The 72089-nt window shown below is 37.3% G+C and overlaps 2 protein-coding genes across 5 annotated transcripts; one reads left to right on the top strand and one right to left on the bottom strand.

Moving 5' to 3' along the window:
• Positions 1-15721: 15721 nt before the first annotated feature.
• LOC141623548 (U-box domain-containing protein 6-like) lies at positions 15722-27024 on the top strand. Of its 4 annotated transcripts, XR_012533441.1 has the most exons (8): positions 15728-15925; positions 16675-16767; positions 17576-17761; positions 17920-18027; positions 18406-19586; positions 20355-21234; positions 21555-21655; positions 26691-27024. XR_012533441.1 is itself a non-coding variant. In XM_074439647.1 (6 exons), exons 2-6 carry the CDS (start codon positions 16717-16719, stop codon positions 21187-21189), a joined length of 2361 nt encoding a protein of 786 aa, XP_074295748.1. In that variant the 5' UTR covers positions 15722-15925; positions 16675-16716; the 3' UTR covers positions 21190-21473. The 4 variants fall into 4 exon arrangements, 3 of the variants coding, with proteins under 3 accessions (XP_074295748.1, XP_074295749.1, XP_074295750.1); XM_074439647.1 differs by lacking the exons at positions 21555-21655; positions 26691-27024 and having other exon boundaries at positions 15722-15925; positions 20355-21473; XM_074439648.1 differs by lacking the exons at positions 15728-15925; positions 21555-21655; positions 26691-27024 and adding an exon at positions 16312-16461 and having other exon boundaries at positions 20355-21473.
• Positions 25717-26796, bottom strand: LOC141618151 (uncharacterized). The gene has a single exon (XM_074435257.1). The coding sequence runs from the start codon at positions 26794-26796 to the stop codon at positions 25717-25719; it is 1080 nt and encodes a 359-aa protein (XP_074291358.1).
• Positions 27025-72089: the final 45065 nt, after the last annotated feature.

Here is a 72089-nt window from a genome sequence, read left to right as displayed (position 1 = left end):
TCTGGACCCCGTCATCATCGACGACAACCACCCCATGACCAAACGCCACACCTTGTCGACCACCAGCACCACCACCCCTGGCTTAGTACTACACTACCATCCATCAATCCGTCTCACGACCACGACAACCACCCTCACTAACACACCCACCGCCAAATCTGTCACAGACAAGTCCTACCAATGACCTTAAACCACCAGCCACCCATACCATTCCCAAATATCCAAAGCCAACCAAAGACATAACATCGACGCCACGGATCCACCACAATCGATTCACCAAACCACTATATACCAATCGAAGGTCGAAGGTTGAAGAAGAGAGAGATATGGCAGCGAAAATAGAAGAAGCGGGCACACTACAGGAGTAGTGAACGGCAATGATCTCGCCGGCATGGGGGTCGTCGACAAAAAAGGTAGGATGACCGACATTGAAGGTGACATTGAAGATTTGGTGACTGGCGAAAGTGGTCCAGAAGAGTGATATTGTTTAGTATGATCCGTGATATTGTTTAGTATAACCTGTGATATTGTAATATCACAGGTTATACTAAACAATATCACAACTTTTTTTTACAAAAAAAAAAAAAAAATTAATTTTTTTTTTTGTAAAAAAAAAAAACGTGATATTTTTGTGTAGAGCGTGTGATACATAAGTGGACTCACGGGACTCAAAAAGATAGGGTGGACTCATGTGATCCTAATTCTATATATATATATATATATATATATATATATATATATATTGAAAGTGACCCAATTCTAACAAATCCCCAAGTATTTGGAGTTCAAAGTTGAAACAAAAATCCCACAATTGGCGATCATCACTCACGAGACATTACATCATCGTTGACAAACCCGCCTAACTAAAACAAGAAACACAAATTATTAGGCCGTCCATTTAAATTGATTTTGAATTTCTAGTTATTGAATTGTGTACTACACCCTCCAAATTTTAATTTTTCAATTTCATTAAAATAATACTCACATATAATAGATAAATGAGAAGAACATATATATTTGGAGGGAGTATATCGTTATATGGTAGGACAGATAAAAAATAACTATTTTATGATAAATAATGATCAATTTATATGAAAAAAGGCTATTTTTTAAAAGTGGTTATTTTATATTAAAAATCACTTTTTAATATAAAATAATCATATTGTATTATAGAATGGTCTCTCGAACTCAAGACTGAGTTTGACCAAAATTGACCTGATCCGAGTGACCTGGCTTGAATAATCCCCACCCGACAAGGCGAAACCCGAGTTTGACGCGAGCCATATAACTCCGAATTTTTATTATAACAAACTGATTATTATCAATAATTAACTTGATTATAGTTGACCTAAAACTAAACAAACCGAATTGACCAAGCCCGATCCGAACTTTTGCCGCCGAAAGTAACCTGAACCCGACCCAAAACCGGCCAATTAACCCATTTGCTAAGTTTAGTCATACTATACAACGATCGTATAGTATAAATTGGGTTGAAATAGAGGGCGTGAGACACTCTCTTTCAAAAAAGTAGCAAACTTTTCTTTTAAAATTGCAACCAGGAAAAAATCAAGAGTTAAAACTTAAAAAGTGGAAGGTACCCTTAAAAAAGGGTAAGTGTGTCATTTAATAACCATTGCTATGCGACAAACATGGAGGTTGGCATTTGTCCGCCGCTGGATCAGGACTCAGGAGTCAACTTCCCTCCTAAATACTCCCTTCATTCAACTTCATATTATAAATTTGTTTTTTCACGTTTGTCAATAGCTGTTTTACGCGCTAAATATCTTTAACTACGTATTTGCAACAATTATAAAAGTAAGATATTTTTAATGTACTCCTAAAGACGAATCAAATAAGATAATAAATTTTCACATATGTATCGAGAGAAAATAGAAATTGAATGTTCATTTGTGAATAATATACAAAATAGAAACTTTTAGTGTGAAGTTGAATGGAGGGGGTATATTTATTCACAAATTCTCATTATAGACGGGAGATATCCGTCTATAGTTACAGACGGGCCAAATATCCATCTATAGTTAAAGACTAATCAAATTGTAGGCGGTATCACTATTACGAAAACAATGAACGGTAAAACTTACAGAACCAGCAGAGATAGAAGTCGTGGCGTGATGAGAATCACTGCCCTAAAGTTGAATTTGCCCCGCTCGATACACACGGCCTCTTGGCAACCAACCCCCAGGGTTACACGACTTAGAGCCTAGGGTGTACGACAAAGACTCGGATTGAGGAGTAGTAATGTGACGTTGCCCAAAATCAGCTATGGAATTATATTGTATAGAGACAGATAGAGAGAAGAGAGAAAAGTTGTGTTGTGTGTCCTGAGAAGGTAGAGAAAGGTAGTATATATAGTAGATGTAGGAAGGATCCAGAACCGCATTAAAGTGTCTCGTAAATAGCTTTTCGAAGAGTGCAAAATCAGTATTGTAAAGCACGAAAGTCAGCCATAGAAGACTGCACTTTCAGTTTAGAAAAGACGCAAAAATTCTCTAAAAGACGAGTAATCGGTTTGGAATTAGTGCAAAAATATTATAGAGAATAAGTGATCGTACTTCCAAAAACGGCCTACGGCTCGCACACGCGCAGTGCTCTACTGAGCCCCGCCCGCCCGAGCCCGAGCCCGAGCCCGGTGCCGTGCCGTGCCCGTGCCCGAGCCCGAGCCCGAGCCCGAGCCCGAGCCCGAGCCCGGCCGGCGTGGCGTGCGCGCGCGCGTGTGTGGCTGTACGGGCCCTTTACCACTACATATCTAGTAGTCCAATATAACAGATCACTTATAAACTATAATACTCCAACATATTTTATCAATGTGGGATTCTTTTGAAGCATAACTAAGTAATATTTCCAACAATCCCCCACATGATTCAAAAGAAGAAGAAGAGAAATAGCTGATTAGGGCAACGGAACGTAAGTCTTAAGATGACAATGTTCCCGAGAGAATTGAATTGTCACCCAAAGGTGCATACAATTACACCTTTCTGAGCCGTATTGAGTTGCTCTCGGCATTGGACTCTCCACGGTGGTTTGTAACGGATAACTGCGCACAAACCTGCATTCAAATCTGTGTTCGTCCTCGCGAAATGTCATAAAAGGTGCCCCTCACATGCCTGGGTTCTCGTGAACGCTCTAGAGGTCTTAAAGCCTAAAGACCTCATAGGGGGTAGGGCATTTCCCCCACATTCACATAGGTAAGTCCATCAGGTTTGACTGTCACAAACCATCCTTAAACAAGGACTATGGACTTATTAAGAGCTTAGCTCAACCTTCCTCACTTGACAGAAATAATCACAATATAAAAGAATACTACATCACTTTTATTAAAATGGAATGGTAGTAGTATTACAACATGAGATCCTCGTGACTTCGTTTGACCCATTGAACTTGGTAAACCCAAGTGGGGGAGCCCCATCACGATTCACTCCCAATAGGCTTTAGACCCATTCCTCGTGCTGACTCCAGCACTAATAATTTTCTGCAGAGGCCTTTCGTGAGAGGATCCGCAATATTCCTCTCCGATTTTACATAATCCAGTGATATCACATTATTTCGATCGATTCCTCACTATAGCATGTCTCAAGCGTATATGCCTCCTCTTTCCGTTGTAAGCTTGATTGTCTCGCCACACCAATGGTCGCTTGAGAATCGCAATGCATTGAAACCGATGGAGCCGGTCTCCCCCACAATGGAATGTCGCTAACGGGTTCCTTAGCCACTCGGCTTCGACTGCCAATTCTAAAGCAATAAACTCAGATTCCATTGTTGATTTGGCAATACAACTCTGTTTAGAAGATTTCCAAGAGATAGCACCACTAGCCAAAGTAAACACATATCCACTAGTAGAATGAATCTCATCATTATCAGACACCCAATTAGCATCACAATATCCTTCTAAAACACATGGTGATTTGGAATAGTGCAAACCCCAATCCATTGTTCCCCTAAGATATTTTAGAAGTCGATATAAAGCATTCCAAAGGTGACCGATTTGGACTATGTGTATACCTGCTAAGACGACTTACCGTATAAGCAATGTCTGGTCTTGTATAATTCATTAAAAACATGACACTGCCAATTATCTTAGCATATTCTTCTTGGTTCACGCTGACACCCTCATTCTTTTTAGGTGTATACTAGGATCATATGGGGTTTTGACTGGTGCACAATCAAAACAACAAATCTTTTAAGAATTTTCTCAACATAATGTGACCGATCCGGACTCAAACCCCATTTGGTCCTAGAAATTTTTATACCAAGAATAACATTGGCTTCACCTAGGTCTTTCATGTCAAAACGAGGGCATAAGAAGGCTTTGGTGTCATTGATAACTTTCATATTAGTCCCAAAAATGAGCATGTCATCAACATACAGACACACAATGACACAACCATCTTTGTCACTTTTAGCATATACGCAGGCATCCGAATCATTTACATGAAAACCATAAGATGTAATAGTTTGATGAAATTTGTCATACCATTGCTTCGGAGCTTGCTTTAGACCATATAATGATCTAACCAGTTTACATACCTTGTCTTCTTGTCCTGAAATTACACAACCCTCTGGTTGCTTCATGTATATTTCTTCGTTCAAGTCTCCGTTCAAAAAAGCTGTCTTAACGTCCATTTGATGCACAAATAGATCATGTATAGAAGCTAGTGCAATTAAAGCCCTAATAGTAGCAACTTTAGTAACAGGAGAATAAGTGTCAAAGAAATCCAAACCTTTGGTTTGTCGATTACCACATACAACCAATCTAGCTTTATATTTGTCGATAGATCCATCGGGATTGAGTTTCTTCTTGAACACCCATTTGTTGCTTAGAGGTTTACACCCTCTAGGCAGATCGGTGAGAATCCAAGTGTTATTACCTTTGATAGAATCTATCTCACTTGTTGATAGCTTCCGGCCCGGAAAAGTAGAATCGATGGAATTCATGGCCTCCTTGTAAGTTCTCGGATCATTTTCTAGAACATAGGCACGAATGTCCTCCTCATCAAGAAATTCTTTTTCTGCCAAACTTGTCTCAAAGTCTGGGCCAAAATCTTTTGCTATTCTAGCCCTCTTGCTTCTTCTAGGTTCAGTCCACCGCATCCGCATTAGTTCTGCACTAGTAGAAGCATTATCAACATTATTGGAAACAAGTGGTAAACGAGGTTCAGGGTTAGTTTTCATCGGAAAAATATTCTCAAAAAATACAACATCTCTAGATTCTTTAATAGAACCAAAACCTGAACCATCCTTTAGAATAAACCTGTAGGCCGCGCTGTTGGAAGCATAACCAATGAATATACCGTCGATTGTTTTTGGTCCAATTTTGCTTCTTTGGCATGCAGGTATTCCAATTTTTCCCAAGCACCCCCACACTTTGAGGTAGTTAAGATTAGGCTTGTGGCCTTTCCAGAGCTCATAAGGAGTAGTTTCCAATTTTTTGTGTGGAACTCTGTTAAGTACAAAACAAGCAGAAAGAATGGCCTCGCCCCACATGTTAGTAGGCATACCAGAACTAATAAGCATAGCATTCATCATGTCTTTCAAAGACCGATTTTTCCTTTCGGCTATACCGTTTTGTTGAGGTGTGAATGGGGCGGTGATCTCATGGATAATGCCATTTTCTTCACAATATTTTTTAAGTGGATAACCCTCATATTCACCGCCCCTATCAGACCTAACACGTTTGATTTTAAGATCTAATTGATTCTCAACTTCAGCTTTATAGATCATGAATTTTTGTTCTGCTTCATCTTTTGTACTTAACAAATACACTTTTGTATATCTAGAAAAATCATCTACAAAGGTGATATAGTAACGCTTACCTCCTCGGCTCATTGTGTTTCTGAAATCCCCCAAGTCCGAATGGATTAATTCAAGAAGAGTTGAGGCACGATGGACTTGTTTATTAAATGGTGTCCTGGAATGTTTAGCCTCTACACATATCTCACATTTGTCAAAAGCCGTATTACTAAAGCTAGGTATAAGGTCAAGATGTTTCAATTTTTTAACATAATCAACATTTATATGACCTAATCTAGCATGCCATAAAGTAATAGACTCAGCAAGATAAACAGAAGTGGTGGAGTTTTTATTAATAGTCACCACATCGAGCACAAAAAGCCCGCCATTACAAAAACCTTTTCCAACAAAATTATTGTTTCTAGTGAGTACAAGTTTGTCGGATTCAAAAGTGAGTTTTATACCTACTTGTTAAGTAAAGACCACTGAAATAAGGTTCCTACGAATTTCTGGAACGTGAAGAACATTATTAAGTTCAAGAATTTTACCGGAAGTTAGCTTCAGTTGTACCTTTCCCTTACCAATAACGCGTGTAGTGCTAGAATTGCCCATGAACACGCATTGTCCGTTAGTTTCTGGCACATATTCTTTGAATGCTTCTTTGTCACAACATATGTGACTCGTAGCTCCGGTGTCCAAAACCCATTCTGTGATGTTGCTTACCAGATTTACCTCAGATACAACGGCAGCAATGACTTCATCTGTTTCGGTGAGATGAGCTTGATGCTTGTTTTTTGACTTTCCTTGGGATCCTTGCGGACAGAATTTTGCGGAATGACCCGTTTCACCACAAGTGAAGCATTCTCCTTTGAACGGCCTTTTGGGTTTGAAATCTGTTTGCTTTTTCACTCCGTGGATCTGGTTTGGTCCTTTGTTGTTGTGGTTGTTGTTGTTATTACGTCTAGGACCCTTGTTGCGATTTTTTGTCTCAACAAGATTGGCATTGGAAGAGGAATGATCAACTTGTTTACCTCTTAACTGGATTCGATTTTGCTCTTCAATCTTGATGTGTGACACTAACTCAAGAAGAGTGAAATCCTTTTGTTTGTGTTTCATAGAGTGCACATAATTCTGCCAAGACAAAGGAAGTTTCTCGAGTAGACAATTAGCTTGAAAAGTTTCACATATTTTCATACCCTCCGCGATAATATCAGCACATAAAGTCTCATACTCATGAACTTGATCTAACACGGGTTTATCATCAGTTATACGGAAATTTAACCATCTATTGCAAGCGTATTTTTTAGTGCCAAAATCATCTGTTCCATATTTTGTTTTAAGAGCGTCCCGATGTCTTTAGCGGTTTCAAGCTGCTATATATTAAAAATAAAGGTTCCGTCATATAGTGCGAAGAAATGCCACGACAAGTTTTACTATCTGCAGGAAAATCCCGTTCACTGTTTTCTGGTGCTTCAGTTTTGGTTAAAGTATAATCTATCTTTAACTGGCTTAAAAGAAAATCAAGTTTTTCTGACCAAATCCTATAGTTTTTACCATCAAGTAAATCCAATTTTGACATATCAGGGATAAAAACTGTAGGCATAAGAGTCGGATTAAAAGAAGCAGCAGAAATTGGCATAGCCATATCGCCTACGATAAAAATTTTAACGAGCAAGTAAAAATTTTTTTAAAAATTCAACTTTAGACTGTAGGCGGTATCACTATTACGAAAACAATGAACGGTAAAACTTACAGAACCAGCAGAGATAGAAGTCGTGGCGTGATGAGAATCACTGCCCTAAAGTTGAATTTGCCCCGCTCGATACACACGGCCTCTTGGCAACCAACCCCCAGGGTTACACGACTTCCGAGCCTAGGGTGTACGACAAAGACTCGGATTGAGGAGTAGTAACAGAACGTTGCCCAAAATCAGCTATGGAATTATATTGTATAGAGACAGATAGAGAGAAGAGAGAAAAGTTGTGTTGTGTGTCCTGAGAAGGTAGAGAAAGGTAGTATATATAGTAGATGTAGGAAGGATCCAGAACCGCATTAAAGTGTCTCGTAAATAGCTTTTCGAAGAGTGCAAAATCAGTATTGTAAAGCACGAAAGTCGACCATAGAAGACTCGCACTTTCGGTTTAGAAAAGACGCAAAAATTCTCTAAAAGACGAGTAATCGTTTGAATTAGTGCAAAAATATTATAGAGAATAAGTGATCGTACTTCCAAAAACGGCCTACGGCTCGCACCGCAGGTGCTCTACCAGAGCCCAGAGCCCGTGCCCGTGCCCGTGCCCGTGCCCGAGCCCGAGCCCGAGCCCGGCCCGGCCCGGCCCGGCGTGGCGTGCGCGCGCGCGTGTGTGGCTGTACGGGCCCTTTACCACTACATATCTAGTAGTCCAATATAACAGATCACTTATAAACTATAATACTCCAACATATTTTATCAATGTGGGATTCTTTTGAAGCATAACTAAGTAATATTTCCAACACAAATAAGATAATATATTTTCACATATGTATCGAGAGAAAATCGAAATTGAATATTCATTTGTGAAAAGTGTACAAAATAGAAACTTTTAGTGTGAAGTTAATGGAGGGAGTATATTTATTCACAAATTCTCAATATAGACGGAGATTCCCGTCTATAGTTACAGACAGGCCAAATATCCACCCACTTTAAGCATAAGACTAGCAACAAGTTGCATGGTGGGGCCCAAAAATGTCACCACTTTAAGCATATATGACCTGCCTTTCACTTTAGACGGATATATCCGTCTATAGTGAGATTAAGGCTTTTTTTTGGATTTGAAATTGTCTTAATCGAACTTAATCGGGCCCGGGCCGAATCGAACTTAATGGAATCAATCAACTTAATGGAGTGAATCGAATCAAAACGAATCAAAAATAATAATAATAATAATAATAATAATAATAATAATAATAATAATAATAATAATAATAATAATAATAATAATAATAATAATAATAATAATAATAATAATAATAATAATAATAATAATAATTTTAATAAAAATAATACCAATAATAATAATAAATATTATAATAATATTATTCATTAATAATAATAATAACATATTATAATAATATAATAATAATAATAATCTAATAAGATATATAAAAAAAATAGTAATATAATAATAAATATAGTAATAATAATAACATATTAGTAATATAAATGATAGCATTATTAATAATAAAAACTAAAAAATAAATAATATAAATAATAATAATAATAGGTCTAATATAATAACTTATTAATATAATAATACTAAATATAATAATAATAAATATGTGATTAATAATATTAATAATAATGAATATATTAATAAAATAATAAATATAATATAATAAAATATTAATATAATAATATTAAATATAATAATAATAATATTAATAATATTAATAATAAATAATAATAATAATAAATTTGTTATGAATAATATTAATAATAATGAATATATTAATAAGATAATAAATATAATAATAATAATAATAATAATAATAAATATATTAAACATAAATGTAATAATATAAACAATACGAATTAATTATTAATAAATATAATATTAATATAATAAATATAAAAATAATATAAAAATAATATAATAATAATAATAATAATAACAATAGTAAATAAATTAATATAAAAATAAGGATATTTAATAGAAATATTCTAAACTATTAGCGTCATTTTCAAAATACTCCAAACTTTAATTTAACTAGGAATATACTCAACTATTACACCATTTCCCATGGACTAGAATAGGCAGAAGGGATACCGGTTCAACCGGTAACCTTTTTTTTATACCCTATTTTCCTTCTCCAAAAATCATTACCTTAAACTAATCCATTATTTTTACTCTGCCATCTTCTCCTAAAGGCCATTGAAGCCTTCCTTTTCTTCTCCTGAATTGATTTTCACAAATTAAATTTACTAGTAGCAGCCTTGAAAGATGTGTAACTGCTTAACATCACAAGTTAACCCACTTAAATCCCAAATTTATAGTTTTCTTACCTAATAAAAAAAAAATCCCAAATTTATAGAAAGCAGTGATTTGAATTGTAAAATCAAATAAGATGTATCAGAAACACAATGCACCACACGTCTGTGCTGTAGCAACTTCTTAAGATTTACAATTGATTGTAAAAAATCATATGCCTTTAGAGATGAGATTGGATTATAATGGAATTTCTCACTCCAAAGAATCTATGAGCCTATTTGGTTGGCTTGGTTTTGGCACCCCCATGTAAATTTTAAGTGCTTTTGTTGAACTTTTGAAATGTGATGGTTGTTTTGGGTTCATGAATAGTGCCATAGTGGTAGTTGTGATATCTAGAGATCGACAAGGATGATTTGTAATCAATTGAAGGGGATGAGGATATAATTGTAGGGCTAATATGAATTAATTGAGGGTACAGTTTTGAGAAAAATTAGAGGTGAAGAAATTTTAGGGAGGGAGGAGAGATAATAATGGAGCTTCTGCTGTACTGGGAAGAGGAAGAAGACGAAGTTGAAGAAAGTTGGTCCGGCATTAGGTTTTACCTGCTATTTCGGGTGAAAAAATAGGCAATTCTATTAAATGGGGAGGGGTGTAATAGTTGGGTATATTCTTAGTTAAATCAAAGGTTAGAGTATTTTGAGAAGAGCACTAATAATTTAGAATATTTCTATTAAATAATCCTAAAAATAATAATGATATCAATAAGAATATAAAATAAGAATAATAATATTAATGTTGAAATAAACAAATATGAACTGAACTGAACTGATCTGAACTGAACTGAATTGAGCTGAGCTGAACTGAACTGAACTGAACTTAACTTATTGGAACTGAAATTAAGTCCAAAAGAATAGCGCCTAATTGATATTTATTACACCTTTCATTTTTTTTACCTATTAGAATTGAATTAATTATACTACTTCGTATTATTTTCTGTTTATACAAATAAAATAAAAAGTCGGCACACGATTGTATGAATTAGTCCGTGTGAGGGGTGGCTACATCAAGCAAACTGATCACTCTTAGGTGTCGTTTTGTTACCCCATTAAAAGTGGGTGAATTGGAAAAATGAAGGTTGTTTGTTTGCGCAAAATCACGTGAATTGCATTTTCTTAGAAGTTCTCAATTCCTCCATTATGGAGGAGTTTAATTACCTAGCCCCCCTAGGTAGTTGGAAATTCTCGCATGAATCCAACTCCCGGATGTCAACCAAACAAGTTTTTGGCAATTTACGTGTTTTGTAAAATCATGGGAAATTAGTTCCCGTATGGCAACCAAACGAGGCCCTACGCTTTTAATTGCTTCATTTGGATATTTTATATACAGTATATTCTAAATTGAGTGAGTCGTATCGAGCTATATTGAGTTTTCAATCCATTAAGAGCAAGTACAATGGTTTAGCTTAGGGACTTACTTGCAATTTTAATGGCTAAACCATTGGAGATAGCCAGGTAGGATTGCTTAGGTTGAGTAACTAGGTTCATTAGGCTAGTAGTTTAAGTGGTCCTAAAAAAACAACCAATAAGAAATTAGTTGGGTTCAATCAAGCCAGTATAAACAAAGCTAAACTATTGTACAAGTTTGGTAGTTGTAGCTTAACATTTGATGTGGCAAAGGTAAGCTAGTTGCAACTAGCTTACCATTAAACCAGTGGCGTATCTAGGATTCGAAAACAGAGGATGCAAAAAAAAAAAAAATTAACAATAATTCCGGCGACGGAGACTAAAGTTTAAACACACAAAATTCGTGAGGTTAAAGTAGTACACTTGATTAATGTCACGGAGTGTATTAGAAGTATTAGGAAAGTATTGCCATAATATTGTACTCGTAAATATTATTCGGGTCTATCGTTTATGCTAATTAGGTCTCGTAAATATACGGTTTTCATTTGTCGGATTAGGGTTGTACTGCTATATATGTATTGTTTGGCTGTCAATAAGAATTACACACAAATATTCCCAAAACCTTCGATTGTCAAGTTCGTCTTTAACTTGGTATCAGAGCCGTTTTTTTACTATGAAAAATTGAGTAGATATAAATAAAATAAAAAATCGTGAGTACATTAATTTTTACTATGAAAAAAATACTCCGTACATCCTTTAATATAATCCAAAAACATTGGAGAGCAATAATATGACAATTTTGTTTATGTTAAATACAATAGTATTTGAATAAATACTATTGTAACGGAAGTGTGAAAATTCTAATGAATATTTAAAAGTTACGACATTAAAACTACGTTATACAGAAAAGGAAGGACATGAACCATGCATTAAATAGCATTAAAGGCATATTTATGACTAATTAGATAAAAGTGCAAAAAAAAAAATGACTCCAATGAGGGTCGAACTCATGACTACTCAAATAGAGTATAAGAGCAATAGCAATAGTGGTTCTTAGTCTTGGAGTGATCACTAAGAACTCAAAAAATAAAGTTCTTCTATTGCATGTGAAACGTTGTTCTTAATTTTAAGAATAAAGTTCTAAAATAGGAACCCAGTTGATACTTATATTGGAATTTGGGGAGCAATTAACATAACCTTGAAAAGTGTTAAAATCCATTTAAATTTAAATATTTCATGTTTTCCAAAAAAAAAAAAAGAGATGTTGCAATGTACATAATTAATTCCGTACAGCCAAAATATTACATACCTATTTCAATTAAACCTCCATTGCTTGAACTTGCATGTAGCATCTTCTTTTTATCATCATTCATCACCTTCAAATCATATATAGAACATTTTAATGGCAGATGGTAGGAGAGACCAAATTAATTTAAACACACCAACTTCACAGAATGTATAGAGTATGTATATGTATGCCAATAAGTTTCTCCCAAATTGTTTTGTCTTATTTAATGTATTTTTAGATTATATTACGGAAAGTATGTTCCGTTTCAATAACTTTACCTCAGTATTTTTTTAATTTTTTTTCGTTATTCAACTAAAAAAAAAAAAATTGGTGCTAAAAAATAAATTAATAATTAATAATCATGATTATTTAATGAAAATGTAGAATGGTGAAAAATGGGCTCCATTTAAGAACTTTATTTAAAGATCATCTATTGTACATAAAAGTTCTTAAATATTGGAACTAGTAAAAAATGACATGGCAATAGAAGAACTTTATATAAAGTTCTTCTATTGCTATTGCTCTAAGTAACCCACCGCTACAACACTAAAGATTAGTGATATTTCATGAAACTAAATTGTCAATAAATCTGAAAAGGGGGGATGCAGGTGCATCCACCACACCCCCTTAGATACGCCTCTGCATTGGACTTGCTCTTAGATGAGTTATTGTTAGAGTATTATACATACAATCATTATATACGATTTATTTGACTGTGGATATTCTCATATATTAGGTAATTCAAGTTGAGCCCATTTACATGCAAAGGTTTAAAACTTAACATGGGTTAATAAACCAAAAACTGATAAAAAAAATTTAATTCTTAACACTAAACAATTCAATCTTAACATACAGTAACACTTAAATCAAACAGTCATATATACGATATTAACAAACCTTATACGGATTAGTGTATATACCACTCTTGTTAAATGACTGGACTCAAATTGATCCGACTTAAAATGAAAAAGATATTGCATATTCTGAAAAAATTGGTTGTGTGACGGTAAATCAATCATTAAATTCAATCTCAAATGTTTGTATATCAGCATACTTTCCATTTGCTTGTGTGCAATATCTTGTCCATCAGTGTTTGATGCTTGACACGTGGGCAATTCGGCAATCTCTTCTAATAGAGCGACTCCCATGGAGGTATCGTGTCGAGCACACGACAACCTGATGGAGATGACGTGTACATCAAATGACAACCTCGTGCTTGGGTCATGTAAGATACACGAAGCCCGCCCCCATGGACGCGTCGTGTAGGTAGCACGACAATTACGGTGGTTGTGTTGTGTTGATGCCACGAATCCGCGGTGGTTAAACCCCCTCACCAGATACAGTTCACCGGAGCAGCGCCTCAGCATCACCGGAGACGACAAACCCTGCGGTGGAGCATATCGTCTTATCGTCTCTTACAATATTTACGTCCTCTAGTAGAGTCCAAAGTTCAACTACGCATAAACTACTTGTTGATTTTGAAATGAATGTCAAAAAATTTAAATATTGTTTGAAACGAAATTTGAAGAAGCGTATAATGGAATATAATTGAATCCAATTAATTTAACTCGTTTCTTACGTCTGAATTGTTCACGTTCATAATTGAAAAAATCTTAAATTATTTAATTGAGTTAAGAATTGGACTTTGGGAGATAAATAAGAGAGGAGATTATTATAATAAGGCTAGAGTTGGAATGTTAATGTCATAATTTGGGCGATGTAAGTAAAATACGGGCGATAAAAAGCAGCTCCCTATCCTAATTTATTGATTCTACACTTAATTTCAACAACTAAATAAATAAATTGAAATTAAATGTGCCTTTAGTTGTTGTCGTTTTTGTTGAATTTGCGAAGTGCGAGATTAGCAAAATTTGAGAAGTATGGTATCGTTTACTATTGCGTTTGATAATGCATTTGCATACCGACTGTTTTTGCTTTTTAGGAATGTTATGAGTTATGAAGAAAGGGCAATTTTGCGGTTGTTTAATTATAGAAGGGCAATTTTGTCAATTACTAGGACGATATTAGTAAAATTCGGGCGATAAAAAGAATTTTTTTTTTTTTTTTTTTTTTTTAGAACTTCACTAAAATGTTACACTTTTCTTTTTTGCAATAATTTATCCTCAATAAGTCAATAGCCATGCAACCTCACATTTTTCTCTACTTTTATTTTTCTTCACATATTATTATGCTTTTTAATAATTATGTAAAATGATTGTGGAACATTTTTATGAAGGGGAATTATTATTATTATTATTATTGCTAGAAAAAATCGATTTAAAAATGGTTAGAGGAAGACATACAAAGTTATCTTAGCTAGTGATCCATACAACTAAAACTCGACTTGCCAACCCCATTTTGTAGGCTTACTTATAATCAAATGCCGCCCATAAAATATGATCAAAGCTAGCCAAAATGTACTTTCAAAAAAAAAAAAAAGCTAGCCAAAATGAATTAACCAAACTTGAACATACCTTACAAGAAAACTCGATCTCTCAAACCCGTTTCTCTCTTTATTCATTAAACATTACTGTTTTGAAATAAACACAACCATTAAATCGTCGCAAAATTTAATCTAAATCGTTCATATGAAGACATTTTATGTGAAGAGGCAATAAATCTCGTTTGTGACTATTATAACTTTTAACCTTGCATAAATCTCTGTCGATATCCGTCACAAGCTTGTGACGGATATATCCGTCACAAATAAGACTTATTATTAAGCTTGTGACGACAACTCAAACAATCTAAAAGAACACAAAATGATGGAGTTCATTTCCTCTCCATTTCCTAAAAAGAAATGAAGAGGCCATTTCCACTCAACGGCCAAAATCGTATTTCGGTGTAATCTAATGACTCTATATTTATGTACAAAAATAAAGGAATAAGGAAGGATAAAATATATTGCATTATTTTATGATTGCTAGAGAGGTAATAACCTCTCCATTTCCTAAAAGTAATAGAGGGAATGAAGAGGATCCTATCTCACAAATAGGATTATACATCCAGTTGTACCATAAGCATGTTACAACCAAGGTATAAGAATACGGGCTTATGTGTATTCTTTTTGAGCTAATTTAAAGTTCATGTTTTTAATGTGTAAATAGATGAGCTCAATACTTTATAATAAAGCTCATAATTTTTAACATAAAACTCGGATACTTTATCACAAAAGCTCAGATTCTACACCGTACAACATATACAACTGGTTGTATAGTCCATGAATTGATCCTATCTCAAAATGATGGGAGGCACCGACCTAATATTTCCATATGCCACGTCCACATAAATATAATGGGTTGAATAATATATAAGTTGCCATTAACTCCGGTAATATAGGCAGGCATCATATAGCACGAGACAAGACGTTGGGTTAGAGCAAAGCAAGCATTCCCCTTTCTCTTGTTCAACAGATCATCCTCCCCAACCTCTGATTCAACTAAACTTATTCACCAGACAAATCATAACAAACCCTAATTGTTCCTTTATCATGCCTTCTTCCCAACCTCCCATTTTTCTCGGTATTATTGCAACCTTTTTTCTCTGTCTTTTTTCATCTGGGTATTCCACATTTTTTTGTTAAGCTATTAAAAGTTAGCAGCTTTTCATTTTAGTTGGCTAAAACGACAATTTGATTCAAATATTCACGATTATAGTTGTATTTTTCTATGAAAAACAGCAGTTCCAAGATCTTGGGTGTAAAAAATTTAATGAAAAAAAAGAGGTTGTTGCTTTCGATTATCTGATGTTATGAACGCACCAGCTGTTGACTGAAATGTATAGCTCAATTTATTTTTCTTTTTGGTATTTGTTTTGCTGTCATAGAATGATTTTAATCCAACCTGCTGGTTTAATATTTATTGGGATTTTCGAATTATTTATGTGTTAGTGGTCCAAACATTTCATTACCATCTTCAAAATATTTCTTTCTATGCTCCTATTTTATTTTCTGAAGAAAATAAAAAATCAATGTACAAATGTTGCAAAGCAGCTTCAGTAATGGAGTTTTTCATCCAAAAACTTGAAATAAAACAATGGGTTTTGTTATGAATCTTAGGTTTCTTCTCAACACTTTTGATAAAAATTGCAGTTTTTTTTTTTTTTCTTTCTTTCTTTTTTTTTTTTTTTTTTTTTTTTTTTTTTTTTTTATAGATATAAATATAAATATAAGAAAGGGTATGTGTTTGTTTTTGGGGATGTGATTTCATTAATTCCCATTTCCCATCAATGTATTTTTGTTCTAATTTGAATATTTGGTTTTGGACTGCAGATATAGAAGTGGGCAATAGTGTATTATAGAATCATTATCAATATGGATATTGCAGAGCTTGAAGAAAACCTGTTTGCAATTAGTGATGCCAAGGTAGTGTTCTTGATTCTCTTTGATTTCAGGCTTAGGCTTCGAATATTCGTTCTCTTAGTATTTTTCAATTGAATTTTTTTTTGGGTAAATATGCTTAATGTTTTAATTTTGGCATGAGCTTGATTGGGAGGACATTGTTATTGGCTTTGGTTTGAATCATTGGTTATTTCCTTATCTTCTAGGATGGTGACAATGTTATCATAGGGCCGCAGATTCGTTGACCAACGGAACCAACCTTCTCCTTCTAGCTTCTCTTGAACCTTCTCCTTTCACAACTCAATAAAATTATGGATATTTTGTGCACGTAAATGTCAATTGAAAAAAAATATAGTGTGTTTTATTAGATTGGAGGAAAGGTAGAAGGAGAAGGGTGGTAGCATCACTCCAATTCGTTAAAGCAGAGGTTGTTCGATGATGGTGGAAAACAAGTCTTCTGCTTTTTAAAGATGATGGCAAAATTTGCTTTTCATGCTGAATTCTTCTATTCGTCTCTTAAGGGACTGACTCCGTTTAACTATTAACCTTCTCCATTTAAACATTATTCCACCGAGTTGAAGAGGAACTTCCTCAATTGTTTCACTTAAGGGCCATTAATAAACTTCACCATTTACCCATCATTCGTCTCATGCGATTTTTTTTTTTTTTTTTTTTTTTTTTTTTTTTTGTAAATTCAGGATTTAGTGATCTTATTTTAGTCTTGAGGACTTCATTGTATATTTCTATGTGCATAAACAAGATTTTCTCGTGATTATTTTTGTAACTCTAGATAAATCGATCTGGTGCTGACATTTCTATCTTCCTCTCCCAGCTGCATGGCGGACTGTGCAAAAGTTTATCCCAAATATATTGTAAAGTGATGAATATCTTTCCTGCCCTGGAAGCAGCACGCCCACGAAGTAGGTCAGGAATTCAGGCATTATGTTCATTGCACGTAGCTCTTGAGAAGGCAAAAAATCTATTGCAACATTGCTCGGAGTGCAGCAAATTGTACCTGGTATGTTTTGTTGAGGCACATGAGTTTTCCATTCTTTTGGGCTGGGAGATATTCAGGGTGTGTTCATGACATGGGACAAGGGGAACTTGTTTGAAGACAGCTTTACTCTTTTACATATTAGTAGTAGTAGTTTTCTAACAATGGCTTGCTTCTTATAGGCCATTACTGGAGATTCTATTGTTTTGAAGTTTGAAAAGGCAAAATGTGCACTTTTAGACAGTTTAAGGCGTGTTGAAGATATCGTTCCACAATCAATTGGCTGTCAGGTTCGTCCCCTCTTCTGACTTGTTGTTCCTAGGTTTAATTCATATCGCTGGTCAATTCACAATTTCACATACATTTGTGTTGCTTGTGGAACAATTGGTTTGGGCTGATTTTTTTGTTTTTTCCATTTTCAGTTGTCCCACTTTTTAGTTTTGTTATATACTTTAGATTGGTTTTATTGCACTATATGTCTATATCCTATCTCTGATGTTGAACAATTCATGTGAGTTCCCTTAGAAAATGAGCAAAATCTTCTACATTATTGATGAGTTACGGGTTTATGATTCATTATGTTATGAGAATTCTGCATATGTGATTGTAAGTTCTTGCCATAAGCTACCCTTTCTGTTATAATTTAACATACCAAAAAACCTCAACAGGTTCAAGAGATTATGAATGAACTTAACAGGATTGCTTTCTCCCTCAATCCTTCAGAAAAACAAATCGGTGATGACATTATTGCATTGCTTCAACAAGGTATAAAATTTGATGACAATTCCTATGACAACAACGAGCTTGAATCTTTCCACCAAGCTGCATCTAGACTAGGCATTACATCTTCACGGGCTGCTCTTGCTGAAAGAAGATGTCTTAAGAAGCTTATCGAGAAAGCTCGTATTGAAGAAGACAAACGAAAAGAATCAATTGTTGCTTACCTTTTACATCTTATGAGAAATTATTCCAAGTTGTTTAGAAGTGACCTTGGTGATGAGCAGGATTCCCAAGGCTCTGGACCTTGTTCTCCAGCCGTCCAAGGATCTTCAGAGGATGGAGGGCTTCAAGAGAAGGCATTTGACCGTCATTTTTCTAAAATTAATTCCTTTAACTTTAAGCCATCTCTTGCTTTTAGGACAAACTGTAGGCGGTCGGAGCAGATACCCATTCCACCGGAAGAGCTAAGGTGCCCAATCTCATTACAGCTTATGTATGACCCAGTAATCATTGCCTCTGGACAAACTTACGAAAGGGTTTGCATTGAGAAGTGGTTCAGTGATGGGCATAACACTTGCCCAAAGTCTCAGCAGAAGCTTTCTCATCTTTGCTTAACCCCTAATTATTGTGTAAAGGGCCTCATTGCCAGTTGGTGTGAGCAGAATGGTGTTCCTATTCCCGATGGGCCTCCTGAGTCTCTTGATCTCAATTACTGGAGACTTGTGTTGTCTGATAGTGAGTCAGTGCAGTCCAGGTCTATAGATAGCAGCAACTCGGGCAAGTTGAAAGAGGTGAAAGTGTTCCCACTAGAAATCGACGTGATTAAAGAGGCTGAAGGAAAGGATAGTGAGTTTGTAGTATGGGAACTAAGTGATGAAAATGTCATTGAAAGATACGAGTTCTTTTTTGCGGTTTTAGATGGAGATGAAGACTTGAGTACAAAGCTGAAAGTCGTTGAGCAGATAAGGAGATTGTTAAAAGATAATGAAGAAGCAAGAGAGTTCATGGGTGATCATGGGTTTGTTGAAGCACTTGTTCATTTTCTGAAGTCTGGAGTTACTGAAGGGAATAACTTGGCACTGGAAGGGGGAGCGATGGCTCTGTTCAACCTTGCTGTTAACAATAACAGGTACGCCCCTCTCTTTGAGCTTCATAAAGCTAATAGTAGTCCATTCATATTTTGATGATATGTTGGAAGCTTGGAGAATTACAAATGTTTATACTCCGTATATGTTACCTGAGGCGAATAATTATCAGTAATCAATTGATGAAGGTATTAGATTAGGTTGCTTAAAAAATTTGGACTTGAAATAATTTGTTATAGGGTTGCTGCTCAAGGGAGTTTGATGAGCTTTAGTTTTCTATATAAGCTCAAGATTTTGATGATTGTCATAGAGAATGTATTGGAAAATGAAGTTTTTGTGCACTAAATGGATTTTCCTTGCACAAAGAAATGGAGCAAGAGTGTAAGACTCCATACACCCAACCCCTTCATCTTGCCATAGGCGGATTCCTTTTAGGAATTGGACTAATATTGTTGTGCATTAGAGGAAATTGTTTCCCAAGTGCTTTATTCCTTTTCTGATGGAGCCAAAGACTCGTTGCTCTTTGGTTCTGGATTACGATGGAATAAAGCAAAATGGCTCGCTAAAGTGGCTATGCTTCTTTCTATTGTGAAGTATCAGTCTTTTGACGCAATATTCTTCGTGGGAAACAACCTCTTTGTGTTGCTAACACAAGGGTAAGGCTGTTTACATCCGACCCCCCGTTACCTCGCAATTTGCGGGAATCATTGAGGCATTAGGGTAACGTTGTTGTTTCTCTTTTGTCGAATTCTTCTTGATAAAACGGTTCAGAATTTACATCTAATATTTTATTTTATTTTATTTTATTTCAGAAACAAGGAACTGATGTTGAACGCTGGAGTCGTCACAGTGCTAGAGCAGATGATGGCTTATCCCAATTCTTATGGATTAATAGCTGCCCTTTATCTTAACCTTTCATGCCTCGAAGCAGCAAAACAGATAATAGGCTCAAGCAAAGCGGTTTCCTTTCTAATTAAGCTTCTAGTTAGCAAAACCTACTCACAGTGTAAGCTTGATACCCTTCATTCCCTTTTCAATATCTCCACTTACCCATCCAATATTCCGAATCTCCTTCAGTACGGCATTGTCAATGGTCTACTACTACTTCTGGTGGAGCCCAGAGACCCGACATGGACCGAAAAATCCATCGCCGTTCTAATAAATTTGGGATCAAATAACACAGCGAAAGAGGCCATTATATCAGCTCCTGGTCTAGTTGGCGCTCTTGCGGCCATATTAGACACTGGTGATCCCATTGAGCAGGAGCAAGCTGTGTCATGTCTTCTACTACTTTGCCAAGGGCATGAGAAATGTAGTCAAATGGTTCTTCAGGAAGGTGTAATTCCTTCACTTGTATCCCTCCAAGTAAATGGGACCTCTCGAGGTCGTGATAAAGCACAGAAGCTTTTAATGTTGTTCCGGAAGCAAAGGCAGCGGGATTTGTCCCCTCAACGTGTTATTCGTTCTCCTTCCGTCAGGGAATTTTCGGCCCCGCAACCTGCGACGAAGTCACTGAACAAGTCATTAAGCGAAAAGTCAATGCCGGTTCTAGAACCAAAACTTAGTAAAGCGGCTTCAAGAAGGAAGCTAGGCAAGACTTTCAGTTTCTTATGGAAGAGCAAGAAGGTCTCTGGTCCTCAGTGTTAGTCCTCGGGCTCTTCCTCGCTAGTTTGTTACACGGAGTTCATACATGTAAATTCTCATTCACCTTTGCCATGTTCTGAGATTAGCTTTTCCATTTTTGCTCTTTAAATCAGAGGATGTACAGTTTCCTCGGGTGTAATTTTATGGATGATTTTATTATTTTTCCTGCCTCTCGATCGGCAGAAAATACATGTAGGAGACTTGAGTTTCTTTGTAGCTCAGTAGTTCAAGTCATACACTCATATTTTGTACATATATCACACTTTTCATTGTCTTCGTTTTCGCCATTTTAAATGCTTTTATATTTTCGCCGCATAGCGATTTATCCAAGGATTATAACAATCAACTTCCAATTGTACAAATTGCAGAGGCAGGAGGTCAAATAATGCTATTACTCCCTCTCCTTGGCTTCTTTCCCCATTTCGAACATCGACTGCGGTCTCTTTGTGAGCACATCAGAATTATTCAGGTCAGTAAATACAGTTACACAACTATCACTAATATGCATCACAAAGACATTCATCTCTAAGCAAGCTTTGGCTGTTAAGTCTAGACATAAAAACTACTCTAAAATCTCCATTAGTAGGATAAACCCATCAACAAACCAAAGGATTGAAAGCCATTGATATTGAACAACACAAACCAAAGGACTGGTCCTTGAGCCTAGCTTGGCTAGTCGTCTTGTGCCTGATCCGATTGACCCATTGATTTCAAGAGCTCGTCTATAAAGGTTCCAAATTATTGTTAATGTTGAAGCCCCACAACTGTGTACAGTGGGCGCCGTCTACACGCGGTTGTAGCATCTGCCATGGTTTCTCTGCAAAGAAATTTTGATACCATGTTGGTATTTATGTGTTAATTTCACAAAGCTAAATGAGAGAGAGATTTACTAATCAAAATTTTTTACTACTAAAACATAGAAAAACCTTGTACCTGCTGTATCAATATTTTGCACGATGACCAAAAAAATCTTCAAGAACTTTTCTTAATGTTTAATTCTTAGAGAATTCTGATAGTCTACTGAATCAATTATATGAGGAGGGTTTCTCTCCATTTCCTAAAAAGAAATGGAGAGGCCATTTCCTTTCGGTGGTCCAGATCGTATTCTGGCATCATTGAACGGCTCAAAATTAATGGGTAAAAATAAAGGGATAATGAGGTTTGGTGGGAAAAATATTATTAAATGAGTTTAAGAGAGGAAATGGAGATAAATAAATGAAGAGGATCCATTTTGCAATTATATATATACTCCCTCCGGCTTGTTGTTTTCTTCCCATTTCATTATAATACTCCTCACATATATTAGAGAAACGGGAAGAAAAATAAAAGCCAGAGGAAGTACTAGTTAGTGGTTATCTTGTTCCAATTAGACAATACTAGTCCTAGATGACCGCTATACACAACTAATTACTGATGCATGCTATTGCTCAACCAAACACACTGACATTACGCAGGGGCGAATCTAGAATTTCAAGTAAAGGGGCACAATTTTTTTTAATACATTATCCTTCCATTTAAAAAAAAAAACAATATTTACTTCGCTAAATCCATAAATTAGTGTTGTAAATTGGAAAAATAATCTGGTCCTTTATAAATTTTTTTGCTTGCTATAATCTTAAATGTGATCGATAAATAATTTATCTTGTCATAAGATAAAAATATAAAATACTTCCTCCCATCCAAACCAAAGGTTACATTTGACTTTATTACGCTTGCCGAGGCGCGTTTTGCAACGTGAATATCTTTACTTACACATTATTAAAAATTATAAAAACTTGATATTCCTATAGCATTCATGACGATGAATCAAACAAGATCTCGCATGACTATGTTTTCTCTTATACTCCCTCCATTCAACTCCACAAGGCACTTATACCATTTTGATCCATTCAATTCCACAAGACCACTTTCCTTTTTTGGCAAATTACTTTCCTATTCTATCCTAATACAAACTAAATATTTACACATTATGCCATTGTTGGCCCACTCTAATTATCTCTCAAAACCTACCCTAATCTAACAACTAACCCAAATCCAACACTAAAACAATCCCTAACCCAACCCACTTCACTAACAACTCCCTCCAAAAAAAAAAAATCTGGCCCACTTAATACTTACCCAAAACCGTTCAAAATTCTCACCCACTCCATCTCTCATTCAATACCCTAAACCGTTCAACTCTCTCATTCATTATACACTCTCGAAACTTCCTCTCCTTTACAAACCCTAAATCTCCCTTATCCTCTCTCTCTGACCAACGCCGCTCATCTCTCTAAGATTTCCTCTTCATTTCTATCTAAAATCTGCGATTATTATCATATTAACTTTCATTCTCTCTATAATCTCCTCATAAATTCTATTTAAAATCTCCATCATAAAATCGGCTCCTCTTAACGTTGTTGTTCCATCAGTTGCTGTTATTTTTTCATGGATCGTGTTGGTTGGTATCGTCTTGCTTCGTCTGATATTGATGAAGATGATGAAGACTCGGATCCTGACTCTCCTCCTCTTAACATTGTTGTTCCTGACTCCTTAGACCCGGACCGTTTTGGGATGTATGTTCCAGAAACGGAGTTTCAGGAACCGGATTTCTTTGTTCCTAATAAAAGTGTGTTGGATGTTGTCACTGATGTTGAAGGTGGGGGTAGATCTGATGGGAAAAGGGTTGAAGAAGTAGAATCTGCGCCGTTATCACCTAGCTCGGTTAAATTCTGGAAATATGCGGACAGATTTAAGGCAAAAATCGAATTAAAGAGGAAGCGTGTTGATGATGGGGGTATGTCTTCTGGGAAATCGCCTGAAAAAATTGACAGACTACCTGAGCAACTACCTGAAACACGAAGCTATTTCTAAACCTGAAATCGCCGTTATCACATGTTGGGTAAATTGCATGTTCTGTTGGGTTGATACACTGGTAAAGTACAGTCACACGTGAGCATTTCAATTTTTCAATTTTTCATGTTCGATGATGGTTCTGCAATTTAAACTGTAAAATTGCATGTTAAACATTGTTACAGTCACACATGTTGGGTAAATTGCATGTTCTGTTGGGTTGATACACTGGTAAATTACAGTCACACGTGAGCATTTCAATTTTTCAATTTTTCATGTTCGATGATGGTTCTGTAATTTAAACTGTAAAATTGCATGTTAAACATTGTTACAGTCACACATGTTGGGTAAATTGCATGTTCTGTTGGGTTGATACACTGGTAAATTGCATGTTCTGTTGGGTTGATAGACTGGTAAAATTGCATGTTAAACATTTTTCAATTACAGTCACACTGATACACTGATACACTTGCATTTCAATTTTTCTTTCTAATTGCCTGTTTCTACTTTCGTTGTCTTGAGTAATTCTGTTCTCCTCAATGAAGGTCCCAAATGGACAGAGAGGCTTTAGTGATAGTACTTGCTCAGTGATGAATGTACCTTATTGGTTTGAGAGCGTATCCATCTAAATAACAGTAATTGCTCAATGATGAATGTTCATGAACTGATATGAGAGTTGTATTGGTTGTTGCCTCTTTCATTACTGTTTTTAATTGGACATAGCGGTCTACCTTCATTGGGTGTGTGTGTATGAGGCATTACTGCTTCACATAACTCAATGATGAGGCCAATTAGGCCTGAGAGTTTATGTCAATTTCCATGGGTGTTTGATGATAGTGTAATTTTCTTTGGAAGGACTGTAATTTTTATTGTGTATGAACCTCAGTGATGATGTGCCTTAATGGTCTGAGAGGTAGCTCAGTGATGATGTACCTTAATGGTTTGAGAGCACTTTCAAGTTTATAGCTAAAACATAACATCATTGGCCATTTTATTAAAGTAGTTAAGCCACCATATAGTCTACAATTGAATGAGTGTGTGTGTTAAACCATCTAAATTGCCAAAGCATTACTGTTTTTTCATGGTCTTAACATTATGTACCTTCACTTGTGGCTGTGTAGGAAGGCTTATTACTTCACATAACTCAATGATGAGGCCAATAAAGCCTGAGAGTTTATGTTAGTGCAGCTATATGAAATGTAAAATGAGCTTAATACTTCACATAAAACTGAAAATTATTACAACTGATATTGCATTAGATTGTCTTGCATTACATACCATTACATGTTCATAATCTGATTACAAGCTAAACATATCTTAGCATTGAAATGTTTATACTATAAACAAATTTCAAAATACTTGAACATTGTATCCTTAGTAATGTCGCTTAATATTCTAAACTACTGATGGTTGAACATTGTATCCTAATTCCCCCATCAAGTACTCTAGACCTTCTGTTTGACCTATTCCTTCTAAATACCCAATACATTCTCTGACCAATTCTTCATTGACCTCCAAATTTCTTGGTAATATGCCAAGGGCAGTTAGATGGTCCTTACTCATGTGGGGGATTGCAAAGTCATTATGACCCTTGGTTTTCATAATCTCAACCATAATCGATCAAGTGTTTAGGAAAACCTTGTTGAGTTTTGTATGATCATAATCAACATATGCTTGCATGATGAATTGACCAATTCATCAATCGATTTGGTGCTTGTTGGGATTGTAATGATCAGAAGCCCTAAAATACCCAAGGTCATTAACATTTAAATCTGGTGAGTTAGGATGTTGAAAAGTTAACTGAATATTGAAGCCTTCTGAGTTTGCAACAGCCATGAATGCTTGATCATTGTTCTTTATGTGAGGCCTTGCATTATCTTGTTGAATGTAAATGTTTTTACTTGCTCCTTCAGGCCATTTAGCCTTGATAGCTGGTATAACTTGTTCTATAATGCATTCCCTTGTTACTTGCTTTGTAATTGAATCAATAGGCTTCGTCTCCATTGTACCCCTTGGACTGTTTCTACTTGCCCTTGCTGCTGGTTGTTGTTTTGTGAAAGGGAACATTCCAATTTTCCCATCAAATAGCAACTCTCCATCCTCTGAATATATAGGCCTACATACTGCACACATAAACATTACCTTTGTGATATACCTCTTGGATTGACAACTCCTATATGGTATCTCTTCCCCTTCAACCATATAAAATTTATGACCATCATAACTAATGTAAAACCACTTCTCATCCATGTGGATTATATGACTCATTTCTGCAAATTTAATTTTTGTGATTGGCATTGCATTAAGATCTAAAAAATCTGCTTGAACATGTTCAACTATTAAGCACTTCAAAGCATGCTTTAACCTATGTAACTTGTTTGCATCATTGAGGTGAGGATACAGTGGGCTTGAATGTGGTTTTAATAAACCTTTGCATACCCAAGAGTGAACTGTCCCAACACTTAGTCCTGTGTTTTTGGAGACTCTTTCCATGGTGTCTCTTTGACCCCATTCCAATGTTTTAATATGCTCAATAGGTGGTAGTATTCTTTTCCTATTCGTGTTACCCATTCTCTTGCTCTTCACATCTAATGCTTGACCTACTTCTCTTGGTATTTTTGCCGTTTTCCAAATCTTAGAAATTGTTTTAACCTTTACACCGTATCTGTCAGCTACTTCCTTCATATCACCACGGGTGAGCTTGCCTTGTTTTGATTTCTGAAGCAAGAAGATGGCAACTTCTAACCTGGATTTTTCAGAGAGACACTTGGCTCCCATTTTGCTTGAGGATTATGTAATGTTTGTAGGACTGTAATTTTATTGTAATTTTCAGACATTGCTGTAATATTTTCGATGGACTGTAATTTTATCGACTTTTGTGGACTGTAATTTATGAAGGACTGTAATTTATGAAGGGCTGTAATTTATGAAGGACTGTAATTTTTCAACTCTTCATTTTTTTTTGACTGAAATGGATGAAGTTTATGGAGGTGTTGCTTGTTTTGAGGTGTTGTGAAGGATGAGAACTTACTTAGGGTAAGTGTTTTCCATTTGTACTTGTGAGTTGATTGGTTTGGGAGGGAAAAGTCTAAAAACACACCAATTGGTGGGGTTTTTAAAATCTTGTAATTTTTTGGGGGAAATTTAGTCCCTAATTGTTTTCTTAATCTCAGCTACATTTCTCCTAATAAAGCTGATTTTTATAAAGCAAGTGTACTTTTTATCAATTCTTTATTGCTTTCTTAAAATTTGTGCTAAAAGCATAAGTGCCATGTAGAGTTGAATGGAGGGAGTACATTACTAGTAATACCAAAGATTCTCTACAATCATGAATAGTACCAAAACGTCAAATGTAACCTTTGATTTGGATGAGAGGAAGTAGTATCTATTAGAATAATTATCACTAGTGTTTCAATGGTTGAGACTAGATTAATAAGACATCACTATTTTATTCGTAGATCAGGGGTTCGATTCATGTGCCAAACAATTTTTGACTATGAAATAAGAGACTAAGCAATCTGATATGGGCCGTATAGCAAACAGATATGGGCCTAGTCATCAAAAACGATGTTTTTAACAAAAAGGTTGGCACTAGGAATAGAACTTGCGACCATCTAATTGCTTGACAAGGTTCCTATCAACTGAGCTCCCATCTTTTCTTGCTTAACTATGATACCTATACATATTAATATTTACAACCTCATGGTGGGCACGTGCCCACCCGGGCCCTCCAGATCCGCCCCTGACAGTACGTGCTAGACTATAGCAACATGCAAGATTAATTATGACAAGATACTAACAGACAAGACGCACACGATATAACCTAACAAAAATCTACGGGCTCTATGGTTAGGTTAATGGGTTGAAAATTGGGTACTCATGACATTAAAATACCGGATGGTATCTCTCGCTTTTGTGTTCACCCAGTCGAATGGACCAATCGAGTTGCCAAAACACGTCATGAGGTGGAAAATACGTGTAAGGCCTAGTTGGTCGAATTGACCTTCTAAGTATACAACATATTTTACCGAGGGTGAATAGGGTAGCTTAAATGGCGTAATATTGGCTACGGGGAGCCTACACCTTTTTTTTACATTCTTACGGTGAAGCATGAGACGAAGTTCATTTTAAGGAGGAAGACCGTTTATAAGTGATGTGGTGGTAGTTGTGGGCAAACTTCGGGACGAAGTTCATTTTAAGGGGGGAAGACTGTAATACTCCGTATTTTTAATAATAATTTATAAGAATAATTTATGTAATTTAATAATTGATTAAATGACATTTCTAATAATAATTACAATAAGACGTTAATTAAATAATAAGTTAGGCATCCAAGTGGGGAATTGGGTTTAGCTAATATTTTGCATTGGGCCGTATGCCGTTGATAGTTGGACCGAAATTTATTAAATTGGTATGAGTGTAATCGGGATTTATATCGGGAATTAATAATAATATAATATGGAAATACTAATATGTAAAGGTAATAATAATTATATCAAAAATAATAATAAAGTTATGGCAATAATAAAGGGTTTTTTTGTCAGAAACTACCTTTTATTTAGGGTCATTTGTGAACAACTACCTTTCATTTTATTTTTGGCTTTCAACTACCTTTCATTTCTTCATTTTGCGAAGGACTACCAAAAATCCACTTCCGGCGAAAAAAAGTCAACTTTCCGGCGTTGACTTGCTCTTTTCTCCTTTTTTCACACATATTACCCATATTTCTCCCTTTGTTCACCCAACAAAATACGAACAAGCTCCTCTCCATGCCCAACACCTTATCAAAAATTTGTTCAAAGCAATACCAACGCATCAACCATTTCAATCTCCATCTCCATCTCCATCTCCATCTCCATCTCCATCTCTATCTCTATCGTCATCTTTACTACCACTTTCACTTTCACCCTTACATTTCAATAACCTTATAAACTACTCATGATTCATCAACCTACTATCCATCTAAGTCAGATTAAAGTACCTTCTTTCTCTCTTCATGGTAAGATGGTGGGTATACGAAAACTAATGAGATAGTAGCACACAAGTGATCCTAAGAGTGAATCCATGATTATTTTCGATTAGTTAACACTAGGAGTTAATTTTGTTGGAGCTGGTGTCCTCCACAAATTAGTGTGATAACATTTGTAAATCTCTTAAAGGTTCACAAGGGTATACTTCGTATATTTAATCAGTTGATTAACGTTTACCTAATAACGGTTGGCTTGCTAGAAAGTTTGACGTTATTATCATACAGATGGCGGTGATCAACTGGTCCCTAAAGGTCACACCTATAGGACGTATTTGAGAAATGTGGTTATAGAAATATAATTACATTGATGCCCAAAATGACTAAAAAGTTAGTCAATGTGTTGATGAGATAATTATTTAATGAAAATTAAATAATATTAAGTTGAGACGAATTAACTGTCAATTCGTAAATTAAATATAATAAGTTATATTTGATTAAATATATATAAGGTTAGTTTGAAAGAATTAATCTGTTAATTCGTAATTAAGTATAATCAGTTGTATTTAATATCAACAAGTTGAATGTGTCATAGTGGTAATAGTGAGGGTACACAAGCCAAGAGGTCATGGGTTCGATCCTCACTAGATGACAATTCAACACATATTATATATTTTTGGAAAGACCAAAAATAAGGAAAAAAAATAAAATACTCCTTATTTTCGGTTCAGTTGGCCGAAATTAGGGAGGTTTCCCTTTTCCTAATTGATTTCGGATTTCGGTCTATATAAAAAGAAAGGTGGAGAATTATTTCTAACCTAATTCTTTTTCTGACCTAGCCTCCTCTTTCTCATCACAAAAACACAAAGACAATAAAATTTTACAAAAATTTTAGATTGATTTCTAGCATAATCAAAGGGTATATCTTAGATCGTCTTGGGTGCAACTAATAGGCGAATATCAATTTTGATATTGTTCTTAGGCCAATTTTGCAAGGACCCGAGGTTAATTCTAAATCTTTTTACTTATGCTTATGTATTTTATTTTATGACCATAGATCATCTTTATTATATCGTTATAATCCTTCATGTTAAAGGGAAGTATACAGATTATTTCCCACAAGTGGTATCAGAGCTTAAGACTACGATTTTAATTTTGATGATTTTCATAAAATTTATATGTAAACAATAAATTTTCGAGAAGAAAAAAATTAGGGTTTCGGTTTTTTTTTAGGATCGAAATTTTTATGACGTTTTTGTGCCGTTTTTTTCTGTTTGATGATAGTTCTTCCATTCTATTTTTCATATTATAGTTTATAATCAGTTAAAATTATCATATGAAGAATTGGTAGTTTTTGCTTTAATGCAGATTAAGTTAAAATCAAATGGAATCGTCATGTTTATGATTAAAAGATTGTTTTTGCTATATAGTTTTTGGCATATAAATTAATCATGTTTATTATTTCATATGCTAATCATGTTCTAATAGCAAAGGTAAACAATTGATCATCAAATCTTGTTTTAGGGCATAATTGCCGCAAAAAGAAAAGAAAAAAAAAGGAGGCTGTTTTTTTTTTTAGGGTTTACGGAGAAAAAAAAAATTTTTTTATGTTAATTTTATTTTTGGTAAACCGTGAAAGAGAAAAAAAAAATATTAGGAAGTTTTTTGGCTTTTGCCGAAAAATTAGAGTAGTTTTTTTTGGAAAGTTTTTTTTCCTATTTACCGAATTAGAATAGGAAAGGAGTTTTTTTTTTTTATTTTTCAGCCGTGTCAAATAAAAAAAAAAAAAGGACTTTTCGTTTTTTTGGCCGAGTAAAATTTAGAGAATTGGATTTTATTTTTCTTTATTTTGGCCAATTAGTTATTGTGAATCGGTTCACAATTTAATGATACCGAGTTATTTTAAAGCAGTTTAAAATTTTTGACGGATATAATTCATATTACAAGTATAATATGGATTAAGTGTGAAATTAATGTGATTAAATTGCGGAATTGTCACTTAATTCAATTTGAATAGGTGGTTTGGATAAATTAATCAACATAATTTATTTATTGTATTATGTATGTTTAATTTATTTTTAGTTGATGCTTTTAATTGTGTTGAATGAATCGAATGAATGAATTTTATTTACGTATTTAATTTTGCAATCGGTTGTAATTTGTAATACTTAGTGTGGCCTTAGTCAATTATGTTTTCGTAATGAAGGAAACATAATTTTTATGTAATTATGAGATCTCGAATCTCCTTTATTTTAGTTTTGGGTTTTGAAATTAGAATGTAATTAATAGGTCAATTATGTAATTTTAATTATTGTAATTTCAAAGAAGACTAAAGATGAAGATTCAAGCTCACTCCCGCTACATGGATCAAGATGGAACATCAAGACAAGCTTCTCGGGTCCAAGGATGGATTCCAAACTTGTATTTATTGTTCATTTTGATAGGATAGGCCACACTAGGACTTTTACTGTTTTTTTTGTACGTTTTTCATTATTGCTTTTCATTCACATGCTAGTAATTGCATCATATTCCGCCTAAAACCAAACCACCTACTATTAAAATGCATGAAAATTGACTCATATAGGTTGTATGTTAGTTTTCATGGACATGCAGATGTCACAGTCTTTAAGCCATCACCTTAGTTTAAATCATTCTCGCATGCTAGATTGTAGTTCACTTAAAATGAATTAAAAAGTTGATGGGATCTTCCTCTAAAACGGAAATTGAGATTAGTCTTTATAAGGGCAAACATCTATGAATCCCTTCTTCGTCGGTAGGCCTAATATGACCCCTTCTACGTTGGGTAAGTAGTTGTGTTGACTTAGTTTACCTCAACATTGTAGTCCGAAGAGTTTCTCGTGATTATGATGGACTAAAGATAGTATTTACAGAAATTTATCGACCAAGAATTCTAACGGTAGAATTAGCTAATAGGTTAGCTTATCAATTTACAGAGAATTGAGTCTTGGGGTCATTTATATAATTCTTGAGGGAGGTCAATTGTATAAATGTTTTGAGTCTTCGCGTTATGACATTAGTTCATTAGACTTAAAATAAAAACGATGCATGCTTATTATTTTATTCTTCTTTCGCAGATGTAGAACACGCTAATTATCAATAATCTTGTTACAACAAATGGCTGGAAATAACGCAATCCCAATGCCTAGTGCCACACTAGATCGTTCGTCTGGCTTAAAATGTTCATGGACCAAATGAATCACCCACTCGATCAAGAATGATGGGTCAAATTTTGCGGATCGGGAGGCGGCACTTCGAATGCTTGCCATCACGACGGTAAGCTCGGGTATTTAATCGAGCCAATACCGGTCAACCCAGGCCCAAATGCAGGAGCCAACGAGTCACTCGCTTATAGTGATTTCGTTATGGAAGCGGGTGCGATAAAGAACGTACTCATCTTTGCAATGGAAACCAATTTGCAGAGACGCTTCATTGCCCAAGGTGCAAACAATATTTTCACCACGCTCTCTAATGAGTTCTCAAAGGCACCGAGAATCATCACATATGAGCATACCTGTCGCTTCTTTGATGCGAAACTCCAGAAGGGCCAACCGGTTAGCCCACACATTCTTCACATGATTGAGAATGTCGAAAAACTGGAGTCACTGAATTGTAGAATCAGTGAGAGCATTATCATTGACCGAATGCTTCATTCTCTTCACGATGGTTTTGCCCTTTTCAGGGCGAACTACTACATGAATGACTTGAAAAAGAGTCCTCATGAGCTACACTCCCTTCTCGTACAGACCGAGAAGGATATGAAATTGAGTGGGAGCATGAATCAGGATGTTCTCACGATTCACAACAAGAGTAAAGGTAAGGGCAAGGCTCATGGCGACCTAGCTGTAGGTAAGCCAAAGTTTAAAAAGCAGGAAACGGTAAGAGTGCGCCCGGTAAGACTAGTGGCTCACAGGGCAAGACAAAGAGCAAGGGCGGTGACATAGAGTGCCACCATTGTCACAAGACTGGACATTGGAGGAGGAACTGTCCCGTCTACCGTGAGGACATCAAAGCAGGCCGTGTCGCTCCTGTTGGTATGTCATCTTATATTCATATGATTAAGATTAACCATGCAAGTTTCAGAACTTGGGTACTAGATACTGGTTGTGGTTCTCATCTGTGTAATCATTTGCAGGGCCTAAAGAACATCATACCTCTCGAAAAAGGTGATGTGGACCTGCGAGTCGGGAATGGAGCACGAGTAGCTGCTGCCTCGAAGGGAACATATGTAATCCAACTCCCTAGTGGTTTTGAGTTATCATTAAATAATCGTTACTATGTACCCAGTTTATCTAAGAACATTATTTACATTTTCCGTACTTGCTAAAGACGGTTTTACATTTTCAATAAAGGATAATAGTTGTATTTTCTCTTTTAATGAAATGATTTATGGCAAAGCAGTTTCCATGAATGGAATTTATATCTTAGATCAAACCACGGAAGTATTACACATGAATAATAAGAAATTAAAGGTTGGTGACAAAGATCAAACCTATCTATGGCATTGTCGAATGGGACACATAAATGAGAAATGCGTAAAGAAACTCGTCGATAATGGGACTATTCCCTCATTCGGATTTTCTGCATATGACACGTGTGAATCATGTCTCATTGGCAAGATGACTCGAATTTCCTTCGAAGGTGTTGGAATGCGCGCTAGTGACCTATTAGGACTCATACATACGGACGTATGTGGACCTATGTCAATTACCGCTAGAGATGGCTATAGATATTTTATCACTTTCACGGACGATTTGAGTAGATACGGATATGTCTACTTAATGAAGCATAAAAGTGAGTCCTTTGAGAAATTCAAGGAATACCAGAATAGGGTACAGAACCAACTGGGTAGAAAGATTAAAGCACTCCGTTCAGATCGGGGTGGCGAATATCTTTCAAATGAGTTTGATCAACACCGAAAGATCGTGGAATCGCTCTACGATTAACTCCACCGGAACACCTCAATTGAATGGTGTGTCCGAACGGAGAAATCGAACCTTACTTGATATGGTTCGATCCATGATGAGTCACACGGTAGTGCCTGATTCATTATGGGGTTATGCTCTTTTGTTAGCTGCTTTTATACTTAACCGAAGTCCGTCTAAAGCCGTCGACAAGACTCCATATGAAATGTGGAAGGGAACGGTACCTAACTTGTCCTTTATTCGGGTTTGGGGCTGCGAGGCTTATGTCAAGTGGAGACACGAGGATAAGTTCGGCCCGCGATCGGTCAAGACATACTTTATAGGTTATCCAAAAGGAACATTTGGTCATTACTTCTATTCGCCAACCGAACATCGAGTATTTGTTGCGGCTAGTGCGACGTTCTTAGAGAAAGAATTTCTCGAGAACAAGTCGAGTAATAGAACCTTCGAGCTGTCGGAGATTCCAGAACCAACAACCGAGGAACAGATGGAGGAAGTGTACCTCCAACGATGATACGGTTAATATTTCTGAGGAACCTAGGAGGTCGGGTAGAGACTCTCATCCTCTGGACAGATACATTGGTATGGTCGAGGAGAATGATGTTTTACTTCTAGAAAGTAATGAACCCGCAACCTATAAAGGTGCTATGGCCTGTTCCGACTCAAAGCTATGGCTCGAAGCCATGCAATCCGAGATGGACTCCATGTATGAGAATAACGTATGGGATCTAATTGATTTACCTAATAAGGTAAACCTCTACAGTGCAAATGGCTTTACAAAATAAAGCGTTCTGTAGACGCGCAACCAGATATCTATAAGGCACGACTTGTGGCAAAAGGTTTCACTCAAGTGCAAGGATTGCATTATGATGAGATTTTTGCACCTGTAGTCATGCTACGTTCCATTCGGATAATCTTAGCGATTGCCGCATTTCATGATTATGAGATTTGGCAAATGGATGTGAAAACCGCCTTCTTAAACGGTTATTTGGAGGAAGAGTTGTACATGGTGCAACTCGAAGGTTTCATAGATCCTAAACATCCTAAGAAAGTATGCAAGCTTAAGCGTTCCATATATGGACTTAAGCAAGCTTCTCGGAGTTGGAATCATCGTTTCGACCAAGTGATAAAAGAGTATGGTTTCACTCGATCGGTCGAAGAACCATGCTTATATATCAAGTCGAGTGGGAGCAAGATTGTATTCTTGATATTGTATGTCGATGACATACTCTTGATTGGGAATGGCATTACTCTCCTTTCTTCGGTTAAAGAATGGTTGAAGAACCATTTCCAGATGAAAGATCTGGGTGAGGCACAGTGTATTTTGGGAATCCGTATCTACCGAGATAGATCACGACGGACGTTATCACTTAGTCAGGAGTCTTATCTAGATAAGGTTCTTGAGAGGTTCAAGATGACCAACTCCAAGAAGGGGAACCTTCCTATGACGATCGGGATGCGGTTGAGCAAGTCTCGATCACCCACGACGCCCGAAGGTATTGAGCGCATGAGTCGTGTTCTTTATGCTTCTGCAATAGGATCGATCATGTATGCCATGATATGCACACGTCCAGACGTGGCATATGCATTGAGTATGACGAGTCGGTACCAAAAGACTCCAGGTGAAACACACTGGATAGCAGTCAAAAATATCCTCAAGTACCTACGGAGGACTAAGGATTGGGTACTGACTTATGGAGGCGATACTAAGCTATGCGCAACCGGTTACGCAGATGCTAGCTTCCAAACGGATCGAGACGATTCAAAATCTCAGTCCGGGTTCGTCTTCACTCTTAATGGTGTTGCGGTCAGCCGGAAGAGTTCCAAACAGAGTGTTGTAGAAGATTCTACTACTGAATCCGAGTACTATGCTGCTTCGGAGGCAGCAAAGGAAGCGATATGGATGCGTCAATTCTTACAAGGGCTTTCGGTAGTTCCTAGTTCGAATGACCCGATCACCATCTATTGTGACAATAGAGGTGCCATCTTCCAGGCTAAGGAGCCAAAGTCTAGCAACAAATCTAGACATGTACTACGGAAGGCTCACCTGATCCGTGATTACGTGGAGCAAGAAGAGATAGTGATTGACAAGATTGCGACGGATGATAACATCGCAGATCCTCTCACCAAACCGTTGAATTATGATAAGCATGTAGGGCATGTTAATTCCATGGGAATTGATACGTGCCTAATGTATAGTCTTTTTGGCCTATTTCAGCACGTATTTCTATGCATTTCTCTACTATTTTTATAGTATTTTTCCCCGAATTGGCTACTTTGGTGTATTTTGTCCTTTTTATAGGAATGATCGCGAAAGTGGTGGAACCATGCTCCTTTTCGTCCTTTTTGCATGCATTTAGAGGAGACGGGATTGTCCCAGAGCGAGATGTTGCACTTGGAAGTGTCGTTGCACGCACTACGAGGCATTTGGGTGAAGACGTAAGCTGAATTGAAGACCCAAGTGGTCTATCGAGCTGATTGGTGGTCTATCGAGCAGTTTATAGGACGATCGAGTGGTCCCTAAGCTCCCCAAGGCTCGATCGAGCTATTCCTTACTCGATCGAGTAAGATGCACATGATCCAGGCCTCGATCGAGTGACCTGTTGGTCGATCGAGGGCCTTCTGTTGAGACATTGGTCGATCGAGTGGTGTTGCCTACTCGATCGAGAGGATTTCGACTTCGTGGGCTTAATCAGTCCATGTTTTATTTCCGCATAAACACTTAGGGGTTTTGGCTATTTAACCTATGTTTTACTAGGTTATTAGTCATTCATTCTTACTATTCCTTTTACTATCTCTTTTACTATCTTTCATATTAGAACTACTGCTACTTTCCTACGTTGCTTTTTCTCCTTCTACTGTTGCTTGCATTTTGAGATTATTTCACTCGGACTCGGTTGTTCTTTACGCCTAATCGCTTAGATTGTAATCTCCTTTCTTCTCTTAATAATAATTAACCTTTTGTTGCATTATTTTCTTGTTATTGTTATCATTCTTTACTTTAATTTCTATTATTGCATTTTATTGTTATTTCGTCATGTCTTCTGCTGGAATCTTGTTTGCTGCTAGTTTCATTAATAATATGAGTAGCTAAACCCTTTCATGTTGGGATTAGGGGATCTGCGGTAGAATAATGACGACGCAGTTGAATGAATTAGACGAATTGACTAAGAGACCCTGTCACTATAGCAATATAACCGTAATTCTCGACCTAGTTGAGTGCACGCTTCTATGTCACCCATTAATCTGGCTACAATTAATCCTGGATCGAAAGATTGGACTAAATAGGCCTGCTATAAACAATAGACTACCCTAATGAGGACGAAAGTTAAGTTAGTGGTATTTTAGGGTGGGAAGTGGACCGAAAGGACCTTCTAATATCCGTCTCGCATTAGTTAAATCCTGGGTCATTTACTGCTAAGTTGTTGTACTACCGTAGTGAACCGAGTTCCCGACATGTCCCCCTCTTATTGATAGTTTTAAATCATTTTCCTGCTTATCTGCTCTTCTCTTTATTTCTCTTCCTTCAACTCCGTAGTTAGAACCAAAAATTCAATCAACCCCAATTGTTACCATAGGATTAGAAATAGATAGCTGTAGTTGCATTACCTCCCTGAGGATTCGATACTCGACTGCCTCTACTACATTTTTAGTTGAGACCGTTAGGTTTATTTTTGACAGTGTGCGCGACGGGCGTGTCAAATTTTGGCGCCGTTGCTTAGGGAGGCAATTGTTCAATTTATTAGCTGTTTTATTTTTAATTCTTCTTTTAGTTTAAGGAACATCGTTCCTTAGACTATTCTCATATCTTGTCTGTAGTTTCGTCTTATGCGCAGGTCGCAAGGTGGTCCACTACTACCTTTTGATCCCGAGATTGAGAGATCTCTGCGCGTAAAAGGAGACTATTTCAAGAGCAACAGGCGGAGAAGAGCCTAGTTCTCGTGGTAACTTTTACGAGAACGAGCTTTTCGAAGACAACCCACCGTCTTCTCCAGTTTCCAATTCATCACTTGAGTCTATCACTTTCCCAGAATTTCACGAAATGGCTGAGGAAGCAACCATTGCTAGTCACTCCGAGCCCACGGCCGACAATCTCTATAAAGGGTTCGAACTGCCGGGAGATGCTAGGAAGTTCGAGCCCAAGCCTGCATACATCAATATGGTCGAGAAAAATCGGTTCGGGAGCTCAGCAATCAAGACGCACTCGGATATGGAGACCTTCATTGATTACTGCTACTCCATACCTCCTCCAGCTGGCGTGACAGCTGATCAGATCAAAGAAACTATGTTCATCTTCTCACTCCGCGATGCTGCAAGGGAGTGGTACAGGGATTTAGACCGAGCTGCTCACGGCATAACGGATTGGAATACGCTAGCATTGGCGTTTTATAAGAAGTATTTCTCTGCTTCGAGAACTATCGCCATTAGAGCTCAAATAACCAGTTTCAAACAAGGGCCCGACGAGAACTTCCACGAGGCATGGCTTCGATTTAAGAAACTAGTGCGAACCATACCGCATCATGGTTTCGAAAAGTGGAGCCTGTGTAACCATTTTTACAATGGTTTATATGATGATCAGAGGGCTATACTAGATGCGGCAGCCAACGGTCGATTTTCTGACAACTTGGGGCCGACGAAAGGGTGGAAGATTATAGATGATTTAGCCACTCACAGGGCTGAATATGGGAATTCAAGGGGAAACCAAAGGAGAGCTGCTGAATCCTCTTCAGTAGCCGCATTAGAAGCCCTTACTGCTAGGTTCGACAAGTATGAACTAGGGGGAGCTCTCAAGCCAGGGATGTACCAGGTTAATGCTATGACAGACGGTCCTTTCGTGCATGCGAGGTGCGGGGTAGATGGACATGTCGCTGATTATTGTCCTAGTCCTTATGAGCAATGTCTTTGCCTTTCAACACTACAAGCAAAACAACACTCATTACGAGCCGAATATCCACCCCAATTTGAGGTGGAGTAACCAGAACAACGTACTCAATCCCACCGCCCCTCCAAATCAGTCGCAACAACCATACATCCCTCCACATCAGAAGCAACAAGGCTATCAGAAGCCTCCGTCCTTTAACCCTCCTAACCACGGTTCATCTTCAAGTGGGGTGAGTGAAATGGGCGAGTTAAAGTCTATGATGCAAGCCATTACAAAGCAGCTTCATGCGAGTGATCAACAAAGAAGCACAAGTGATCAACAGCGAGACGCGTCCATAAAGGCACTTGAGACTCAAGTTGCCCAACTCGCCGCGAATCAATCCTCGAGGAAGCCGGGTCATTTGCCAACTCAAAATGACAAGAACCCAAATGAGACAGTGCATCTGATAGAGTTGAGAAGCGGTCTCTCTTATGAAGGACCAGAAGTACAGAAATCAGACCCGAGGAAAGCTGTCACTGATGATGAACAGTGTTCTGTTAAGAGAAAAGGACTCACGACACAGGAGTTACTCGATCGACTGAAAACTGATGGTCGATCGAGTGGAATTGGTGAGGAAAGCCCTCGATCGAGTAGTCTTTCTGCTCGATCGAGTGAACTGGAAGCTGAAGATGGTCGATCGAGTGGGAATGTTGCTCGATCGACTGAAGTTGCTGAAGAAGGTGCTCGATCGAGTGAACACATTGCTCGATCGAGTGATATTGATGACGGGAAGCCTATTCGAGAGCCTGCTAGTGCTCGTTTAAGCGAGGAATTACCAGAAAGGCCTCGTTCGAGAGGTAAGAAGCGTCCAAAGGATACTGAACTTGCTCCGGAAGACACTTTGGAAGCGAGAAATAAGGGACTCGAGATTCCACCATTCTGTTCCCTTCCCGAGGCGGCCGCAGATACCAAGATCAATCAACAGTTTGGCAAATTTGTTGAGCTTTTGAAGAGTTTGGAAGTTTCCGTGCCGTTCACTGAATTGCTGACCAAGGTACCCTCTTATTTAAAATTTATGAAAGAGATTTTAGCACGTAAGAGGACCATTAATGATAATGAGACCGTAGCTTTGACTGAGATGGGGTCAACCCTATCTCAAAATAAGCTACCTCTTAAGCAATCAGACCCGGGTAGTTTTTCGATCCCTTGTCACATAGGTATGCAATTGATTGATAATGCGCTATGCGATTTAGGCGCTAGCGTAAGTGTTTTACCTTTGTCTCTAGCTAAGAGACTTGGTGTGACAAAACTGAGTTGCACCAACATGATCGTCCCGATGGCCGACCGTAGTTTATCACGGCCACTAGGTGTAGCGGAAGACGTGCCTGTTCGGATCGGGAAGTTCTTTATTCCCGTCGATTTTGTCGTCTTAGATATCCCGAAGATGTGCACACCCCTATCATTTTAGGGAGACCATTTTTGTCCACCGCCTTTGCCCGTGCAAAGTGATAGATGTTGGGGGAAGACTTTGACCTTCCGGTAGGGGACGAGGAGCCGACTTTCCATCGGTCAAGTTCCGGAGGGCTCCCATGCAAGCTCAGCCTTGCAATGCCCTTTCTTCTGTTGACCCTATTATTGACACTCCAGATGAAAATTTGGAGAATATTGCCGTTAGTGCTAACCCTCCGCCTCTTACTGAGAGCAAAAAGGAGGAAAAATCGTCTGTTTTCCTTACTGCAGGTACAAATGAAGGCAAGAAAGGAATTGTCAAAGGACGTGGTACAACCATTATCAATCGAACTGGAGCAAAGGATGCCAAGGAAGATGACAGAGGGGCGAGGACGAAGACAGTTCGAACCTACATAGATGGGAACTACATCCCTCCTACTGTCACAAACAGTAATTCAAGCTCATGGAAATCAAAGAGGACGGTCGCATCGGGCCAAGTGACGTCCTCGATCTGAAAGCCCACGAAGGGGCTACTGAAAGCTGATGGGAATTAAACGGGGAAATGCCCCGTGTAACAAATTGTAATAGATATTCGTTTGAATTACTTTTGAATTTTTTTTATTACGTTTTTAATTAGGGCAATTAGTTTAGACAAATTTTAGCGTAGACTAAGACTATAGACTGTGCTTTCTGCGTTTTTGGTATTTTGGGATGTGTTTGGATATGTTTTACGCAGGTTTGGGGAAGATGCACGCAAATCAAGGAAGAAAAGACGGAAATTCGAAGAAGTCTACACGAGGAAGTCCTCGATCGAGTACTTTTTGTACTCGATCGAGTGAAAAATGGTTCGATCGAGCTTGCTGGTTACTCGATCGAGGAAGGCCACAGAGGAATTGATCGATCGAGAGGACTGTTACTCGATCGAGCAAAAAGGGACAGCAAAAGTCCTCGATCGAGTGATTAAAACCACTCGATCGAGTGAGATGAACAGGGACAACGGGAGTTTTCTTTCTTAAAACTCTTTATTTCCCTAATTTTATTTCATTTCACTCATAATTTCCGTCTAACCCCTCTCTAATGTGCGATTGATTTTCCCCCAAATCCCCAATTTTTGCCCAAAATTATCAAATCCACCACCAACGTTCTATCACTAGCACTTAATTCTTCAATAGCCCCTTGTTTTCCCCTTATTTTGTGTTCGTTTTCACGGTTTTCAAAGGGAATTAGGGTTTCGCGGTTTTTCAATCGAAAAATCCGCCTTTGTTGCTTGATTATTTGAAGTTTAATTGCTTCTATAGAATCCTCATCATCAAGTAAGTGTTTATTTCACACTCTTTGCATTTTATCTTTAATTAATTCGAAATTCTTGAGGTGATTGAATTAGGGTTCGAAAATTCCTTGCCTAGTCGAATTTATTCGATTAAATTGTGTTTATTTGCCCTTGATTAGCTTGTTGATGATATTTTCGCAATTCCTCACTGCTTCTACATGTTAAGTTCGAATTTCGCGCGATTTCCGCGATTAGGGTCCCTGTGAGTCGAATGTGTCGACTCGTCGACGTTTTGTTGCCTTGCTTGCTTAACTTCATCCATGCTTACTTAACGTGTTGTTAATCGCCGTTACCGTCCCTATCGCCTTTATATCTTGTGAATTATTAGGAATCTCGCTACGTGAGTGGTTATTCTCGATCGCCCAGTCATACATGCCCCCATTTCTGGTTTTCATGTCAGATTAGCCCTTTTGCATCCTTTGCTTTATCATATTATCACCACTCACTTGCCGCTTTTCGAAATTTTTGAGGAATTGTTTGGTTTTGATTCTTTGTCAGATCGACTGTTTCGACCAATAGGGCCATCCTTTTTGCTGTCACATGTTGGTTAGCGGCTGTTTTAACCACGGTTAGCAGCATCTTCTCTTATTCGTGCCCTTGATACTTTGCAGGATGGACGCGAGTTCTTTGCCTTCTACCAGTACGTCCTCCAGCTCGTCCGTGAGCGAGTCAGTGGTCCCTGCTGTTGCCACTAGCTCTGCCTCGGTCACCACTGCAGCACCAGTTCTACTTGTCTCAGCTGCAGGGACAGTGTACGCCGCAGCCAGCTCAGCCGGGAGCTCAGTTCAGGCTTCACCAGCCACTACTCCTAGGCCCTTCTCTCTGCTGGACTGCGGATTCAGGCCCCGTTTCCAGCAGCCCGGTATGCTGCCACCGAGACCACACCAGCAGGCTAGCCAGTTAGCCATCACTTCCAGCCCCTCTGAGGCTGATGTTACGGGAGAGGGCGCTCTCACACCTTTACCGAAGGCCCACGGTACGTTTCACTTCTGACGCTCACCGGAAACGGTTAGTTGCTTTACTTCGTTGCCCTCTCTCCCCCACCCGTTTCCTTGCGCAGACTGACCTAGAGACCTTAGGCATTTATGAGGAGGTCTGTAGTTTGTTGAACGGAACGGGTATGTCGGGTCTGATCACCACGCAGGAAGCTACTATTCGTACCCTTACGTACGAGTTCTTTAGCTCCTATTCCTTTGACACCGACTCTTATGATGCTGACCACTCCAGTTCCTGCATTTACTTTCGACTCCGCAATGAGTCGCACCACTGGACCTTGGCCAAGTTTGGCCAAGTTTTAGGCCTAGTTAGTGACGGTCCCACCGCCCCACCTCGAGACCTCCTTCAGCCACTCTGGGCTGCTCTTTCTCACACTCCCTTCCACTCACGGAAGGGAGCTCACATTCACTTACCGCGCCCCCGTTACTACTTGCGTCTGTTAGGAGAGACCATTTTTGGCGCCCGAGTCCAATAACGTGACCAACACCGAGCTAGCGATTCTCGCGGGGTACCTCAACATTGACTACGGTACCCGTTTGTTCTCAACATTGCCTATCCGGTAGCTCGGCATTGGAACGGAATTGGGACTCGGTCAAGACCGACATTGTTGTCGTGGCGGGCTAGTGACTAGGATTGCCCGCCACCTTTACCCCACTGACCCTTCACTTGCTGCACCCGATAGGGATGCTTCTTACCTTGACCTGGGTGCCATGGCTGACTTCGCCTGGTTCCCAAAGGCGAAGGGGAGTGCGAGGACGTGGAAGATTTGTGGTTCCACGTCTGTTACCTTGCCGTGCTCTACCCTTCCGCCACTTTTACCGCTCCCTACTGCTGCTGAGGGAGCGAGGCCACCTCCACCTACCTATCACCTTACCTTCACCCCTCCTTCTTCTTCTAAGAAGAGGAAGCGGGAGGCCGGAGCATCTTCTAGCTCTCAGGCTCAGGCCCAGGCTGGACCTACACCCACGCCTCAGCCTACACCCACTCAGACTCATACTCCACCCCCACTTGACCCTCCTTCTGGTTCGGTTTTTCCGGCCAATTTTGTCTGCCCTCCTGTCTTAGAGGCGCCCGAGGTCATGGACCAAGGGCGTCGTGATGCCGTGCTTTCGGATATGTGCAGGTACATTGCGAGATGAGACGGGATATGGCTTTGGCTGTATTCCCGCTCTACGAGTTCCATATCCGAGCCCGGCGACCGATTCCAGAGGGGTGGCCGCATCCTTCCTTCTACCGATACCCAGCGGACGGGTACCCTCCACTTTCTTCTGACTCAGAGGAGGAGGAGGAGACAGCGGTAGCAGCGAGCGGTGCGGTTACGGGCGAAGCGGGCGGCAAATGAGCCGCGAGAGGAGGAGAGTGACCCTCCGTTCGTACCCGGTCCGGAGGATCGGCCGAGATGACGACGAGTCTCCCCCTTGTTTGTTGCTGGTTTGGGAGACCGTTTTTGTTGAGTCGGAGTACCGAGAGACGGTGGTGCCGACGACGAGTAGCTCTTGGTCTACTCACTTCCCCGTTTTGGTTTGGTTTGGGGAAGTTCGTGTTTTGTATGTTCTCTTACTCTTTTTATTTCGTCTCCTTTATTTTTCTTTTATTGGTTGTATACTCCCATCCCCCATTTTTCTGCTGGTGTATGCTGGAGGACAACGAGGGCGTTGTCCGTTTTGGTTTGGGGAGGGTATTGCATCCTTTTGAGTCTGCATCTGCATTTGTTTTGCATTCACGTTTAATTTTTCAGTTTGCATTTGTTGTTTAAAAAAATTAGAAAATTTCAAAAAAACTCAAAAATATTCACGTTTAATTTTGCATATAGGTTGAGTCGGAACGGTAGATTCCCGTGATGAAATTGCACTATAACTTGTCATACTACTTGAGCCTTGCACTTTATTGATGGTTTTTAGCTTTGTCATTACGCATAGTCTACGAATTTCTGTTCAAATAATAGCTGACTGTTTAGACTTGACCTGATAAATTGGCAAACTACTTAAAAATTCTGAGTTTTAGAGCTATAACTGGTGCCATTCATGACCAGTTCATTAGGAATTTTGAGAGTAGTACTCCTTGCATAGCATGTTCGTCTCATTTGCACATTTATGACATTCAATTTCTCGTCAAATGCACATATTCGGGTTCGTGGTTGGTGTCACATGCAGGGAGGGTCTTGCAAATTCCCCCTTCTTTACATCTTTCACCCATTTAGCTCCACATTGACCAAAACTTGCCTTTTTGACCCATTAGCCACATTCCAAACTAAGCCTGTCTAGTCAAGCTAGTTAGTCTGTCCTTTTGTGGTATGTTTTCCGTTGCAGTTTGGTCCGTAATTCCCGTCTGGAGTTGGTGTTTGTATTAAGGAAGGAGGAAGAGAGAAAAAAAAAAAAGTATTGAAAAAAGAAAAAAAAACAGAGAAACGTGAAAGAAAAGAAGAAAAGAAAAAAAAAGAAAAATGAAAAAAAAACATGATGAGATTCACGTACAAAAAGAAGAAAAAAAAATTTCTGAAAAAGTTGGACCCTCTTGTCAGAGTTGAGAAGATGTTTGAAGAGGGTTGGTTGTTCCAGTTAGTTGTCTCAGACGGTGTTTAAAAAAAGGGAACTTTGTGACCGTCTAGCTCCTCCACTCTTATTCTATATTTTTGAGGAGATTGTGCTTTCAGTTTAGTGAGTTTTGTGCCAAGTGAAGGGCACCTGTGTTAGTCTTTCAGTCAGTTTGAGATCCGGATGGTTTATTATGGTCCTGTTAGGAACTAGCTTGACGCTTTTACCTCCACATTTCCATAACTTGTTTTGCCTTTTCTCACCTGAACCTCACTATTCCCATTTTATTTGCAAATCCTCGGCTGTGACGGACATTATTTGGTTGGAGTGTGTGCATTAGCACTTGAATTGTCTTTCATTTTTGTTGCATGCATGCTATGTAGGTCGCAGTTAGGCGAGTGACTGTCTTTTCTTCTCTCTTTTACATATTACATTTGCCCTTTGCTTCATGAGAGAAGAGTGACCACGTGAGAGTCCGGTTTTGTTGGTCTTGCAAGGTCGATAGGTCAGCTTTATTTCTGAACAGCTTATAATTCGTTTGCGTATTGACTGCCTAGCTTTAACTATTGATTTCTGTTGCATTAAATTGGTTCAAGTAGACAAGTTAAGCTAGCTCTGAGTTATCATTTCCGTTCCATTAGTTTTGTTTTGAGTTTACTCGAGGGCGAGTAAAGGTTTGGTTTGGGGAGATTTGATACGTGCCTAATGTATAGTCTTTTTGGCCTATTTCAAAGACGTATTTCTATGCATTTCTCTACTATTTTTATAGTATTTTTCCCCGAATTGGCTACTTTGGTGTATTTTGTCCTTTTTATAGGAATGATCGCGAAAGTGGTGGAACCATGCTCCTTTTCGTCCTTTTTGCATGCATTTAGAGGAGACGGGATTGTCCCAGAGCGAGATGTTGCACTTGGAAGTGTCGTTGCACGCACTACGAGGCATTTGGGTGAAGACGTAAGCTGAATTGAAGACCCAAGTGGTCTATCGAGCTGATTGGTGGTCTATCGAGCAGTTTATAGGACGATCGAGTGGTCCCTAAGCTCCCCAAGGCTCGATCGAGCTATTCCTTACTCGATCGAGTAAGATGCACATGATCCAGGCCTCGATCGAGTGACCTGTTGGTCGATCGAGGGCCTTCTGTTGAGACATTGGTCGATCGAGTGGTGTTGCCTACTCGATCGAGAGGATTTCGACTTCGTGGGCTTAATCAGTCCATGTTTTATTTCCGCATAAACACTTAGGGGTTTTGGCTATTTAACCTATGTTTTACTAGGTTATTAGTCATTCATTCTTACTATTCCTTTTACTATCTCTTTTACTATCTTTCACATTAGAACTACTGCTACTTTCCTACGTTGCTTTTTCTCCTTCTACTGTTGCTTGCATTTTGAGATTATTTCACTCGGACTCGGTTGTTCTTTACGCCGGAATCGCTTAGATTGTAATCTCCTTTCTTCTCTTAATAATAATTAACCTTTTGTTGCATTATTTTCTTGTTATTGTTATCATTCTTTCTGCCCTAATTTCTATTATTGCATTTTATTGTTATTTCGTCATGTCTTCTCCTGGAATCTTGTTTGCTGCTAGTTTCATTAATAATATGAGTAGCTAAACCCTTTCATGTTGGGATTAGGGGATCTGCGGTAGAATAATGACGACGCAGTGAATGAATTAGACGAATTGACATAAGAGACTCTATCACTATAGTAATATAACTGTAATTCTCGACCTAGTTGAGTGCACGCTTCTATGTCACCCATTAATCTGGCTACAATTAATCCTGGATCGAAAGATTGGACTAAATAGGCCTGCTATAAACAGTAGACTACCCTAATGAGGACGAAAGTTAAGTTAGTGGTATTTTAGGGTGGGAAGTGGACCGAAAGGACCTTCTAATATCCATCTCGCATTAGTTAAATGGGGTCATTTCTTTGCTAAGTTGTTGTACTACCGTAGTGAACCGAGTTCCCGACATGTCCCCCTCTTATTGATAGTTTTAAATCATTTTCCTGCTTATCTGCTCTTCTCTTTATTTCTCTTCCTTCAACTCCGTAGTTAGAACCAAAAATTCAATCAACCCCAATTGTTACCATAGGATTAGAAATAGATAGCTGTAGTTGCATTACCTCCCTGAGGATTCGATACTCGACTGCCTCTATTACATTTTTAGTTGAGACCGTTAGGTTTATTTTTGACAGGTACGCGACAGACGTGTCAGGAATTAAACATGTTCCTAAGTTGTAGTACTTGATTATGGATTTGATACATTATTTTTTTCATATATTATTTATAACTTCATCGTTTTATATATATAATATTTTGTTTTTCATGTGGATTGTACTGACAACATTGAACGCCACAAAGTGAACTGAATTACATTATATTTGTTTTTGTCCGTAATCGCCAATGTGAGCTGATAACTCCGGCTATTATATTGTGCAGTCGATTGATGGTGGGTTCAACGAGCCACAATGAGCCACATTTATACAGATGGCGGTGATCAACTGGTCCCTAAAGGTCACACCTATAGGACGTATTTGAGAAATGTGGTTATAGAAATATAATTACATTGATGCCCAAAATGACTAAAAAGTTAGTCAATGTGTTGATGAGATAATTATTTAATGAAAATTAAATAATATTAAGTTGAGACGAATTAACTGTCAATTCGTAAATTAAATATAATAAGTTATATTTAATTAAATATATCTAAGGTTTGTTTGAAAGAATTAATCTGTTAATTCGTAGTTAAATATAATCAGTTGTATTTAATATCAACAAGTTGAATGTGTCATAGTGGTAATAGTGAGGGTACACAAGCCAAGAGGTCATGGGTTCGATCCTCACTAGATGACAATTTAACACACTTTATATATTTTTGGAAAGATCAAAAATAAGGAAAAAAAATAAAATACTCCTTATTTTCGGTTCAGTTGGCCGAAATTAGGGAGGTTTCCCTTTTCCTAATTGATTTCGGATTTCGGTCTATATAAAAAGAAAGGTGGAGAATTATTTCTAACCTAATTCTTTTTCTGACCTAGCCTCCTCTTTCTCATCACAAAAAAACACAAAGACAATAAAATTTTACAGAAAATTTTAGATTGATTTCTAGCATAATCAAAGGGTATATCTTAGATCGTCTTGGGTGCAACTAATAGGCGAATATCAATTTTGATATTGTTCTTAGGCCAATTTTGCAAGGACCCGAGGTTAATTCTAAATCTTTTTACTTATGCTTATGTATTTTATTTTATGACCATAGATCATCTTTATTATATCGTTATAATCCTTCATGTTAAAGGGAAGTATACTGATTATTTCCCACAAATTTTGCCAACAAGGTCATAATAGATCATTATTGTTGAAGAATTATTTACCATGTTAAGATTAATATCAATGATGATTTTGTTTCGGTTATTAGGACTTTGATTCGGGTAAGAGATAGACAAATTGAGGTGATTAATGTTGGGTTTAATCAATCTTTATCATCGATTATTGGAGTTATGAAGTAAAGAGTTAGATTCAACATGGAATGGTAAGTCAACGCCGGAAAGTCGACTTCTTTTCGCCGGAAGTGGATTTTTGGTAGACTTTCGCAAAAGGAAGAAATGAAAGGTAGTTGAAAGCCAAAAATAAAATGAAAGGTAGTTGTTCACAAATGACCCTAAATAAAAGGTAGTTTCTGACAAAAAACCCCAATAATAAATTAGTAAATATTATATGAGGAAATCCTAGCTATGGTAAAATTAACATATGTAATAATATTAATTATATTAGTTATTCCTATAATAATTGGAATAAGGAAATAGTTCTTAGTTTCCTAATCAATGTCATATGCTCTCTAACTCGGGACTATAAATACACAATAATCTGAGAAATAATTTATATAATAAGAAGGAAGAAATCTAAAGGAAAGAAGAACGGAATTAAGAAAGAGAAAAGCAAAAGGATTAATTTTTATTCTCGCCTCAAGGTAATTCTTTAAGACCGTCTTATGTATATACTTTGCGATATCATAACTTGTTATCTAGACCACCATAGATCAGGCCGTAAGTACCGTTGTGACCGTGGATAACCAAGGATCGCCGTTGACCTTATTTGACCACTGTTGACTGACGAATGAGGGCGGTTTCAGGCGGATTTTCGAGGGTGGTTGAAGAGGGTATGCAATATGTGGGTATACGGATTTTGACCCACTTAGCGTGACATATCTGACCTAGGGTTGTGGGTGGTGGTTTCTGGGTGTTAGTCGGTCCTAATGGTGATGGTAGGGTGGCGTGTGGTGGTCAAAGGTGGCGACTTTTACCGTTTTTAATTGTTTATGCGAAATAGGGGTACCTTAGGGGGGTTTCGACCCGAATTGGGATCCGTTAGGGACGTGTTTTGGTCTGGGGTTGGTAGGGTTGGAACCTAGGGGTCTAGTCGACCGTCGTGGGGGTGGTTTAGTGGCCGTAGGTGGTGGTTTGCGGCGGTGGTGGCTGGAAAACGCGAAAACAGGGCAGATGTGAGTGGTTGTGTGTGACCATCTTAAACTGACTGTCGTGACCTGTAGTGGTGTCGAGGGGACGGGGAGACCACCCTTGGAACCACCGTGGGACAGTGGTGTCAACGGTGGTGGCCATAGGTGATGTGGGTAGCTGTGGTGGTGTTGGCAAGGGGTGTTTTACATGGGGATTGAGGGTGGTTGGTGATGTGATGACGGGTTGTGAGGGGGCTGGTTAGGGCACGGTTTTTTAGGGCTGCTGATGGTGGTTTGACAGGAGGTGAAGGGGGTGGTTGGGTGAGTCGTGGTTGGGTGTTCACGGTGGGGGTTGTGGTGTCGAGTATGGTGGGTTTTTGTGAGGGGTGTTGAATCGTGTAATAAGTGTGTTGGGGATTGGTTTGTAATCGGGTTTTTTTATTAGTTAATTCGGGCGACTCGGGTTTTAGTAATCGGGTTTTTAATATCATAAACTTTAATAATTATAATAAATAAAATAATTAGTTTAATTAATATATTAGAAGGAATAAATAAATAAATAAATGAATAATTGAATTAAATTGAATTATAATATTTTAATTAGGTGACGGTTGTGAAGAATTATAATCGGATCGGATTTGCTTTATTTATTGGATTGCTTGAGCTGCTTAATTGGAATTGCTTATCAGGTAGGAATAAATCCTACTCAATTTTTACTCAATAATGTTTGTTGGATGGTTTATATTAAAGTGAGCTGATCAGTGTTGGTTGATATAATCGTAATTGTTGGAAGGGAGATTTATATTGCATATGTTGGTTAATCATATCGTAATTGTTGGAAGGGAGAATTACATTGTGTATGTTGGTTGTATTGTGGTGGAGTATTGCTGTAGTATTAACAGATTTATTCTGGCAGACATTACTTATAGTAATGTGGAGTGGTTGAACAGATTTATTCTGGCAGACGATATTTATCGTGTTTACTCGAGCGGGCCCAGTTGGTGCTGCGGGCCATCCGTGGATATTACTCAACTATATGTTAAGGCAGACATTACCTTTTGGTAATGTAGTGTGTGTTTACTCACCTTCGGGATGAGGTTGCTCCGGTCAGGGATCGACGGGATGATTTGTGTAATGAGTAGAACTTGGCTTAAGTGTGCTAAGTAAAAGGAGGAGCACGTTGTGAGGGGGTTGTGCAATGATAAAAAAAGAAATTGGATTGTTATCGTATGTTTTTGTTGTTAGTATTTATTCCTACTCAACCTCGCGGTTGACTGTGTATTCGTGAACACCTGCGGTGAACCGTTTTATGAGGAACAGATTTGACAGGTACTAAAGATTAGTTGACTCGGGAGCTTTGGGATGAGAGCTCGACTTGGACCATAGTTGAAGTCTAGATCACATAGAATAATTATATCACTTTATTTATTTCCGCTGCAAGTTGTAATATTTTATATTATGTTTTAGTTGGTTAATTTGTAATAAACATGTATTCACTAAAGTTTTAATTTAAAGTACTTTGGTTTGTTGCACTTTGTTATTCACTACCTCGGGAAACCGAGATGATAACGCTCTCATTTACTTGGAAATGTCTAGCTAAAGGCTCCCGAATAAATGGGGGTGTTACATGTGAAATCTTTTGCAACAAACCTTGGCTATGCAACAAAAGCAGATGACTCAAATTTCTGAGTTGATTGCCCATAATAAGATGTTGGATACCCAAGTGGCTCAGATGGCGGTTCATAATTCTTCAAAACAACCCGGAACTCTTCCTCCTCAAGGTAAGCAAGCTCATGAGCAAGCTAATGTCATTCAATTGAGGAGCGGTACCACGTATCAAAATCCGGAGTTGCCAAGTCATGAAGAAGAATTGCCCACTAATGATGATGAGATACCCTATATGCATCCTAAGGGATTGGGTAATTTGGAGCTAAGTGACGATGAAAAAGAAGTTGACGAAACTGAAACACGAGATAAGAATAAAAGCGAGAAAAATAAAAAAGACGGATCTGCCAAGGTTCCTCGATCGAGTAGCATCAGGCTCGATCGAGGAACTTCAGTACTCGAGCGAGTAAAGTCAGGGCTCGATCGAGGAATCTCTATGGTTGATTACGGTGTTTCAAAAGTTGATTCTAAAGTGAAGGAAGCCGAGCCGATTACTATTGCACTACCTTTTACGCATCGTCAACAAAAGTCTAAGCTGGATAAGCAGTTTATTGGCAAGTTTATGGAGGTAGTGAAGAACTTGATGGTGAGTGTTCCTTTTACTGAGTTGATCACTCAAGTGCCGGCTTATGCGAAGTTTATGAAGGAGATATTGACAAGGAAGAGGTCCTTTGATGCGGTGGAGACCATTGCTTTTACTCAAAAGTGCAGCGCCGTGTTGCAAGCTAATTCACCACCCATGCTTAAGGATCCAGGGAGTTTTTCTATCCCTTGTCATATCGGTCATCTTGCTATTAGTAAAGCTCTTTGTGATTTAGGAGCTAGCGTTAGTGTCATGCCTTATTCTATTTGTAAGAAATTAAATATGGGTCAAATGACTGTTACTAATATGACTTTGCAGATGGCCGATCGATCTATTAAACACCCACTAGGTGTTTTGGAGGATGTTCCCGTTCGAGTTGGGAAATTCTTCATTCCTGTTGATTTTGTTGTCTTAGATATGGCTGAGGACAACCAAATTCCTATCATCTTGGGTAGACCATTCCTTCACACAACGGGGGCGGTTATAGATGTTAGGCAAGGGAGACTGACTTTAGCTGTGGGGGATGATACCATTGTTTTTAACTTAGAAAAGGCTTTAAAATATCCCATGATAGAAGAAACTTGTCATAGTATTGATGTTGTTGATTTTACTATTGATGAGTGTCTTGCTATGTGTTTAAGCAGGGATCCTATGGAGATTGTCTTGTTTCTGATTCAGCTGCTGAGACGGGTTCATGGAGTCAAGAAGTTGATGAGATTGAGAAATTGCTCACTGGAGAGGAATGCCCACATCAAAAGGTATACAGTTTAGGTGTCGCATCTAAGGTTACCGAGGTAAAGAAACCTGAACTCAACCCCCTTCCCTCTCATCTTAAGTATGAATTTCTAGATGACTGTGAAATGAACCCAGTAATTGTCAATGCTAGCCTAACTGAAGGCCAACTTTCTGCTTTGTTGACTGTCTTGAAAACTCATAAAAAGGCCATTGGGTATAGCATTGATGATTTACAAGGTATTAGTCCTGACTTTTGTATACGTCGTATTCACTTGGAAGAAGGCCACAAGCCTAGTGCATAGGGTCAGAGATGACTAAATCCTCCAATGCAGGAGGTGGTAAGGAAAGAGGTACAGAAATTACGTTATGTTGGCATTATTTACTCTATATCTAATTCTAAGTGGATCAGTCATGTTCAAGTTGTGCCTAAGAAGGGAGGTACTACAGTAGTAAAGAATGATAAGAATGAATTAATTGCTACTAGACTTGTTATAGGTTGGAGGATGTATATTGATTATAGGAAGTTGAACACAACTACTAAGAAAGACCACTTCCCACTTCCTTACATTGATCAAATGTTAGAGAGATTAGCATGCCATAGTTATTTTTGTTACCTAGATGGCTACTCCGGTTTCTTTCAGATACCCATTCATCCTGACGATCAGGAAAAGACTACTTTCACATGTCCATATGGTGTATTTGCTTATAGGAGGATGCCTTTTGGTTTATGTAATGCCCCAGCTACTTTTCAGCGTTGTATGATGGCCATATTTTCTGATTACATAGAGTCTATTATGGAAGTCTTTATGGATGATTTCAGTGTTTATGGTACTGATTTTGATGTTTGCTTGAGAAACTTGACTAAGGTTTTGCAGCGCTGTGAGGAGAGCAATCTTGTGCTCAACTGGGAGAAGTGCCACTTCATGGTTACTGAAGGGGTGGTACTTGGTCATTTGGTGTCAGGTAAAGGTATCCAAGTGGATAAAGCTAAGGTTGAGGTAATTGAGCAACTCCCGTACCCGGTTAATGTTAAGAGTGTGCGTAGTTTTCTTGGTCATGCAGGGTTCTATCGCCGCTTTATTAAGGATTTTTCAAAAATTGCTTAACCTCTAACACAGCTGCTTCATAAAGATACACCTTTTTTGTTTACTGATGAGTGTGTTAAGTCTTTTGACAGGCTTAGCTCCTATAATCCGATCTCCGGATTGGAGCCTTTCTTTTGAGATTATGTGTGATGCCAGTGACTATGCAGTTGGAGCTATTTTGGGGCAAAGAAAAGATAAGGTGTTGCATGCTATTTATTATGAAAGTAAGACTCTTTATGATGCGCAGATCAACTATGCTACTACGGAGAAGGAGCTTCTTGCAGTTGTCTATGCTTTAGACAAATTTAGAGCTTATCTTGTTGGTTCTAAAGTTATTGTTCATACTGACCATGCAACATTAAAGTATCTTTTAACTAAATAAGAAGCTAAACCACGACTTATTAGATGGATTTTATTATTGCAAGAATTTGATTTAGAAATTCGTGATAAGTTTGGTGCTGAGAATGTTGTTGCAGATCATTTGTCTCGTTTGAGATTTGAAGGAAGAGAGATTTTGCCTATTGATGACTCTTTTCCAGATGACCATCTTCTAGCTGTTGCTGCGAACACTCCATGGTTTGAAGACTATGCCAATTACTTGGTTGGAGGTATTCTTCCTCTTGACTTGTCTTATCAGCAGAAGAAGAGATTTATGCATGATGTGAAGCGGTACTTCTGGGATGATCCATACTTGTTCCGGGAGTGCGCATACGGTATTTACAGACGATGTATTCCAGAGGGTGAGGTACATGACATCCTTTCTCATTGTCACTCTTCTTCTTATGGTGGTCATCATGGTCCTTCTAGGACACTTGCTAAGGTAATGCAATCGGGTTTCTTTTGGCCAACTATCTTGAAAGATGCTACTACTTTTGTCCGTTCTTGTGATGCGTGTCAAAGAACAGGTAATATTTCGCAAAGGCATGAGATGCCTCAAACTGGAATCTCAGAGGTGGAGATTTTTGATGTTTGGGGCATTGACTACCAAGGGCCATTCCCTACTTCTCATGGGAATCAATATATTTTAGTAGCTGTAGATTATGTTTCTAAATGGGTGGAGGCAATTACCACCCCCACTTGTGATGCTAAATCTGTTGTTAAGTTGTTTCAGAAAATCATCTTTCCACGGTTTGGAGTACCTCGCGCGGTGATTAGTGATGGAGGAAAGCATTTCAATGAACGTCATCTGAATTCTTTATTGAAGAAATATGGCGTTACGCACCGTAGAGGATTGGCATATCATCCTTAAACTAGTAGACAAGTGGAGATTTCCAATAGAGAGTTGAAACAAATCTTGGAGAAGGTAGTGAGCAAGAATATAAAGGATTGGAGTCGGACGCTTGATGACACCTTATGGGCTTACCGTACTGCATACAAGACGCCGATTGGAGCATCACCTTACCGACTAGTCTATGGCAAATCTTGCCATTTACCTGTGGAGCTTGAGTACAAGGCTATGTGAGCTATAAAGGAGCTAAATATGGATACCTCACTGGCGGGTGAGAAAAGATTGATGCAGTTGAATGAGCTTGATGAGTTTCGACTGAATGCCTATGATAGTGCTCAAGTATACAAGGAACGAACGAAGAAGTGCTATGACAAGCATATTTTGCAAAGCAAATTTCATGTTGGTGAAAAGGTATTGCTATTTAACTCTCGTTTGTGTTTGTTCCCAGGTAAGCTAAGGAGTAGATGGTCTGGACCGTTCACAGTTGCTGAGGTTAACAAATTTGGGTCAGTTACACTGCAAACTGACAAAGGTGAGACGTTCAAAGTGAATGGGCAACGATTGAAAATTTACTATGAAGGTGCCCATATTGGGGTAATAGTGGTCGTTGACCTCTTTGCCATTAATTCCTCTTACTGATGAGGTATTACGGTCGTGCGACACCGCTTAAACCAGCGCTACCGAGAGGCAGCTCGGAATTTGCATTGTAATATTTTGTAATTTAGGAATTTAAATTTCATTAATCGTATTTTAGTTAAGTTATTTCAATGCTTTGAGTGATGTGAGGGAGAGAATTTAATCAATTTCAAGTAATTTTGCAGCTCATGACGGATTTCAAGACAATGCGCTAACGTATTTTTGAGAAAGAGGCTGAAATATGGTGCCTCGATCGAGTAAAGGGAGGCTCAATCGAGGAACCATCTTGCTCGATCAACTGCAGTGTGGGCTCGATCAGGCACCAATAGTTGAATTAAAACAATCAAATGTCGAAAGTTGGCCTATTTGGAATTTGGTGCCTCGATCGAGTAAAGGCAGGCTCGATCGAGGAACCGTGATTGGACCGGGTTCCGTGTTTTCTCAAGCCGGTTTTTCGTATTTGGTTTCTCATATTTGTTCTATTATTTGTTCATTCCGTCATTAACTTTTCTTCATTCTCTCATTATTCTTCCTATTCTCATCCCTCAATCTTCATATCATCATCAAACTTTCATCATATTTAAGTTGCTTGCTAGTGATTCAAATCACTCCTCTTTGCTTGTTTGTGTAATTCATTGCTTATATTTTCTCAAGTAAGTCCCATTATTCCTCTTATTTGGTCAGAAAAAAATGCTCTTTTCTTGCTTAAATCATGTGTTTATTCCCTTGAATCTTCCATTGCTTATATACAATTGCTATTTCCTTGCTTATTAGCCCTTTATTTGATGAATTAAAAGCCTATTTTTGAAATTTGGGAATTAGGGTTCATAAAATCCGGGTTGAATTTTAGCATTAAATTGGTTAGAAATTGTGTTTATATGCTTGGAATCTTCACTTTTTGTTATATGATTGCAATTCCCCTGCCTTTTAGATGGTTTATGTGTGATTTTTGGTCTCAAAATCGAATTTTCCGACTCATGTAGTCTTAAAAACGTGGACTGTTTTAGGCAATTAAATTGGTTTGTGACTGTGTACTTGTCTTTTCACAGATATGTCAACTAGTGGACAAGGTAACAAGAGGACACGGGAGAGGCGCGCTCCCGTTCGTCAACCGGTGGTAGTAGAGTCTTCCGAGGAGGAGGGGGAGCTACTATCTATAGACGAGTTTCCTTTTGTTGAGTTTCATGACCAGGAGCAAAGGGATAAGTTTGTGGAATTAATGACTACTAAGACTATGCTTCCAACTCGGTGTGTGGATCGTAAGATTTTGCACCTTTTCAAAATTGATGATACCATGTTTGGCATGTTTGTTGAAGTTGGGTTGCAGGGTGTCTTTCTTTTGCACGAACTATCTTATCGTGCCTTAACTCTTGAATTTCTAAGTTCGTATGTCTACCTTCCCAAGCAACATTTGATTCGGTTTAGATTGCTTAATGTTGAGCGGTCTTTGACTTTTGATAGACTTTCTGAGATCCTAGGCATCGATAAACATACTGCTGGAGATTTATATAATGCTGCTGGTTTGTCTGCTGTCCGATATTTTCCTTTGTTTACGGGTTTGCAGATGCAAATGTGAGTTCCATGTCTTTACTTGATGTGCAGCATGTCTGCCTTAGGCTCTTTTTGCGGTACTTGAGTTATTTGTTGTATGGAAGGCATGATAGGAGTAAGGCCTCCACCATAGAGGTTTTGATTTTAGCTAGTTACCTGAACCCATATCAGGAGGAGCCCTTCCAATTCTCTCCACCAGCACTTGTTTGCCAGGCCTTAGTGTGGACACGGGGGGTCCACGGGGGTGCTTGGAAAACAAGCGTTTGCATTTGTGGAGTCGCCACCAATTTATTGTGGAAAATTGGAAACCATTCGAATACTTCGCTTCATGTCAAGACACAAAGTAGTGACATAGACACTAAGAACTCGTTATCCTTAGCATTCTATGTCTAGAATGACTCTCGTGGATGCCAATGAACACGGATAATTTGAGAAAAACAAGAGAAAATAAATATGGTAGAAAATACGGACAGATTAGAGTGATATTACGATTAATAGTCAATTAATACGTAAGTTAATGAATCAGGTCAAAGCAAGAACGGAAGTTCAGAGACAGAAATCAATCTGAAACAGGCACAACAATGCTGCGTCTCTTGGAAGAGGCGCAGTGGTCATTGCGTCTGTTCCTGAGGTGAGTTCTGGCTGTGAAGTCAAAACTGCGAATTGTTAATGTTCGTTTGTGTGTTTAATGGTTGATTATTGATACTTGACTCGGATGAAAGTGATTTAGCATATTATTAACATGTGAAATCGTCATAAAGGCGATAAAAAAATGAATTAAAACGAATTAAAACGGATTAAAACGGATTAAGACGGATTAATTACACATTAATTAGGGTTATTTATGGAGACGGAAATGAATTAGACAAACGCGATAAACTGATGGAAGCATATACAAAAGTCGAATTCCAAAGACTTGATATGAACAAATCGAATCTCCAAAATCCAGGTTTGATTTAATGACGAAAACCCGCAAATATTGATTATAAGGGATTTAAGTCGGAATTAAAGCGTAATATTTATTATGAATATATATTAAAGTTATTATATACGAATGAATAAGAAGAAAGCAAAAAGAACAAAGGAAAAGGAACGAATTAACAAAGAGGCGAGGAAGAAGAATAAAAGCAGGAACTGCGGCAGCCTCTGGAAGAGGCGCAGCAGATGCTGCGACTCTTCGAAGAGGCGCAACAGTTGCTGCGTTTCTTCTCGACGTCTGCCTACTGTTAATTCGTAAAAACAGTTTAACAAAAGGGTTTTAGAAATCGGTTTTAAGCATACTTTTGATGTAAATCTTACATTAGTTAGTACAAAAATAAAATACAATAATAAAAGATGGGATTTACACCCTCAGACTTACATGTTTGACAAAACGAGATTAACTAAGTTAACGTTTAGTGATTGCTCGACTCGAATGTATGAAGAAAGTGCCCTCGTAAGAGGATTTAGATTAAATTGATTGATTAATTGAGGTGTAGTTGGTCAAATTGGTTGGTCATGCAACGTGACTGGTACTCAGAAGGATCCGAGCTTACGTGGTCGATTGATCAAGCACGTAGACGTCAATAAGCTTAGAGCACGGTCTTAGAATGCAAACGGAGAAGAGAAGGGCGGACACTCGCGTGAGAAATATGAGAAACGAAGGTCCCTATTTATACTAATCACACGGAGGAATTATGGAATGACTAAAACTTTGGAAACAAATCTCGATAAGATCTGAAAATACGCAGAAAAGCGCTGGGGAAGAGGCGCAGCAGCTGCTGCGTCCTTTCCCCAGAGGTTTCCTCCTGCAGAAAAAAGATTTCCGCGTTTCTGTTATGGAATTGCGGTAGATCTCGACTTCCTTATTCCTTAAAATAAGATTTTCGGGATATATTTTGCCAAAAGATAAAAAATTAAATTATGGAATAAATATCCGGAATACTCTAGGACATTCCGACTCGGCATTTTAAACGGTTTATTAGAAAATGAAGCAGTTTTTGACCCGGACTCCAAATGAACTCTAATTACTATCAAAACGACCGTAATGGCGCGTAGATGACGACCAAGTGGTAGACAGAAGTATTTGAGCTATCACTTGACGATAAACTTATGAAATGTCATAAATCGTTCCGCGTACCAAACATGCGGCCTAATCATCACCGGGTGTTTGGCGGAAGGTGCAGAAATGAGGTATCTACAGAGCCGCCACTTTGACTGAGGCTTGGACAAGGCGAAAGTCGAAGTATAGCCATCAGGTCAATCGAAGATTAAAACCTGACGAATATGGCGACGCGAGGCGGCTCAAGGGGTCTGAGCCAAGTACCTGTCGTCGGAAACATTTTAGAGTCTGTCGACTATAGGGGAGGGTCGTTTAAATACCATTAGACTATGTAAGGAGGCTCGCCAGCCATAAGAAGAAACCATACCCGAGACTTCTTTCTCGAGATACTTCCGGAGGTGCGTAGGAGCTAAGGCTAAGACCTAAAAGATATATAATGATTATGCTAAGGTGTGGGATCCTAAAAGGAAAACATCGGCGAGAAGGCGGCCTAAGGGTAACCGTGGTTTGGGCGTATGAGCCCGAAAAAAGGCGGCCCTAAGGGAGTATGATCCTATAGGTGGAGACTAGGGTAGTTTGGGAACATGGGTAGGTTGGGAACCTAAAAGAAGGTTGGTATGAGAACATCCGGAAAACGATACCTTTGCTGAACTCCAAGAGGGAACAAAATATAAAATTGAGGGTAGCAGGACGTCGGTAAAAGCTGTTGGGGAGATCTGCTTGCGTCGGTCTCAAGCGAACCTTGTCTATCGAGAAGTACAACCGGCTGTCATGAAATCTCGCTGGGAAAATAATAGGGCACTGATGGAGGCGTGTCGAAACACCGTTGGAAACCCGCTCGTTGCTGCAAGCGAAGTCCTGATGAAAGATCCTTGCTAGGAGATAAAATACTGTGACGGCTTACTGATGCGAACATTATTTGCACACATTTAGTCCCCTAATTGAGCCTATTTTGAATACTATTATAACATTCCATAGCCATTTTATCCGTCAAATGCTTTCTATTTTGCTTTCCTAGTGCATTTCATATGTTTTGTAGGAAAGAAGGTAATTAGGCGGAAATTCCCGTCTCCTATGCATATTTAGAAGCTTTTTGACGATATTGGATGAACGAGTATGAAGAGGAGGCAAGAATGATGACCAATAATGTAGGAATAAAGTGTATATAGAAGGATTATAGGGTTAAAAGTAAGGATGACGAGAAGGAAGACATTGCAAGAAGAAATTGTTCGAAAACCAAACCAAGGGTTTCTCCTTTGGCTCTGAAAGTATGCTAGATGAAACAGCATCAAAAAATCAAGTGATCTAGGCTTTTGAATCACTCCAATAGGAGTCCGGATGAGAAAATGACGTCCATTTTACAATCCGAGCTCAAACAAAGAAGCTGTCCGCCAATCCGCTCGTCCCGAGACTAAGACGCTCGTCGCCTGAGACAAGACGCTCGTCCCCCCCCCCTCCAGAACGCTCGACTTGAAGCCTAGTAATCCGAGCGTCCCGTGCTCAAGACGCTCGTCTTGAGGCCTTGTGATCCGAGCGTCCCGAGACCAATCCTAGTGCTTTTAGTCTATGAATTCCTTTCCAGGATAACCAACATGGGATTAATCATGCTTAATCTAATATGTTTTCATAATTAAATTGCTTGCTTGTTGTGATGTCAACCTATGCACATGTTATGTTTGATGAAATGCTAAGCCTATGAATCCTTGCATTTTTACCCATCTCTTATCTACTCAACAAGACTTGTATAAACCAACTCGAGTCTTGTTAGACCATGCATAGAAGTTGAATAGGAGGAAATTAAGTCGACTTGTAGGTGTTGTACAATCTAATCGATTCGGTTCCGGGACCCAACTCTTCCTATGAACCGTAAGACATAAACCAACTCGGTTCATTTACAACATTAATTGCTTGCAACTTTGTAAACATGTTTGTATGATCAACACCTTGAATCCCCTATGACCCCATGACATCCTAGTGATTTTAGTCATTTGTTTACATTTCTTAGTTCATTGTTTGCTTTACTTTGTTACGTTCATTAGTTTAGAATACAACTACAAACCCCATCAATTGTGACACTAGCATAAATTGAGATAGATAGACTTAGAACCCAAAGCACACCGTCCCATGGATCGACCTCGACTTAACCACTAACTAGTTGTTTGTTCAGAATTATAAATGTGTTTGATTGAGAGCCCCAACGACACTCTTCATCAAAATGGCGCCGTTGCCGGGGACGGTGCCATGTATCCTATTCTTTTCTACATTAGAAATAATGTTTAAATCGGTTTGGGGAGGTTTGATCATAGGTGACCATAGTTTACTAGAAATCATGCATCACATAGTATAGTTTAGATTGCATTCATTTGTTATATATCTCATATAGAATTACATTTAGTTAAAGCATGCATTCATTTATATCATATCATTGCATTTGTACTTCAATTTCCATAAAACTTTAAAAATCCAAAAAACATGTACTTTCTGTTGGATTAGGTGTCCTCCGACAATAATGCGATCACAATTGTCGATCATATTGATCACATATTTAAATCTCATAACAAGAATACGAAAGGGATGATACATTACATATATAGTCAACTGGTCCACACATATCGGTAATGATTGGTCAAGCTAGAGTTTGACATTACGTAGTGCGACGGTGGTGATCAATTGATCCCTTGAGGTCACACCTAAAGGATGATTCCCTTAATTGAAAAGGTTAATTAATTGTATGTCGATCAGATTAATTAATTCCTTAAAATTGAACAAATTATTATCATAAGAGAGAAAATGACATCTTATTATAATGTGATTAAATAAGATTTTATTTAGTAATTTAAGAAGTTATATTACTAAAATTAATCGGTGTTTGCGAAACACGCGAGATGAGAATGATAAGTTAGTTATAATTACAAGATGTTGTGAATTATACTAACTAGTATATAAATGACCATTTTATGCGAAAGTAATTTTGAATTACTAGTCTATTTGTTAAATGTGATTTATTTAATTTGTAAATGATATTTAATTTGTTAAATATGCATTTTAAATTAAAACATGACATAAGACATGTCACATGTCACATGACATACAATTGTACAATTGACAAAAATAAAATTGACTCCATATTACACATGATAACCGAAAATTGGTGGGCAATTTTAGAAGTTTTGTCTTATTCATTTGTCTTATTCATTTGTCTATGACATTTGATAGTGACTTGACTATGACAAAGGCTTACACTAACTAGTCTTCTGAAGAAAAAAAAGGAAAAAGAAAAAGGGTCCTATAACCCTCCATACCCACCGGTTTTTCACATGTAACAATTGAGAGATTTTTCTCAATTTTTTCACTCTCTCATGTTTTATGATAAACACAACACTCTCTCTCTCTTGTTCTTCATAAAAATTATTTTTATGAATCTAATTTGTACAAATCAATCACTAATAATACTAGTAGTAGTATATGCGTATTAGTAATCGATTTTAAGGTAAACCACATTACTAATATCTAGTACATATTATTTTGTGGGATTCTGGGATAGTCTTGGGTGCTACTTATTGGAGGGCTTCTATTTGAAGTCATGGGTGATCATCCTAATGTATTTTCTAGCTCAAGAACAAATGAAGGTAGGAGACCTTCATTTGTGCCCATTTGGCCGAATTTTGATGGTGAGAAAACGATTTTCTCATCTCTTGTTATTTAGTTTGCATGCATAAGATCAACAATTTATTTTATGACTAAATATATTAATTCATATATGAATATGTAAAATAATGAGATTAATATTTTCAACAAGCGGTATCATGAGCCTTAGGTTGTTTGCATGCAAATCGGTTTATAGTTTTTCTGAGTTATATGATTAATATACAAAACTAATTAATTTGGTTTTATGAAGATAAACCTAAAAATAACCTTTCATGTTAAAAGTTTCTGGTCCTAAGTGATTTTTAGGACATTTTGGTTTATATATGGATTTTATTGTTCATTTTATATAATATTGGCATTAAAATGTGATTTTTATGATAAAAATGTCATTTTTGGACGAAAAATAGCTAAACTTCGAATTTTTCAGTGGTTTTTGGATATGTTTTCACATATATTATCTACTGATGGCCTGTAATTGTTCATGATAAAATGAGTTGTTTTGCTCGAAATATGGATTTTTAAAGTTAAAATCGTATTTAAATGGGTAAATAGGTTAATATGAGTTATATTTTGAATCTGGTCATGGAAATTTATTATGTTGTCACATGCAATTTTACAAGATGTGTGTAAAATATTTGGCTATAATGAAGTCTTTATGCATGATTTATGAATTTTTTGATGAAAAATCACATAAATAGTGACTATAATTAGTAATAATGCTAAAACATACATCATGACTAAAGGAAAAATGTCACATGTTGCATTTTATCATATATTTCAGATCTAAAAGTGAAAAGTTGATGAAAATAATTTTTCTCATATTTTTATGGTCATAATTGTTAAAACGGATAAACCGCAACATTGTTTTTCTCGATAAATTTTCGAAATTTTTAACCTAAGTTTTGAACATTATGAGTGTCATGGTATTTTTCCAGAATGTTCATGAGTTTAAATTTCAAATTTCGATTTTATTTGAAATTTTTATAATTTAATTTGAGGTTTATAGCATAAATTTTGTATTTTTGGGTCCATTTATGAACAATATTAAGAAACCAAGTTTAATTATTGTCAAATGTTAGTGGAGACTAATTTTGAGTCCTAAGATGGTTAGGGTAATTAACTTGTACATAAATATGAATTTATGTAATTATTGTGATTTTAATAAGTTAAATCACGCAAATCCGTAAAAACCGATTAATATACGATATTGGCTCTTAAAGGCGATTTAGCATAAAATTTGGCATGCTCATACATATTATAATGCTGCATTTTATTTATGATTGTCATATTTTAATTTTATGTAATTTTTGAATTATGTAATTTTACTTAGTATGTCCTTAGTTTTAATTGATATTACCCGAAATGTATGGGAATATCGATTCGGTTGTAATTATTGTGATCTCGTATCGCCGTTTTGTAATTTAATAGATTTATTTTTATTTTATTACAAATGTATAATAGGAAATTATGTAATTCATTTTGTAATTTATTTATTCCGGAGTTCCTTGAAGACGGTGCCATTCGAGAAGGCGATCCATAAAAGAAAGTGTTGCCTTGAAATGCGTGCCAAGACCGAAGCTCAAGGGACCAAAGGAGTTGGTTTCCGAATTTGTAATAGTTTATTAGATTTACTATTTTAGGAAGGCCATACTAGGATTTTATTTTATGCTTTGCATTTTATTTATATGTTGCATGCATCGCTAAATTGCCATAACTAAACATACATTTTAAATCGAGTTTATCGACCGTGTCAATTACAATTATCGTAGTTCACCGCTTTAGTTCACTTAAAACGTGATAGATAATAAATTGACATGACCTCTCGCTAAAATAAACAATTGAGACTTAGCCTTACCAAAAAGTAGAAACCATAAAAACCTATTTCATGAGGGAGTGCACTCGGCCTTACCGGGGTACAAACCTTGTTACGTAGGGGAAGTGGGTGATAAATGTCTATCCACCGAATTCATGTTGATAAGGGATGAATCGGCCCTACCGTGCCCAAGTTGATGTGGATTTGGATCATGGACACATTTAGTCGAAATTTGGGTTGAACTCAACGAAAGTATTCTCGACGATTGCCGGATGTGTTTCGGGCTAAAGATAAATATTAATGTAATTTTATCGACCAAGAGTTCTAAAAGTAGAATCGATTAAAGAGTTTATCCACCGAGTTATATTGATAAGGAATGAATCGGCCCTACCGTGCCTAAGTTAATATGAATTTGGATCTTGGAATCATTTATCATAGTTGGGTAGAGGTCACTATGTAAATGCTTTACTTGTTATTTACAAGTATTAATAAAACGATGAATGTTAATTTTTCCACTATTCCGTTATCATATTATTCTATTTCTTTACCACAATTTATATACGATATCATTTCGATTTTAGTTCAAATCTCCATTTAAAACATCGTAACTAAAGACAAAATTTGAATTTTTCTTCTAAAAACTCGTATTATCCATTGTAAGGATCTCTTGTGAAGAGTATAGATAAAAAGTTATTCATGATCAAAAGGGTTTTTGATTCTTGACTAACATATCTACTTACAATAAATTGTTTCTCATATGCTTAATTGAGTTAAGTACTTTGAAACGTTACATCATTTTGGTAACTAGATTTGTTTGAAATCAAAATTGACCAAAATACCGCAACCACTTCAATGAAAGTTTTAAGACTAAACAAACGAATGAAGAGTAGTCTTCATGAATTTCAATTTTGCTTCTCTTAGCAAAGACTCATTGAAATGAGTGTGAGCATTCTCTTAAACCGTTAAGAAAAGGATAAGGTTTTAAAGAAGTAAAATTAGAATGGAATTGATACAAGGTAATGTTAAAAGTAAAGTTATTGAGAATAACGATACTAAACCTATCAATCCCGACCGATAAAGTTTCCATTGTCTTAATTGTTGGACACTAGAAAGGAAACTACCCCAAATTATTGAAGAATCAACAAGTTAGTTGTGGGACATCTAATGAGACCTTCTTCTTTAAAAGTTTATTTGATTGACATAATTTGCTAGTACTACTTCGTCAATATTAGAAACCGGTGGTGGTTTTCATCATTGTATTTGATACATAGGATGATTAGAATATGACGACTAGCAACAATGATGTTGAGAGATAGAGTCATTGTGTACTCAATCTAGTTTTTGGGTTTAAAGTTGTATTTAATTATGACTATTAATTGCATAAACTCTAAATAAGAATATAAACTTGTTAAGATACAAAAGAGGTTTCACTTTTGTGACCCTATACACCATGATTTGATGTATGGCTAGCCGATTATCAAGGTGATTATATTCTAAACCAAACTAGAATGATATATCATGAATATGATGCAAGACTCAAATTGGTAACCCAAGATTAAACCTTAGATTCTGGAATGATGAACGCAAAGAGTTATCGAGTACTCTTGAAACCATTAGATCTTATGGTATATGCGTATTTTGTATTCAAAGCAAGATGTCTCGTGCCTTTTGGTTGAAAAGGAGATCGAGGTTGTAAATCATTGATCCAAAATAGGTTGATCATTTTCTTTTACCAACGATTTAAGTTGACGCTAATGTGTTCACTTAATAAGGTAAATAGAGAAATCTTTGAAGAAGTTCAAAGAGTTCAAAGAACCACGATTTAGTCGTGATGGGATTATCAAAGTGAAGACTTTGATATAAGCCAAAGAAAATGTGATATAGTATCACAAATTAACCTCTCTTAGCACGCATTATGGGATAATGTGTGGTTGGATAAAGAAATCAAACGCTATTCGATATGGTTTGGACTTCAATCAAGTTACTTTGAGTTACTTGATCCTTTTGGGGATTTTATCTTTTTGTCTAAATTATTTTTCCACTAAAATCTAAAACGAATCATATGATATATGAAATAGTAGGGTACCATGTTTGTAAGTTTACACAAGAAACAAATACTCATTTTTCCTTACAATAATCACGAGTACAACGGGTTTGTGGCTCGTGAAGCCGTCTTTCTAGAATATAAGTTTATTTCTAGAAGACAGAGTGGGAGAAAATATTCAAGAGCCACAAAAGAATTGTGTCAAAAATTGTATGTCACAAGAAACTAAGAAACTGTATTTTCTTGGCTACATGACGTTGTTTCATCGAAACCTAGGAGGTTAAATTCATCACTTGTTGAAGATGATGAATTCATGTTACTTTTAAGAAAGTAAAGAGCTTACAACTTAACAAAGAAATGTTTGATTCAAGTTACTTCTGGAAAGTAATGAATATATGACTTACATGAGAGTGTTTAAGTCACAACTCAATACAAGGCTTAGAGCCATAAAAATCCGAAATAAATTCTAAGTGGAATTGTTGGATATCAAAGAGAGATATCAAAGCTTGATTGGTGGCAAAGGGTTTTGAACTAGTTGAAATGCTTAAGTCTATTTGGATCTTCTTAGGGATTGTGTTTCATTATGATGATATACATATAGCAAGTGAATCTAAAACCCACTTCTTCAATTAGAAGGAATGTATTCAATACATGTCTTGAGTTTTGTAGATTCTTGCAATCCTAAGATAATGTGAAACTTAAGAAAGGGTCTTAAGTAGGACATCAATGAGTTGGAATCAATGTTTTGATCATGTTATAAAACTTTTCTCGATAAATCGAGAATTTGTGTTTATACATGGAGTTTAGTGGGAGTTACGGAAATTTTAATTAGTCTAATATATGGATGACATATTGATCATTGGGAATGATTTAAGACTTGGAGTAATATAGTACATCTTTAATATCCTGATTTATGTAGATAAATCCACATGATATTAGCGCCAAATAAGAAGTCTTATGTTGATAAGATTCATGATTAGTTCAATCGAGTTGAACACATTTGATTGATTCCAATTGCTTCCGCTGCCGGATCAATTAAATAAGTAATGATGTATAACACTTCATATGCTTTGAGTATGATGAATTGTTTTAAAATCGAATTCAAGGAATAGTTACCAAGTAGCCATATAGATTATCTTTAAGTGCTTGTAGAAGCATTAAGGGTGTAAAGTTAATTGTTTTGATACAATTTTGTGTAAGGGTGTTACACAAATGACAATTGACAATTGAGATTGCGCATGGTTTCTGACAAGACCATAATCAAAACATATCAGGATGGTTAAGATACCATTGTGGCTATGTTATTTAAGAAATAGATTTTCTAGAATCGTTCTAGGCAATAAAGAACAATGAGAAATATTTACAACGGAAATTGAGTACACTTGCAATCATGGGATGTGCAAGAGGATGGATCCCGCACACTGTGAAAACAGTGGGAGCTATTCTAAGCCTAGAGAGCTTATGTCTAGATTGGATCTAGACACGTACTCAGAAAGTTTTGTAATGCAAATGCATACATTACAAAGGAAAACGAGTATGTAGTAAGGTTGAGTAAGGTACAACAAGTTGATAAAACCTACTAACCAAAGCCTTCTCATGGGCTTAACATGATGAGTCATGTCATATGTCATTTCAATTGCATTGAGATGAACAACTACATATAAGATGAAAATGGATTATAAAAATATGAAAGAGTAATCAGGTATTGACTATTCATATGTGATAATCACATTTGTCGTCCGAGTTTTTAAATCTGAAAACTTCTTTTATACTTTGTTACATCCAAACGGGTTGTAGAGACAATATTGAACCCCGTTAAAGTGAACCCGGATTAACATGGTATTCGCCCATAGTCACTTGTACGAGGTGACGTCTCGAAGTGACTAGAGTGTGATGTGATTGATGGCAAGTTCAAGTGCCATAGAGTCATGTGAGATGACTAGTCGATCACATAGGCAGACTGTTAGGAACACTTTGTCGGGCCTTATGACCGCTTATAGAGTTCTGGCAAATTTATATAGCCTGGTCGTGGCGAGAGCTACTATAGTATTCTAATGAGTCGATTCTTTTGACTAAAGACTGTTCGCCCAAGGTGGCACAGTTTCAGATTAACTTTGATTTATGTTACTACGACCTTCGTAAATAGGGTCAAATGGACATATTTTGGGTTATGATGGTCGTGGCTAGTCGAAGGGAATAGTGCGATAGGAATTGTCCACCCCCTTGTCAGGGTTAAAACAATATCTCAGGGCCACTCGAGGAGTAATGAACTGGAAATGCGTGGCCACGCTCGGAAGGTATCTATGGTAGATAATTCCAGTCAAATCAGTTATTCTCCAGATCGAGGAAACCACTCTCGATATGATCACTTGCAAGTACGACCTGAAAGACACCTTGCATTGAGTGGGAGATAGTAATAGGACAAGAGAATTGGTGACGCACACTTGTCGAGGACAAGTTGGAGATTGTTGGATTAAGTGTCCTCCGACAATAATGCGATCACAATTGTCGATCATATTGATCACATATTTAAATCTCATAACAAGAATACGAAAGGGATGATACATTACATATATAGTCAACTGGTCCACACATATCGGTAATGATTGGTCAAGCTAGAGTTTGACATTACTGTCGTGCGACGGTGGTGATCAGTTGATCCCTTGAGGTCACACCTAAAGGACGATTCCCTTAATTGAAAAAGGTTAATTAATTGTATGTTGATACAGATTAATTAATTCCTTAAAATTGAACAAATTATTATCATAAGAGAGAAAATGACATCTTATTATAATGTGATTAAATAAGATTTTATTTAGTAATTTAAGAAGTTATATTACTAAAATTAATCGGTGTTTGCGAAACACGCGAGATGAGAATGATAAGTTAGTTATAATTACAAGATGTTGTGAATTATACTAACTAGTATATAAATGACCATTTTATGTGAAAGTAATTTTGAATTACTAGTCTATTTGTTAAATGTGATTTATTTAATTTGTAAATGATATTTAATTTGTTAAATATGCATTTTAAATTAAAACATGACATAAGACATGTCACATGTCACATGACATATAATTGTACAATTGACAAAAATAAAATGGACTCCATATTACACATGATAACCGAAAATTGGTGGGCAATTTTAGAAGTTTTGTCTTATTCATTTGTCTTATTCATTTGTCTATTACATTTGATAGTGACTTGACTATGACAAAGGCTTACACTAACTAGTCTTCTGAAGAAAAAAAAGGAAAAAGAAAAAGGGTCCTATAACCCTCCATACCCACCGGTTTTTCACATGTAACAATTGAGAGATTTTTCTCAATTTTTTCATTCTATCATGTTTTATGATAAACACAACACTCTCTCTCTTGTTCTTCATAAAAATTATTTTTATGAATCTAATTTGTACAAATCAATCTCTAATAATAATTGTAGTAGTATATGAGTATTAGTAATTGAGTTTAAGGTAAACCATATTACAAATATCTAGTACATATTATTTTGTGGGATTTTGGGATAGTCTTGGGTGCTACTTATTGGAGGGCTTCTATTTGAAGTCATGGATGATCATCCTAATGTATTTTCTAGCTCAAGAACAAATGAAGGTAGGAGACCTTCATTTGTGCCCATTTGGCCGAATTTTGACGGTGAGAAAACGATTTTCTCATCTCTTGTTATTTAGTTTGCATGCATAAGATCAACAATTTATTTTATGACTAAATATATTAATTCATATATGAATATGTAAAATAATGAGATTAATATGTCCAACACTTTCTTTTTCATTCCTACTCCTACATGTACATTGAGGACAATGTCCAAAATAAAGTGGGGGATGAGAATTTATATTCCAAAAACACATAAAAATTGAAAAAAAATTGAAAAATACAAAAACATGTCTTTTTGTTTCATAAAAATAAAACCCATAAAAATTTGAAAAATTCAAAAATCCAAAAACATGTTCATTTCCCTTGTAGTGTAGTATTGTATATATACTTGTGTTTGTTTGTCCTCCTATCACATTGATCGACTACGCCACATCCGAGACATGAGGATATTGAAGACCGCATGGTATGATCTTTCCAATCTCCTTTTTCCTCTCTATGTTAATGACTTTGTGGCTTTATTTTGATTGATGCGGTATAAACAATGTGATTATAGGATTGCATTTAGATTATTTGGCATAATAGTTGGTAGAAGCATATGCATTAGGATGTATAAATGTTAGTTGCATCATGGCATATAGTTGCATTTAGGAAATTTTTTGTGAAACCGTCTATTTGGGAAGCTTGACAAGTGTATATAGGCCCTAGTAGATGCTTTTTCTTCTTAATACTTTTCTTGTTAGAATACTTTTAAAACACCCTAGGATGTGTCATGCTAGTATCCTTTGACCCATGGATTAAGGCCTAGTCAAGAGTACCTTGTGGTGTGATAACTCCTTGGCTACCGTTTATTCCAAGGTGACCCTTGAAACCATGCAACCATCGTTCATCTATGTTCTACCATACATCTTATCATCAAAGGGAATGGGCACAAAAATTATTCAAATTTGAGTTCAAGAAATGAAATGAAATGTCAAAAAGTTTGCAAATTGCATCAAAAGAAAAGAGGAGCAAAAATAGACTCCTATGCTTCAATATAAGGCACCCTCGTTACTAATTGGGGTGACTTTGAAAATTTTCAAAAGAAAATGCAAAAGTTGAAAATTGTCAAGTATTAAAATGCCAAAAATCAAAAAGAAATGGTAAAAAGAAAGTGTTCTCAAATGTTATATGCCACAAGAAATTGGGGGGAAAAACAACAACAAAAGCAAACTCCCACATGAAACTCAAAATTCTATTGATCCCTTTTCCATCGTATTCACTTTTGTGCATGGTAGAGAGGGGACGACCCTTCTTCTTGTCTAGGCAAGAAGGGGAATTCCGCGATCCTCCAGTGTTTCTAACACCATAGGGAGTCTATTCTTGACAAAATCATTCAACGATTGAGGACAAAAGTACCCTAGCTTGACACAACTTGGCGGTGATTTATTGGTATCCTTCTAGGATTAGTAGTTTGAAGAAACCATATCTATGAAGGAGTGTGTACCCTTGAATTGCTTCCTCTTTAGATAATTTCCGCCACTTAGATGAGGAAAGTGGCTATTCGTTTTTTGTAGATGCATCCATTACTTGTTTTGTGTGCTTAAATGATTGGATGTGTCGCCATTTTGGAAAGACCCACCTTGCCTTGCAAGAAGGCATCCTACCTCATGGTTGTCTTGTTGTGAGCTGAAAGGGCGGAATGAGACCCGCTAATTGTCTCATATCGGTTATATTACTAGGATAGTTTAAATAAAGGTCTAGTTCTAGTCACCTCTTTACTCGGGACGAGTAAAGGTTCGATTTGGGGATATTTGATGTGAACATTATTTGCACACATTTAGTCCCCTAATTGAGCCTATTTTGCATACTATTATAACATTCCATAGCCATTTTATCCGTCAAATGCTT

The sequence above is a fragment of the Silene latifolia genome, chromosome X (assembly GCF_048544455.1).
Source record: "Silene latifolia isolate original U9 population chromosome X, ASM4854445v1, whole genome shotgun sequence".
Classification (NCBI taxonomy): domain Eukaryota; kingdom Viridiplantae; phylum Streptophyta; class Magnoliopsida; order Caryophyllales; family Caryophyllaceae; genus Silene; species Silene latifolia.
Note: the sequence above shows the minus strand (reverse complement) of the source record. Positions and strands in the feature narration are given on the sequence as shown.

What these genes read in the sequence shown, in the direction of transcription:
- LOC141623548 (XM_074439647.1), top strand. Translation starts at nt 16,717, where the DNA reads ATGGATATTGCAGAGCTTGAAGAAAACCTGTTTGCAATTAGTGATGCC. An exon ending in AGTGCAGCAAATTGTACCTG is followed by an intron (nt 17,762 to 17,919) that starts GTATGTTTTGTT and finishes TGCTTCTTATAG; the next exon opens with GCCATTACTGGAGATTCTAT. An exon ending in CTTGCTGTTAACAATAACAG is followed by an intron (nt 19,587 to 20,354) that starts GTACGCCCCTCT and finishes ATTTTATTTCAG; the next exon opens with AAACAAGGAACTGATGTTGA.
- LOC141618151 (XM_074435257.1), bottom strand. Translation starts at nt 26,796, where the DNA reads ATGGGAGCCAAGTGTCTCTCTGAAAAATCCAGGTTAGAAGTTGCCATC.